Here is a 60,948-nt window from a genome sequence, read left to right as displayed (position 1 = left end):
TCTCTTACAACCTTTCTGATTTCTGTAGGGTCTGTTGAGGTGATGTCCCCTCTTCCCTTCATGCTTTGGACAACTTTGTCTTTTCTCTCTTTTACAGGTGTTTATTAAATGAAAATTTTAAACTATACAATATGTATAGTAGCTTTATTCATAATAAACAAAAGCTTAAAACAACCTAATATCGATCAATAGTAGAATGAAAATAGAGTGAAACACTGTCATCAATTAAAGCAACAGTGAAAACAATCTACTGATACAGGTAACAACATAGATGAATCTCACAGACATTTCACAGAGCAAAGGAGTCCAGGCCTCAAGCGTGTATATTCTCAGTCCATTTACATGAAATTTTGGGGGGGCTTCCCAGGTGGCGCTAGTGGTAAAGAATCTGTCTGCCAATGCAGGAGATGCAAGAGATGCAGGTTTGATCCCTGGGTTGGGATGGTCCCCTGGAGCAGGAAATGGCAACCCACTCCACTACTCTTGCCTGGGAAATCCCATGGATAGAGGACCCTAGTGGGCAACAGTCCATGGGGTTGCAGAGAATTGGATATGACTGAATAAGTATGGTACACATTACAAATAAATGGTGATAGAATGGTGATAATAAATGGCAATAGAATAAATAGTGATTTCTATGGTGATAGAAATCAGAAGAAAGATTTCAGACTTCCCTGGTGATCCAGGGGTTAAGAATCCCCAGGCTAATGCAGGGTGCATGGGTTGGATCACTGGTCCAGGAAGGTTCCACATGCTGTGGGGTAATCAAGCCTGTGCACCACAGCTACTGAAGCCTGGGCACCTAGAGCCCATGCTCTGCAACAAGAGGAGGCATTGCAAACAAAGCCCTTGCACTGCAACTAGAGAGTGGCCCCTGCTCGCTGAGACTAAAGCCTGCACACATTAGCAAAGACCCAGACAAGCCGAAATAAAAAAGCAAATATATAAATAATTAATTTTTTAAAAGAATAGAAGTTGTTTATTGGGGAACACTTTTTACAAGAAGGGGAATGCATGCCCATTCTCAAAACCCATCCCAGCCACTCAGCAGGCTCCTGGAAAAGGTCTGGACCTAAGAGGAAATATTCCGTACACCAAGGTGCAATGCCCCAGGCAGGGAGTCCAGTGAGGCTGTCACCCTGCTTCACACCGCTGGCCCCTGAGACCCAGGGTGGCAGTGACGATCCAAGGGTCACACAGGGCTCCTTGGTCGGAACCTAGTTCTGACGTCCGGTCTGGTGTTTGCTCTGCTCTGTTTCTCCCCTTCGGCTCCTGCACTCGGGGCTCAAAAGGTGCTCCCCTCCAGGCCCCAGATGTATTTTCCTCCCACCTGCGCTACTGCCCTGCATTATATTACAGGAAAACTAGCCATGCTTATCTTCAAAGCCCAGAAGCAGGGATTGGGTCTTTTGTTACCCAGAGCAGAGCAGGGCTGTGGGAACTGAATTCACAGGGTTGAGATGGGAACTAAGGCAGGTCGGCACCAGGGTCTGGGAGTGTGAAGACAGAGCCTCTCCATCAGCCATGGGTACCCTGTGCTCGCTGGGTGACCTGGGGCCAGGCCCTGAGACACACTGATCCCAGCTTCCCCAACTACAGATGGAGCACCTCGTCTTCCCTGCCCGGGGCTGTTGCAACAACCAAGTGAACTCACATATTTGAAGCTGCTTTGTAAACTCTATAGAAAAAGATCCCTGTTTTACTAAGCATTGCTGGGATCCAGAGAGGGTTACCCTGAGGTTGTCTGGTCATCTGTCTGAGAGAGAAGAAACGCTCCAGGCCCTGAGATATCTAGGGGGACACCCAACCCCAGGCTGGCTTTGGGGTCCCTGTGCCTGACCCTGTCTCCACGCCCCCAAAGGTATCCACGTTCCATCATGTTCCCACCCCCACCCCCAGCGGCAAAACCAGCCAGGCCCACTGGTATCTCAGGAAAGCTTCTGAGGAATTGACACCTAGCCTGGTCCAGGGTTCAGGGGTCACACAAACTTCAGAAGGAGGAAGCACCTGGCTCACAAGCCTGTCCCCTGGGAATGGCTGAATAACTTTTGGTCTGCCCAAGGGGAATGTGGGCTTTTGGCTGTGGCGGGTGGGACACACTTTTATTTTCTAGGAGCACTTTCATTTCCTGCCTGTGGGCCCAGAGGCTGACTTGTTCCCAGAGGACTGCAGCCAGCCAGGAGCATCACGTGCTCCCCTCTGCTTTCCCCCTCCAGGCCTGCAGTCACGTGGGTGGGGGGCACCAGGGCTGGGGCCCAGCCCCCACACCGCTCAGACAGACCGCCCTAAGGCACCCACGGAGCAGCCCCTGCCCACTCCCCTACAAACCCACCGCCCCAGTGCCCCCACCCACTGGTGGCACCTGACTGGTGTGCAGTTACCACCTGCTTATGTTTAATTCATGGCTGGGGGTTGGGATGAGCTTCCCAAGAAAGGAAAGAACTCCCCTGGGGTCTTGCCCAGTTCCTGCCCCCCCTCAGGGCTCGAGGGCCCAGCCTCCCTGGGCCAGGGGCTGGGAAGAGAAGCTGCTGATGAGCCTGGAGGACACTATTCCAGCCTGGGCATTGCTATTATTCGTTAATCTGCAGCCCTGGAATGTCTGCGGGCCAATCAGCAGTGCCTCCGAGGGCTCCCCGAGAGCTCCAGTAATCCTGCAATGATTAGCAGGGGCCACAGGGTCACTGCGAACCACTCAGTAAGTTGGTCGACTGGCTGTTGGCGGGCAGGCAGGCGGGCAGGCGGGCAGCCCCACGACAGGGGGAGGGAGGGCGCCCCGGGATGGGAGCTGTCTGTCGCCAGCGCTGACGACGGGGGCTGTCCGGACACCCATTACTCACCAGTCTCCCCTTTGTCTGCCAGCCCCTGGCGACTCCTCGAGATCGTGAATAGCTCCGTCCAGTCTGGGAAGTGAGCTGGACTGCTGAGCCAGGCCGAGCCCAGAGCCACCACCAGGCCCATGCTGCGGCTGAAGCCCTTGCCCAGGCCTGGAGGCCACTGGCCTGGCCTCCTGCCCTTGCTCCTGGCTCTCCTTGGCACAACCTGGGCAGGGGTGCAACCAGTCCAGCTGCAGGAGCAGCGGGTTCCAATGCCTGGAGGTAAGGGGGCCTTGGGTGAGGGAAAGGTGGAGATGCTCTGAGGGTCCCAGGGGACTTCCGGGAGCCAGTTCCCAGGCCTAAGCCCAGGGCAGTTGAAAGAGCCACCCTGGAACAGTCCAGGGGCCTGAGAGGGGTGGGGGAGGATGGAGCCGGGGCAGGAGAAGGAAGGGGCGTGGGCCCGGCGCGGGGGGTGGCGGGGTGGGGAGGAGGTGCCCTGCGAGCCGCGGGGGAGACTCTGGCTGAGATGAGCCCCAGGCAGAGGGGCTGCGGGGAGCCCAGCCTGGGCCCCTCCTCACACCCGGCCCGGGACCGCATCCCCTCGGTCATCCCACCTCAGCTCTCAGCCTCCTTTTCACCCACACCTACTGTCTCAGTCCCCCTCCTTTCTCCGCCTCTCTCCGTCTCCCCATCCCCTGGCTCCGGTCCCCCCATGTGCCCACCGCCGCCGCCCCGTCTCGGGTTTTGCTCCGTAAGTGCAGAGTTGCCCCCTCATCGCGCCGCGGTGACCCTGGGCGAGCCCGGGTGGCCTGACCTTGTATCCCACCCCAGCCCTGAGCAAGAAGGAGAGCTTCCTCCTCGTCTCCCTGCACAACCGCCTGCGAAGCCAGGTCCACCCGCCTGCGGCCAACATGCAGAGAATGGTGCGTAGCCTCCCGGCTCCCGGGGCGGAGGGGCGACCGTGACGGGCTGGGAGGCCGCGCTGCCGCCAGGCGCCTTCCACCGGCAGGGCGGGAGGGGCAGCCGCCCCTGGCCCACGGCGGGCCGGCCGTGCCTGGTCTCCTCTCAAAAAGACAGACTTTTGCCTGCATCCCTTCCCGTTGCCCCGGAGACCAGAAGACATGGATGGAGTGGAGTCCCCTCCTCCGGGAACTCGGGAGAGTCACAAAGGCGTCCCAGCGGGACGGGAGGCTCGTTCGGGCGGGAGAGGCAGCCCGCTGGGCGGGGGTGGGGGGCTTGTGTGCGGCCCAACCCGCTTCTCCAGCAGTCTATCCAGGCGACCAGGAGGGGCCCCTTCACCCGGGCCAGGGAGAGGGTGCCGGGTTTCCCAGCACTCCCTCGGGGCTGCGGGGTCGGAGGTGTCACCTGGGGCCCCCCAGTACGGCCCCGGCTGCCCCCGCCCACGTAACGGTCCAGGGAGCGAGGGGGGAACCGGCGTGGGGCCGGCCAGGTTCCCCATGGCTGCTTCCCACGAACTCCTCCGAGGCTGCGGCGACCTTGAGCGCTCGGGGTCAGTTTCCCAGGAGGTGGGGGCGGGGCGGGGGCGTCGCCTCTCCCCTTCCCGCCTCTGCATGTGCTCAGCCCCTCCTCGGGGGCCCAGGTCCTGGCTCTGGTCTCCCACACGCGCAGCCCTAGTGCCGGAGAGCGGCTGCTTCCGGTCAGGCCCTGCACGTCCCACGGCCCCTGTGCCTGAGCCTAAGAAAAGAGCAGCTCATTAAAAACGCAAGTGGAGCCCCACGGCTCAGCCTCACGCACAGCTCTGGCCCTGGGCACCCCAGGGGAGACTGAGGCCCTGCGGGGCCCCGTGCAGCCCCCATCAACAGTGAAATGACAACCACCATCTGCCGGGGTCAGGCCCTAGGTGCGGCACTTGGCTCCCTGCAGACATGCACTCCTCACACCATCTTATCCTCTGGGACCTTATTATCCTCCCCCCCACTTTTTTGGGGTTCTTCCAAATGGCTTGTGGGATCTCAGTTCTCCCACCAGGGACTGAACCGGGGGCCCCCTGAAAACCCAGAACCCTAACCACTATGCCACCAGGGAGCTCCCACCTTACTATTCCTATTCCATTTTACAGAAGAGTATGTTGAGTCTCGTGGCGATTAGGAGACGGCTGGAGGTCACACAGCTGGAATGAGGCAGTGGGGTTGGACCAGGGCATGATGATTGAGTGACACATATCATCTTGGTTGCTGAGGCCCCTGTTTCAGAGGAGGGGGGTGGTGGATGGGGGCAGGGATGCCTGGTTGGGGAGAGCAGATCGGGTCCACTCCAAAGAGCTCTGCCTTCTGAGACCAAAGGGCGGAGGCCCTGGAGACCTCTTACACCCTCTCGGGTCTGGTTTCCAGCTGGAGCCCCTACACAGTCCAAAACCAGAATTAGGGAATAAGACCCAGCAGCACGGCTGCTGCAATTTTTTACATCACAGAAGGGAAGCCAAGAGGGAGCCTTTCTGAAAATGACCAGGGCCAGGTTCACCTAGCACAGAACCAGCTCGGAAGCCTTGGGCACGGCAGAGCTCACATTACGGAGATTACAGCAGAGGCCCATCCCATCACCCGGGCTAGCACTCCCCGGAGCACCCGGTCCCTTAGTGTGGTGGAGTCCTGGGCAGGGCCTGAGGGTGCCATCACCGGAGGCTCTCAGTGCTGGGCGAGCCGGGCTCTGGGGTGGGGGGACCAGATGGGCAGGTGTCTTTCCCACAGCCTGGAGCGCCCCCTGCAGGCCCTGCCTGCCTTTCTCTGGCCCCGAGGAAGTGGGCGAAAGCAGCTCAGAGCGCTCGAGCCGCCAAGCGCGATCCCTGCTCGAGGGCTCTGTTCGTAGGAGCACCGCCTCTGGTCGTGCTGCGGTGGGGGCGGGTCAGTCGCGCCTGGCTGGGGGCCCTTACTGACGTTGCCGTGTGTGTCCCCCGCCCCCAGGACTGGAGCGACAGCCTGGCCCGGCAGGCCCAGGCCCGGGCGGCCCTCTGCGGTGCCCCCGCCCCGAGCCCGGCCTCCGTCCCCCGGGCTGCCCGGCACGTGGGCTGGAACGCGCAGCTGCTGCCCGCGGGCTCCGCGGCCTTCGTGTACGTGGTGGGCCTGTGGTTCTCCGAGGGGCAGCAGTACAGCCTCTCAGCGGCCGAGTGCGCCCCCAACGCCACCTGCGCCCGCTACACTCAGGTGAGGCCGGGCTTCCAGTCCTGGGCCCCTGCCCTGCTGGGCTGCTCGGAGGGTCTACCGTTTGTCCTAAAACTGGTGATCGCTTTTCCTCCCGTTAGTTGTCTTTTTTTCAGCTTTAAACGTGAAATATTTCAAAACTAAATCAAATAATGAACTCCTTACCCACTCTACACTTCGTGGAATTCTCCAGGCCAGAATACTGGAGTGGATGGGGTCGCACAGAGTCGGACACAACTGAGCGGCTTTGCACTTTCTTACCCACTACCTAGATTTAGACAGTGTTAACTATGTTTTTCATCGCTTTAAAAAAGTAAAGCTAAGCAAAAGCCCTCCTCTTCCACTCACCTCTGTCCCTCCCCAGAGGTAAACTTCCTGACCTCCAGGAGTCGAGCTGGATCACCCCTTTCCTCAAGCATGTTTCCTTTTTCTTTCCCCTCCACAAAATGGTTAGTATCTTCTCTATAACTGGTGTCGTTTGGGTACCAAGGTCCAGCCCTGAAAAACACAGGCAAAATCTCAAGCAATTCCCTGACCAGGGATGGAACCCTGTCCCCCACACTGAAAGCACCCAGTCCTAACCGCTGGACTACAGGGAATTCCCCCAAGAATGTTGGAATATCTCTGCTACACGTGAAAGGGTTTTGATGCCTTTTCTCCTTATGCAAGTGGGTTGTGTGTTACTAAATCCTACCTAAGTGCTCTCTAAATGTACCTAAATGTACACTTCCTTTTGCCATTTGTTTATCACTTCAGATCACATTTGTAAGATTTACTTCCATTGATTTGAGCAAGCAATTGAGATTCACTATGAATAAACTACAATTTTGGGGCATCTGGGGTTACTTTTTTTTTTAACTATTCCAAGTCACACCACAATACATAAATCCCAACTCAGGTCCTCTTGCACACATGGGTCCAGAGTTCCTCTAAGATAGCAGTCCCCAACCTTTTTGGCATCAAAGACAGGTTTTGTAAAAGACAGTTTTTCCACAGACTGGAGTTGAGGGAGATGGTTTCCAGATGATTCAAATGCATTACATTTATTGTGTGCTTTATGTCTCTTATTATTACATCAGCTTCACCTCAGATCATCAGGTACTAGATCTTGGAGACTGGGGACTCCCACCCTAGGATACACTTAGAAGGGGAGTGGCTGGGTCAGAGGGAGCATGCACCTACAACCTTGCTACCTGTTGTCAAAGTGGTGTCCCCTACTCCACTCCTGTCCACAAACCAGTTCTCACTTCCCCGTACTGTCAGCTCCTTAATTTTTGCCAACTTGATGCTGTGGAACACTACCTCATTCTGTTTTTAATGTCCATTTCTCTGATTACCTGTGAGACTGAGCCTCTTTTCTGTTCTGCTTCATTGATGGTTAATTTCATCTTTCCTTTAATAATTTATAAGCATCTTTTCTATATTCTTTATACTTTTGTTGGTCATATTGGTTGCAGATACTTTTTTTCTAACATATGGCTTGTATTTTCTCTTTGTTTATGTGACTTTTTATAAGAAACCTTCAGAGAATTTTAATATTAATGTAATCAAACTTCTCGTGTTTTTCATTACAGTTCATCCATTTGTTGTATTATGTTTAAGAAATCCTATTCAACTCTGACATCAGGAAGATATTCTTTCTTTTCTTCCAAAGTTTAAATGTTTTCCTTTTTTCATATTGAAGTCATTAAGCCATCAGATGATGTAGAATTGCATTTTATTGGTTTTTGTTTTTTACTTCTGTATTAAGTATTGACTCCCCCACGGACTCTAATGCCATCTCAGTCATATACCAAGCTCCCATATCTGCTGAGTTCTCTCTTCTTTCTGTTGCTTTTTATTTTAATTACTCTGTACATATGTGCTTTAATTATTATGGCTTCATAAAAAGTTTTTTGACAGGAAAATCCACAATATTATTATTATTGTTCAAAACTTTCCTGGCTATTCTTGATTCTTTCTACTGATTTTTCATATGTACTTAATAATTAGCCTTTACAGACATTTCTTTCCGATCTAAGTTTGTTAAGGATTTTAAAGTAATGTTCTAATATTATTTTTTACATATTTTGTCCAGTTTCTCAGCACCACTTATTGAATAGACTGTCTTTTCTCCATTGTATATTCTTGTCATAGCTCATTTTGTTTCATCTATAGCCTTACCTATTTCCCGTTCCTCTCATATTATTTTTAAGCAAATTTTAGACTTATAATTTTATCCATAAATAAGCATATATGTCTAAAAGATAACTTTTTCATTCCATACCCTACCAATGTAGGGGGCCCGGGTTCAATCCCTGGTCAGGAAACTAGATCCCACATGCCACAACTAAAAACAGCTTTCTAAAAAATAATCACAATACCAACATTAATATATATTTTTAAATGTTAACTCTTCCCTGCCTTCCTACTTGCAGGACTGTAATTCATCTATGTACCAACTGTTATGAGAGTTAATCAAACACTAAAATACTTATGTATTAGTAAACAGTTGTTATCCTGCGTTCCCAGAAGGTACCTCTTCCCTGGGACACCTAGGATTTCTCCTATATCTAGAATCAGAGCGGGTGTATTTGTCACAGTAGTGGGTCTCTAGGATCCTGCTTCAGCCCAGCATCTATTCTGATTGACAAACCCCTGGACCACCAGGGAAGTTCCTCTTTGGTTTTGAAGTGTATACTTAAATTTCCTAACTAGGTTTTCTCCTTTGTTGTTTAGTCGCTAAGTCATGTCTGACTCTTTTGCAGCCCCATGGACTGGGGCCTGCCAGGTTCCTCTGTCCATGGGATTTCCAAAGCAAGAATACTGGAGTGGGTTGCCATTTGCCTTCTCCAGGGGATTGTCCCGACCCAGTGATCAAACCCAAGTCTTCTACATTGGCAGGAAGATTCTTTACCACTGAGCCACCAGGGAAGCCAGGTTTTCTCCTTTACTTACTTCTAAATTACATCCTTTAGATTTTATTGCGTTGAATTCATAGAATGTGATCTGTAAGACGTTGGTTATCTGGTAGTTATTGAATCTTGCTTTGCAGCTATTAGGCTTCCCCGAGAGCTCAGTTGGTAAAGAATCTGCCTGCAATGCAGTAGACCCTGGTTTGATTCCCGGGTTGGGGAGATCTGCTGGAGAAGGGATAGACTACCCACTCCAGTATTCTTGGGCTTCCCTCATGGCTTAGCTGCTAAAGAATCCACCTGCAATGCGGGAGACCTAGGTTCAGTTCCTGGGTTGGGAAGATCACCTGGAGAAGGGAAAGGCTATCCACTGCAGTATATTATTCTGGCCTGGAGAATTCTATGGGCTGTATAGTCCATGGGGTCACAAAGAGTCAGACAGGACTGAGCAACTTTCACTTTCACTTTGCTGTTTAGTGAAGGATCAATGTCTGCAAAATTCCATGCACTCCTAAAAAGAATGCACAGTCTCTACTTGTTGGAGACATATATATGATTACATGGGCACATCTCCCGGCCTCATGTTGGTCATTTTTAGTAGCTACCAGAGTTTGCTTGGCTATTCTTGGATATTGACCATTTGTGTTATTTCCAAGTGGTCACTGATTCTAATACATTAAACCTAAGTTTTGAATAGTATTAAAAAGCTGTATCACTTAGCTATTGCTGCCTGACACACTATCCCAAAATTTAGCATCCTGTGATTTTGCAGGTTGGCACTTTGGGTTGGGCCCAGTTGCGAGTTTCCTCTGGTCTTGGCGGTGCTCACGCTTGCAACCGCAACCAGTTGCTGGGTTGGGTAGGAGCTGACTGCCCACAGTGGCCTCAATGGAGTCATCTCTGCCCTCTAAGATTTTTCAGCCTTCAGCAGGCATGCTCACATGGTGGCTGAGCATGAGAGAGAATGAGTGGAAACTGCAGGGCCTCCTGAAACCTAGGTTTGAAACGGCTAGACTATCATTTCTCTGGCACTGTGTTGAGCAACACATTTTCAAGGTGTGGGAGACTCCGCCTCTTGATGCAAAACCACATTTTGTAAAGAACGGGCTGTGGGGAGAGGAGACGTGAAGCGTTGGGGCCATTTTTGCAACCATCACAAGGCCCTTGATGTCCAGGTCTTCCTGTTGCTACTCTCCTCCAGTCATCCAGTCTCCCCACCCTTCAGGTATCTGCGGACCCTCAGTTGCCCACCCAGGAGGTCTTTCTAGACTATTCCCACCCATCCTTAGCACCCTGCCCAGCACAGCTGCTCTGCTCCTGGGGTCCCCAGGGAGGTGACAAAACTGTTTATCCGCCTGGTTTGGGGCAAAAGCGTGCGCCCTGCCCAGGGGAGCATGCTGCAGGCTGCGGGTCCCAGACTGGGGGTGGAGAGGGGCCCACGATGGGGTGTCTGAGCCACCGTGTCTCCCGCAGCTCGTGTGGGCCACCTCAAGCCAGCTGGGCTGTGGGCGGCAGCTCTGCTCTGGGGCCCAGGGCGAGTTGGAAGCCTTCGTCTGCGCCTACTCTCCCGGGTAAGCCCCCTGCATGGCAGGGCCCTGCTGGCTCTTGCTGGGCTGCAGGGCAAGGGTGCTCTCAGCCAGGGTGAGACACCCACACACCCACCCACAGGCCTTTACTCCTGGGTCTGCACCCCTGGTGGGAGAGTGCAACACCCAGGATTCTGGCCATGCAGAGCATGACTTCTGCTCTGTCACCCCTTCCTGGAAGCACCAGCCTGCATTCAGGGAATCTGCCCAGTGTTCGTTTGGAGGTCATCTTTTCTCTCCTGGGAAATCTCCCTGTCTCACCCAGCTCCCTGACTCCCTGGCGGGGCAGGGAGGGACTGACAGGGCCTGGCGGGCAGGGCCTGTCCCTGCCGTGGCCAAGGCCAGGTTCGTGCAGCCCTCCGCTGCTTGCTTTCACAGAGGGAACTGGGAGGTCAACGGGAAGACCATCGTCCCCTACAAGAAGGGCGCCTGGTGCTCACTCTGCACGGCCAGCGTCTCGGGCTGCTTTAAAGCCTGGGACCACGCAGGGGGGCTCTGTGGTAAGTGCCCCCACCAGCCGGCCTGATCAGGTGATGCAGAGGAGGGCGGCGGGCTGTCCCAGAAGCCCTGGCCCTCGGCACCCGGGGAGGCCCCGGCCTGGCCTGCCAGGGGGAGGCCTGCTCAGCGTTTCCTTTGCGCCTGACCAGAGGTCCCCAGGAACCCGTGTCGCATGAGCTGCCGGAACCACGGCCAGCTCAACGTCAGCACCTGCCACTGCCGCTGCCCCCCTGGCTACACGGGCAGATACTGTCAAGGTGAGGGCACCTGGAGCCGGGTCGGGCATCCGGTGAGTGACCACGCACAGCATGTCCCCGTTCAGTAGGCATCCACTGAGCACCGACTGTCAGTGAAGCCGGATCTGGCCCGTAGGCTCTGGGAGGGTGCAGAGGGGGCAGCTGAGGATCCCGGCTGGATTCCTTTCCCAGCTCCTCCCCCCAGCTCAAAGATGCCAAAGAGCACAGAGAAGCCCCGGGCAGGTGTTCTTGCTGGGGTTGGCAGCCGTGCACATCCCCCGCACCCCCATCCTGGCAGTGCGGTGCAGCGTGCAGTGCGTGCACGGCCGGTTCCGGGAAGAGGAGTGTTCCTGCGTCTGTGACGTCGGCTTCGGGGGAGCCCAGTGCGCCAGTGAGTCCCACCGCACAGCCCCCGACCTCCAGGCCCGCCCTGGACCCCTCGGTGAGGGGCTGGGTCCCGCCCGGACCAGCCCACAGATGCCCATGGAGTGCACCCCGCCCACTCCCTGAGTGAACTTGGCTGTGCGGGGTGGGGTCTTTACACCCCAGAAACAGCACTGTCACAATCACAGATTATCTTTTTTGAGAGAGAGAGCTGGTTGTTACACATCTGCCAGCATACCACTGACCCCTCTCCGCCCCCCGCTCCAACTTGGAGTAGGTGGCCAGGGAAGGGCCACCCTGAGCTTAACACCCTACAGGCCAGGGAGGTGGCTGCTCTGAGGTCCCGCACAAAGTCAGGCTCCCCTCCCGCCAGCCAAGGTGCACTTTCCCTTCCACACCTGCGATCTGAGGATCGACGGAGACTGCTTCACGGTGTCCTCGGAGGCGGACACCTACTACGGCGCCAAGATGAAATGCCAGGTAACAGCTGGTTCCTCCCTTCCCGGCGGCCACCCCCTGGGCCCAAGCAGGGGTCTTAACCGAGGGACCCTGGATTAAGAGATGCATTCCTTCAACCTCTCAACTTACTAATGCTGGCAAGCAATCCTGGTGTATTTAGGACACAGCAGGTGAAACCCTTCCCAGGCCAGAGGAGAGGTGGGCAGGGAGAGGAAGGTGGAGGCTTCAGCGGCATGGGTGGCTGAGGACAGCCTGGCCGGCACGTAGCTTTGATGTCTGTGGCCACGGGGGGCGGCAGGAGGGGCAGGAGGGGATGGCCTGAGCTCTGGGGCCAGCGTGACCCAGAGTGGGGTTACAGGGAAAGGGCGGGGTGCTCGCCCAGATTGAGAGCCAGAAAGTGCAGGACATCCTGGCCTTCTTCCTGAGCCGCCTGGAGACCGCCAACGAGGTGACCGACAGTGACTTTGAGACCAGGAACTTCTGGATCGGTGAGTGCCTGGCTGACGTGGGGCATGTGTGTGTGTGTGTGTGCGTGTGCGTGGGTGCTCAGGCTGGGACACCCATGCTCCTCCAGGGATCTGGGCCGTGGTAACCCGGAGCCTGGCCAGCAGTCAGGCTGATACATTTCCTCCCCAGGGAGAGAGCTGACGGAGAGGAGCCGGAAGTGCTGGGAAGGGGTCTCAGGGCCGGGGGACCACCGGGCATCCGGCAGCAGGCTCCGGGCAGGCCCTCAGCCCAGGGAGCGGGTGGGGTCTGGGGACCTTGGGTGCGGGGCCAACCTTGGCTGCTGTGGCCCAGGGCTCACCTACAAGACTGCCAAGGACTCGTTCCGCTGGACCACGGGGGAGCAGCAGTCCTTCACCAGCTTCGCCTTCGGGCAGCCGGACAACCAGGGGTGAGTCGTCCTCTGCGCACCTTCCTACTGGGGCCTGCGTGCTGAGCCCTCAGACACAACCAGACCCCCACCCGCCTGCTGCCTGCCTTAGCGCCCTGAGGGCCTGGGCCTCCCTGGGGTCCTCATGCCAAAGGTGCAGGCGCGGCTGGATGTGGGCCCGGTGCTAAACGAGGCACATCCCCGACCCAGGGGCTCACGTAAAAGACGAGGACCCCAGAAGGCTACGTCCCCCCACCGTCCCCACCGTCCCCTCAGCTGCATCTCCATCTCCCTATTACCTACCCTGCCCTGCCCCCAGCGCCCCCTCTGCCTACATCAATACGCTGATGCTGCCCTCCGCTGGCCACCTCCAGTATCAGCCCCCACACTCATCTGTCCACTAACCACCCTGCACCACCCGGCCTTCAAAGCCCGGGGATGCCGGGAGCAGGGGAGGAAGCGGTCAGGGGGTGCCCGGGGCGGGAGCAGAGGTCAGGGGGTGTGTGGGGCGGGGGTGGAGGGGTTCAGGGGTGCCCAGGGAGGTGGAGGGGGTTAGGGGTGCCCAGGGTGGGGGTGGAGGGGGTCAGGGGTGCCCAGGGTGGGGGTGGAGGGGGTCAGGGTGCCCAGGGCAGGGGTGGAGGTCAGAGGTGCCTGGGGCAGGTGTAGGGGGTCAGGGGTGCCTGGGGCGGGGATGGAGGCAGTCAGGGCGGGGGTGTAGGGGGTCAGGGGTGCCCAAGGCAGGGGTGGAGGGGGTCAGGGCTGCCCAGGGTGGGGGTGGAGGGTGTCAGGGGTGCCTGGGGGGGTGGAGGGGGTTAGGGGTGCCCAGGGTGGGGGTGTAGGGGGTCAGGGGTGCCCAGGGTGGGGGTGGAGGGGGTCAGGGTGCCCAGGGCAGGGGTGGAGGTCAGAGGTGCCTGGGGCAGGTGTAGGGGGTCAGGGGTGCCTGGGGCAGGGATGGAGGCAGTCAGGGCGGGGGTGTAGGGGGTCAGGGGTGCCCAAGGCAGGGGTGGAGGGGGTCAGGGGTGCCCAGGGCGGGGGTGGAGGCTGTCAGGCTGTGTGCCCACCGAGATTCCCGAGCGCCCCTACCTCTCCTTGACCTCCCTGAGGGCAGCCATGCCGGGCCTGGGCCCACCCCTAGACGGCCTCGGCCTGGTGGGAGGAAGGACGCAGCCTGGGAGTGGGCCGTGGCAGCAGGCGAGGCGCCCCCTGAGAAGGGAGGAGCTGGAGTGGCTGGAGGAGCAGGTGTGGAGACCAGGAGGGGGGTCTGAAACTCCCAGAGGCCCCTGTGAGTGTGGGGTGGGGCCTCAGGAGGCCCCAGACGGGCACAGGTGGCCCCTGGGAGGGGGCTTGGAGCCTCTCCCCGCCTCCCGCCTCCCTCCTCCACCTGAGCATTCACCACCTCGGCCCCCAGGTTTGGCAACTGTGTGGAGCTGCAGGCGTCGGCCGCCTTCAACTGGAATGACCAGCGCTGCAAAACCCGCAACCGCTACATCTGCCAGTTTGGTGAGGGCCTTCCCGTGGCTCCCCGCCCTAGCCCCTGGCCCTGGGGGTGTGGGGGTGACAGCCCTGCGTGTCTGCACACCGCAGGCCCGAGGCCCCCATCCCTAGGGGTGTCCGGGTAACAGACCTGTGCGTCCGCACACCAGGCCTGAGGCCCCCCTGTCCCCGGGGGTGTGGGGGTGACAGCCCTGAGTGTCTGCACACCCCAGGCCCCAAGGCCCCCCTGTCTCAGAGGGTGTCTGGGTAATAGCCCTGCAGTGTTTGCACACTGGGCCCGAGGCAATCCTGCTGATCCTGGGCCTGCAGACCCCTGGAGCCCGGAGTGGGAGACAGCCCCTGTCCACACAGACCAGAACTACACCCGGCCAGGAATTTCTCAAGGTCCCTTGCCTCCAGCCACTAAAGTCGTCACATGGGGCCCTGGTGGGTGCGCCCTGATTCCCTCGAGTGCTGTGAACTGTGAGGGCGGAGATGAAGCCTTGCCTGGCCTCGCAGCCCCTGCTGGGGGATCTGGAGCTCCTTGGGGGTCCCGTGGAGGCCACTTCTGGACCTGGTGTGGCAGGGTCCCATCCCAGGACAGTCACCAGTCCTTGTTCTTCCTCTTCTTTTCCAGCTCGCGAGCACATCTCCCGCTGGGACCCAGGGCCCTGAGATTCAGCCGTGCCCCTCCCCAGCCAGCACCGGGGTGCACAGCCCCGCTGGCCCGCCTGCCCTCCTGTGTAGAACCAGGGCCTGGCTGGGACTGTGGCCCAACAACCAAAGATGTTGCAGGACGTCGGGCGGGGTACGAGCGAGGCCGACAGAGTCTGGTGGAGGAGGAGGGGAGCCTGGGTGCCCCCACTCCCAGGCCTGCTTTTGATCGGGAAGATGGGGCTTAATCAGGCCCTGAAACAGGAGTCCGAACCAGTAGGGAGAAGAGACTACTCCCATCCACCCAGGCTGGACCCTCTGGGGCAGATGGAGGCTCCTCACTGCCCACGGTGCACCCTACAAAGGATTAAACTAAATTATGGATGAGCCAGACTTGCACATGCTCATTGCGAATGGGGGATTCAGACAACCCAGAATGGTTCTGGGCAGACCGGCCTCCTCCCACATGCCCTGCTCCCTGCTCACCCAGAGGACCCAGGCCACCCTCCGGAGGTTTTCAGACCCTCGGTCCTGAATAACGCTCAGACTTAGGGGCCTCACTCGCACCCCTGACTTCTAGCCCCTCTCACCTCTGCCTCTGTCGGCTTTGGGTTTCTGTTCACGCCTCCCCCTTTATTCTTATGACTGCTTCTCTGCGGCTCTTCTTTCCTTGTGATTACCTGAACTTGGGCCGTTATGGGCCCATGGCTTCCCTGTTCCTAGGGCGGTGAGAGGGTGAGTCCCAGCAGGTGCAAGACCAGGAGGTACAGAATGCCGTCTGGCTGGCTTGTGCAAGTGTCAAGTCAGTCTGCTGGTTGGAAGGACAAGTATGGCCTTGGCTCGGGAAGCTGGGAGAAGCAGATCAGTTGGAGTTCTTGGTGGCAACCAACAGAAACACAGAAACTGCTCTGGCAAGTCGTGACAAAAAAGGAGCTTATCAAAAAGTCAGTGGTTTTTTAAATGGGCAAAGGGTTTGAATAGACAGTTCTCCAAAGAAGATGTACAAACGGCCCACGAGCGGAGATAAGATGTTCAGCACCAGTGGCCATTAGGCAATCCAAATAGAAACCAAAATGAAACACCACTTCGCATCCATTAGGGAGGCTGTTAGCAACAGAACAGACAGTAACGAGGGTTGATGCAGGCGGGGACTCGTTGGGGCCCTCGTACGTTGCTGGTGGGAAAGTAAAGTGGTGTGGTCACGGTGGAAAACCATGAGGCGATTCCTCACGAAGTTAAGCACCACTACCATATGACCCCACAATTTAACTCCTAGGAATGCACTGAAGAGACATGAAAACAAGTTCTCAAACAATTCTTAAACACAAATTTCACAGCAGCATTATTCACAATAGCCAAAAGTAAGAAACAACCCAAACATCCATCAGTGTTTAAATAGCAGTGTACACATGCAATGGAATATTATTCAACCATTAAAAGGAATGAAGGGAAAAAAAAAGAAAGAAGAAGAAGAAAAAAAAAAAAAAAAGGAATGAAGGGGACTTCCCACCAAGGGTGGTCTAGCAGCCAAGACTCTGTTCTCCCAATGCAGGGGACGCAGGTTTGATCCCTAATCAGGGAACTAGATCCCACATGCTGCCACTAAAAGACCCTGCATGCCACAGCTAAGACAGGTGCAGCCCAACAAATATTTTTTTTAGAAAAAGGAATGAAGTACTAATACAAGCTACCAGACAGATAAACCTTGAACACACTATTTTAAGTGAAAGAAGCCAGTCACAAAAGATCACATATTGCATGATTCCATTTATCTGAACTAGTCAGAAAAGGACAAATCCAGAGATGCAGACTGGTGGATGCCAAGAGAAACGGGAAAATGAGGGTGTGGGTTTTATTTTGAAACGATAAAAATGTTTGGGAATTTAGAGCTAGTGGCTACAGAACATTGTAGATGTATTTGGTGCCACTGACTTGGTTAATTTTATGTTATGCAAATTTCCCTTCAATTTTTTTTTTTTTTAAGACAGTGGTTGGTCACGGGATCCCTGGTAGAGTGAGAGTCGAGCTGGGGGCCTGTGTGGGCAGGAACAGTGCTCCAAGCTCCGTTGCAAAGCCCGTCTGGGTAGACTGCCATCCAGACATAGGAAGTACACAGCCTACCCCATGGCAGCGATATGGGAGCCACCTCTGTGACGACTGAGGCTGGCAATCCAGCGCCCTGGGGAGCCTCTAACGCCCCAGACGCCGTGTTTCCATTCAGCTGCAGCCTCTCCCACCAGCCAGCCAGGTGCTACGGCACTTCCCCACCAACGTATTCTCAACAAGGCGACAAAGGACGAGCTGGAGGCGAGGCAGCTGACCGTGGCGGGCCTGCGTGCCGGGTCACAGATCAGCGGCATCAGCACCACCTGGGATCTTGTTAGAAAAGCAGGTTTTCAACTGCTCCGAAGCTAATCTGAGTTCCAACCAGACCTCCAGCCACTTCAGATGCAGGCTCAGATGCGAGAGCTTGACAGAGGCAGTGTCTGGGTCTCAAGTCACCTGAGTTGGAAGACAGGCTCTGACAGTTGCGAACTGTGTGACTTTGGGCAACTTATTAACACCTAGGGGTCCTGCTGTCCGAGTCTGCCTGGAACCGCCCTGGTTTTAGCACTCAAAATCCCAGAAACCTGGGAAACCTCTCTGTCCCAGACAAACAGGACAGTTGGTCACCCTAAAACATCTCTCTGCCTTGTGATACTTTTCCATAAAATGAAGAAGATAAAGCGAGTTAATACGTCAAAGTGTTTGAAAGAGACTGGTGAGAGCAAACGCTGATGGATGTCAGCTGGGCTGAGTCATTGCCCTCACTTCTCAATTCCTCCATCAACGTTAAACCATCTAAACTTCATTATAAACCCAATAAAATTGTTAAATAAAGTGCTTATAACTGTCCCTGACAGAATAGTAAATGCTCAGTAAGTTTCAGCTATTCTTATTTGTGTTCTTATTATCTATTAACTAATATTATTGGACCACAATTGCATCCATGGGTTTTGGTTTTATATATACATGATTTATTTGGCTGCACCGGGTCTTAGTTGCAGCATGCGGGATCTAGTTCCCTGACCAGGGATTGAACCCAGGCCCCCTGCATGGGCAGCATGGAGTCTTAACCACTGGACTAGCAGGGAAGTCCCAATTCTAGGTTTTAAGTAACTATCAGAGTGAACAACTAGAACCATCCCAGACACTCATGGTAGCCCCAGTTCACTTCAATGCAGTCACTCAGTCGTGTACGTCTCTTTGTGACCTCATGAACTGAAGCACGCCAGATCTCCCTGTCTATCACCAACTCCCAGAGTTTACTCAAACTCATGTCCATTGAGTCAGTGATGTCATCCAACCATCTCATCCTCTGTCGTCCCCTTCTCCTCCTGCCTTCAATCTTTCCCAGCATCAGGGTCTTTTCAAATGAGTCAGTTCTTCGCATCAGGTGGCCAAAGTACTGGAGTTTCAGCTTCAACATCAGTCCTTCCAATGAATATTCAGGACTGATCTCCTTTAGGATGGACTGGTTGGATCTTCTTGTTGTTCAAGGGACTCTCAAGAGTCTTCTCCAACACCACAGTTCAAAAGCGTCAAGTCAAAAAAAAAAGTCAAAAAAAAAAAAAAAAATCAAATCTGGAGAAGGAAATGGCAACCCACTCCAATACTCTTGCCTAGAAAATTCCATGGACAGAGGAGCCTGGTAGGCTACAGTCCATGGGGTCACAAAGAGTCGGACACAACTGAGCGACTTAAAGCCAGATTAGTCAGCTCCTCTTAGAATTCATGTATTAAAAAAAATATTAATCAGAGATTGTAAAATTAGTTTGTGCCTGAAGGAGTCTTTTGGGCCTAGAAAAGAGAACAACAGTCTCAAAGGCCCCTTGCTGAATCATCTAACTTCGGAGAAAACAAAGCATAACTTTAGTTCCATCCTGATGCTCCAGGCCAGTTGCATCTATCTGGGACTTACCACACCTTGTCCGGAAACCTTCCACCCCCTACACCCGCCCAGAAGACTTATCACCCCCTGCCCAACTACAAGTGTCATCTCAACAAAAGAATACTCAAAATATCCCGCCTGATTGATGTTTCCCTTATCGCTTCCACAAACCTCCCTATAAGTATGAAGCCTCCCTGATCCCTTTTGGCGCTCAGCCTGGTCGTTAGGCCGACTGTTGCCCCTCCTTGCCTGAATAAAGGTAACCTACTTCTGTTGAGGTCGTCTTTCCTTTTCTGCCTCGCCGGAACTGTACCTTACAGTGCCCCGAACCCAGACTACAGACATCTTTTGTTTGACCCATGTAGCAATGAAAACAATAAGAAATTTTATATAAAAAGTAAAACCATCAAATTATCCAGAAAATATCTACTGAGCTTGGCAGTTACAAGGTCATGAATGGTCCTGTCATGAAAACTGTGAGGCCTGGGATCTTAGTCCCCCCTACCAGGGACTGAACCTGCACCCACTGCGTTGGAAGGCAAAGTCTTAACTGCTGTACCACTAGGGAAGTCCAGAATAAAATCTTTTGAAAGTTTAATTGCAAAGATACAACGTTCTTCACTTTTTCCCCCTTGATTTGGGAATCTGATGTACCAAATAACTCCTGATGGAAGCAGTGCAAGGAGTCAGTTTTCTTCTACATTGTACATGGAAGGACAATTATAGGATACAACTGGAGAGAAGCAGCATTGAATTTCTGTTAAAAATGGGAAATTCTAGAGTGTTTTTAAGCGCTGGCAGAGAAGGAAGACAGAAAAAGCTATGTGATGATCTGGAGGAAAACCATTCCAGACTGAAAGAAAGCACAGAGCACAGACCTGGAGACAAGCTGAATTCGATGTGCTCATCTGACATCCAAACAGAGGCAGAGCCTGGAGCTCAGAGGAGTGGTGGAACTGAGCAGAGGTTTTCAAGTCACTGCTCCAGAAAGATCTAGAAGAGGTGAAGGTGCTGCTGGAAAAAGCCACTAGGAAAAGAGTACGTGATGCCCTGACAGCTGAAAAATCCAAGATTGAGACAGAAATGAAGAATGAGATGCAGCAGAAATCACAGAGGAAAGCAGAACTTACAGAAAATGAGAAGCCAGCTGCTGTCATTGCTCCTATTATAGCAGGATATACAGTGAAAATCAGTAATTACGGATGGGACCAGTCAGATAAGTTTGTAAAAATCTACATCACCTTACCTAGAGTTCATCAAGTGCCTGCTGAGAGTGTGCAGGTGAATTTCACAGAGAGGTCATTTGATCCTTTGGTAAAGAACCTAAATGGAAAGAGTTACTCCATGACAGGGAACAATCTCTTGAAACCCATCTCTGTGGAAGGCAGTTCAGAAAAGGTCAAGACAGATACAGTTCTTGTCTTATGTAGAAAGAAAGCAGAAAACACACGGTGGGACTACCTGACTCAGGTCGAAAAAGAATGCAAAGAGAAAGAAAAGCCCTCCTATGACACTGAAACAGATCCTAGTGAGGGATTAATGAATGTTCTAAAGAAAATTTATGAAGATGGAGATGATGATATGAAGCGAACCATTAATAAAGCCTGGGTGGAATCAAGAGAAAAGCAAGCCAAAGGAGATACAGACTTCTGAGACTTTAAAGTCTTTTTGGGAACTGTGATGTGGAAAAATAATGTTTCCAATGAGGAAATGTTGCTAAGCTGCACAAACTGACATATAACTACTTACACAGCCTTCTTCTAAGTAAAGGCAATGAATTCTCCACTTCCTGCTGGAGAATTTATTTAAATAAAATTCTCTTATTAAACACTTTCTCCATGGATGGTTTCTTTAGTAACCAGGTCATTTTATTCAAGAAGAGTAATGTATTCTGGTGTGAAATGTAAAAAAGCAAGTCTTGCCTAATGAAAATGCCACATTGTGTGTATTATTGTTCAGTTAAGAGGTAGAAAACAAAGTTCATGCTTGCCTTTCAGTTCCTGACATCAACTCTCACCAATGTAAGAATAAATAAAAATAAAGCCTGAATTTTTACATAAAAAAAAAAAGCATCAAGTCTTAGGCACTCAGCTTTCTTTATAGTCCAACTCTCACATCCATACATGACCACTGGAAAAACCATAGCTTTGACTAGATGGACCTTTGTTGGGAAAGTAATGTCTCTGCTTTTTAATATGCTGTCTAGGTTGGTCATAGTTTTTCTTCCAAGGAGCAAGCGTCTTTTAATTTCATGGCTGCAGTCACCATCTGCAGTGATTTTGGAGCCCCAAAATAAAAAGTCTCTTAGCGTTTCCATTGTTTCCCCATCTATTTGCCATGAAGTGATGGGACTGGATGCCATGATCTTAGTTTTTTGAATGTTGAGCTTTAAGCCAACTTTTTCACTCTTCTCTTTCACTTTCATCAAGAGGCCCTTTAGTTCTTTGCTTTCTGCCACAGAACCCTAAATAACTGTGTTCCACCTCATTTAACATTATTTTCCTCCTTCCCCACTCTGAACTCTCAGAATCCATTCCCAGATCATCTTGCAGGTTTTGCCAAAATAAATTAGCAAAATCTCATGGTTCTTTTGGTGTTTCAATATCCTCCTCCCAGATTTCATGTCATTGGTTCCTGGGGGCCTGCTGAGATCTGCCTTGTTATTTAAGTCTGGAGAACATGAGGGGTGATAGGGCAGGACACACAGGGGTCTCCTTCAGAGTGTTTTATTTAAGGAAATGCTAGCTGCTGGCCTGGTTGCACGTGTGCAAAGGGGGGAGGGAACCCAGGCTGCGCAGAGCCCCTGCCACCCGCAGCACGTGGCTCTCCACTCACCCGGGGCACTGGCATTCAGGGGGTCTGCTCCGGAAGCAGAAGGGTGGGTGGTCACTCGGAGGATGCCACGGGTCGGTGCAGGAAGCGGTGCACCCCGTCTTCTGTTGCCACTGGCCACACCTCAGCCACACAGCACACGAAGTGCAAGGGAGGGTGGGTGTGTCCACCTAGACGTGCGCCCAGGAGGAAAGGGATCCGGGCTCACTAGCAAAGAGCTAGTGAATTTCTGCTCCCCGGACCTTCAGAAAGACCAAGAAGAGACCTTTTGGCCAGCAGGGGAGCGGTCCTGAGTCCCACACACCCTCCTGCCCAGCTGATTCTAATCGCTTCAGCTCTTCACTCTCCGTCTTCCCTGGTTAGAGACACAGAGAGGGTGTGAAGCCACCTGAGTGCATCATTTGTGCTGTTGTTCAGTCGCTCAGCTGTATCCAACTCTTTTGCAACTCCCTGGACTATAGCCCGCCAGGCTCCTCTGTCCATGCGATTTCCCAGGCAAAAATACTGGAGTGGGTTGCCATTTCCTTCTCCAGGGATCTTCCTGAGCCAGGGATCGAACCCGAGTCCCCTGCGTTGGCAGGCAGATCCTTTACCATTGAACCACAAGGGAAGCCTGGTGTCATTTATAGCCATTGATTAGGCCCTAAGTTTGGGTTGGAACTCTCTGAACCTTGCCACCTAAAGGTTTAGAAATTCCCTGATTTTCTAACCATGTCTTGAGCCGAGAAGCCTTGAGCCTCTAGAGCTGGGCCTGGAGCTCATCTTTCTTTCCTGTAAGCTGTTGGTGCTGCTAGCTCAGCACCCTGCCCAACAGCCTCTGATTTCAGACTAATCTTTATGTGCTTCTATGGCAAGAGCCACCAGGTCCTGAGAGCCGGTCCCAGCTGGGCGCTTTGTTCTGGGCACCACAAGATTAGCTGTCTTGCCATGGCATGCCGTGGGCGGCTAGTGTCCTGTCCCCTAATGCTGGCTGGATTGTCACTGGCCTCTGGCCGCTTGCCAGCCTTACATCACCCGCATTTCCCACAGCGTTTCTGGTTCCATCCACTGGTCCTATTTTTGTTATCAACCAAGATTCTTACCTCTAAGTAAGAGAAACTGAGTATGGTGACTCTAAGCAGAAACAGAATTTGTCCAGGATACTGGTTAGTTCCCAGGAGTTCTGGAAGGCTGGAGGGTCAGATCTGGAAGAGATGCCCTGCCTCTGCTGGGCACAGATGCCACAACGGGCACCATCACCCAGGGGTGGATGTGCCACCTCCTTTGAAAGCTGGAGGTAGCTGCTGCCGCTGCCGCCACCAGTTGCTAAGATGGGCTTCTTCCACTGGCACCTTTAACTTAAAGTTGGGCAGGTGGGTCTGATCGGAGGGGCAGGTCATGTGTCCAGGCCCTTGCTGCAAGGTTAGGAAAGGGAGGCACAAAGGGCCCTTTTCAGCCTCTTTCTCAGGAGGCAGCCTCTGTCTCAAAGCTGGAGGACACTTCTAACACAGGAAGGCGTCTTCGATGTGGGACAGCTGAAAGAAAGACTCGGGTCCTCGGCAAGAGGCCACCTGGCGCCTGGCACCCTGGCCTGCAGCACTGGCCTTGTTACCCCTCGCTCTAATTACCAGCGGCCTCTCTAGCCTTTGGATTCTGTGCAGGGGAAGGTGGGTAACAGGGCATCCCTGCGCAGAGGCAGTGAGGCCTGGAGGTGCTGACAGAATCGGGCTATGCTTGTAGACGAGCCCATCAGTAAGGGTCTTTCAGTAAGTCCTCCAACTTCTTGGAACACACAGTGGTTTCAAGGCAGAGGACTGAGATCTCATTACTCCTCTCAAGCTGCTCTCCGTGTGACCCTGGGCACATTCCGAGCCTTTCTGGAAGGCGGGGAGCATCAGGACATCCCTGGCGGTGCTGTGGCTAAGACTTCACCTTCCAATGCAGGGGGTGCAGGTTCAATCCCCGGTCGGAGAACTAAAGATCCCACATGCCACAGAGCAGCTAAGGCCAAAGTTCCCTTCAGATTCAAAATTAAATGAAAAAAAAAAAAGGATGGGGCACATGTACCTTGCAAAGTTGTTATGAGGATTAAGCAAGATGATGGATGTAAAGTTTGTAGCACAATGCCTGACAAATAGCTGGAATTCAATCATTGTTGGCTGCCGGTTACAACTGTAATATGGGGATGATACAATCATCCTTCCCTCTCTTCCTGGGAGCTCTGTTTAAACAATGGACTATTCTGCACATCCGTGAACTCGGGGGGAATGTGTCTGGGAATCAGCATGGGAACTCTGGGGACAGCTGTTCCGAATGGCCGCCTCCGTCAGCTGCTCTGCCCTGCTCTTACTCCCGCCCCCTCCGTCCATCGGTTTGGCCTCTGTTACAGCCTTCTCCTTTCCTCCCATCTGACTGCCAGCCTCCCCATCCTTGCATCATCATTACAACTCCCATATATTAACTGTCCTACCCACATTCTGGGTGCTCAAGCTTTTCACAACCAGGGGGAATGCAAGCAGGTGTCCCTTAGGAAATCGCTCTGGGAGTCTTTGTAAGAGGTGAACATGGAGCAAAGACCTCTCCCCTATTTCCTGGTTCTTGGCCCCTATGATTATGAATCACTACACTGTCACCTGTACCTTACATTACACATCAACTATATTTCAATTTTTAAACTTTTTAATAATGAAAAATAACAAGAACGTTTCTGGTGGTCCAGTGGTTAAGAATCTGCCCTGTGATGCAGGGGATGCAGGTTCAACCCCTGGTCTGGGAAGATTCCACAAGCCTTGGGGCAATGAAGCTCTTGTGCCACAACTACTGAAGCCTATGCGGTCTAAAGTCTTTGCTCTACAAGAAGAGAAGCCAGCACACCACAATGAAGAGTAGCACCCCCACCCCATCCCTCCCCGCTTTCTACCAACTGGAGAAAGCCTGTCCAGCAGCAATGAAGACGCAGCACAATCAAAGATAAATAAAATTTAAAAATTTAGCTTTTCTGAGTAAGATCTGGTAAAGACAGAACACAGAATCTTATTGTTTCTTAGGCAGATTACATTTAAGGCAAAGAAACTTTGTCTTCTTAACAGAGAGGAAAAACCAAATTCTAATTTTGCACCAGTGTACTTTTGATGTTAAAACTCATTTTAGGGACTTCCCTGGTAGTTCAGTGGCTGAGACTCCACACTCCCAATGCCGGGGGACCCAGGTTGGATTCCCGGTCAGGGAACTAGATCCCACAGGAAACAACTAAAGATCCTGCATGCTGCAGCAAAGATCAAAATCCCATGTGCCATAATCGACACCTGGCACTGTGAAATAATAAATAAATATTGAAGATGGCCTGAGCCTATTTGATTAGCAAACTCAGGCTGAAAACTTGCATATTTACTTCCAGTATTGACAGTTCTGATAATATGCCTGTTTTTATTTACACCAACAAACTTAAGCTAGCTTTTACTTATCAACCATTATTCCAGATCACATGAACTGGAAAAACATTTGAGTTAGTTTCTATATTTCTGAGAGTATACTTGATTTATACATGCTTAATTTTATTTTAAGCCAACTAAATAGCACTCCTTACAAATTAATTTTGGCGACACCATCTGAAGGTAGAAAAATATCACATGCCTGTAACATATGCACATAGACATACATATGATGCAGGCAGACATAAAGATCTTATAGCTTCTGTTTTTAAAAATGTTAGCCATGTATCAGGTATAAAATTCAAATCCAAATTATTTTTTCTGGCAGATGGAATAAATTAAAGTTACCTGATCAGATGATCAGTTTTTCATTAAAGATTTTTTTTTTATTCACCTGCAGTAAGAATCCTTTTAAAGCCGTGGTTTTTCTTTTTAATTTTTTATCTTTTAGAAACTTCTGCATACCAGTTGAAGAATGAATTTAGTTGTCTCTGAAAGGTTTGGAATTCTCTCTTTTATGGGTGCCCCTTTGAAAAATGGAAGTGTTTTTGTGACCCCATGGACTGTAGCCCACCAGGATCCTCTGTCCATAGTATTTTCCAGGCAAGAACAGAGGAGTGGGTTGCCATGCCCTTCTTCGGGGGATCTTCCCAACCCAGGGATTGAAACTAGGTCTCCTGCATTGCAGGCAGATTCTTCGTCACCTGAGCCACCAGGCTGGTACATAAGGAGTTCCTTTCAGGTGGACTTATCTAAAGCAATGTTTACCCAGGATGGCGATTTTAAGTCTAAATTTTCTAAAAGTTCACCTATTTTTCCAGAAAGGCAGAGGTGCTTGTCTAAAAACTAGGTGAAGCTATCTTGTCTTTGGATTCCCTAAACTGTCTTAATTATGAGGGGCTGTTTTCCAACAGCTGTTTTAAAACATTAGGAATCACATATTCTCCCTGCTTTTGAACAGGAAGGGTGACTTACCAGGGAATCCAGTCCAATGGTTAGGACTCCATGTTTTCACTGCCAAGGGCCTGGGTTCAAGCCTCAAGATTCCACAAGCCGCATGGAGCAGCCAAAAAAAAAAAAAAAAAAAAAACAAGCAGGAGATATTAATAAAATCCTCATGAGATTAATGTCCTCCTTTGTCAAAAACAGTTCTTTATCTTCCTTCTTCCTGCTGGTTATACAGGCTGCAATGAATGCTACATGTGTGCAAGCTCCCTCTTCAGAGTTTCCCAAGTCCATTTTAAAAAATGAGATTTGCTTTACCTATTTTCAAAGTGCTCAGGCATTGTTGCCCTACATGGTGAACACGGGTGCGTTTCTCTGGACACTGTGAACATGAAAGTCAAAGAAAAGACATGGAAAGCCAGACGACATGGAAGCACAGATGTTTTCTTAGTGCCTGGGTGTGTGTTTAATGTGTTATTGAGTCAGGATCGCGAATGGGAGAGAAGGACTGAGGTGGGGGTACAGAATCACCAACTTCCTCCCAACTGATTACTCGATCAGGATTGTCAGAGCCTCAGGATACTGTTGCTGGTCCTCCTGTTCCTCTCTGTGAGCAAGCAGGTGCTGGATAAATGCTCTTGGTGACTGTGTTGCAGGAAGTCTTGTGAACAGAAAAAGAAGGCTCACATTTGATACTGTCTTGGTAGCTAAAAGTGGGCCATGGATGATGATTACAGATTCAGGAGGAAATGGGGTGGGCTCAGGGAGGGGCCTCAAAGTTACAGGTGAAACTCTGGGACCCCATCCAAACCTACAAACAAAAGGTGGAACTGATTTAATGGCATTCCATTCATTAATTGAGCAGATACCAACTGAGCACTTACCAGATGGCCAGGCCCCAGGTGAGCCGTGAGAATACAGCAACGAGCAGATTCCTCTCTGTCTACCACGAGCATGGAGCTCTGTGCTCAAATGGTGGGAGTGAAGGGGCCCAAAGGGAAACCCCTGCCTTGACTGCTGCACAGACTGCCTGGCTTGCTGCTCAGCCCTGCTCTAAACCGGTTCAGCGGACTCTCTGACTCCCCCGCCACCAAGAGAGAGGGCAGCGGGGTGTCCTCCCGCAGCCCAGGTGGGCGGAGAGCCACGGGGGCCCTGTCAGCAGCCAGCCCGGGAGCCTAGCCCAGAGGCAGCTGCGGGTGGGCGGGCAGCGGGCACACTGCAGAGCTAACCCGGCCAGGGCTGGGGTCCCTCAGGGGTCATGACATCCCCCCTCCTGGGGTGACGGTCCCACCCCAGGCCCCAGGGGCTGGGCGATGGGGCTGTTCCCGTGCTCAGTTTGGGGGAACGGTAGAGCAGCCTCCCCACCCCTGGGGGTTCTTTTGCCTTAAAGTGAGTCAAAGTGACACTGTCTCAGCACCAGGTCCCCTGAGAGTGGGGCCGGTCCCTCTGGAGCGGGAGCCCAGCCCTGGACAGCTGGGCCGGGTCCGCGGGCCAGGCACGCTGCCCACAGACTGGGCACAGGTCCCGCTGCACGGCCTCCCCTCGGGACGGCAGGGTGGAGAGGTCCGGCCCAGGGCGGGCCCATGCGCTGGGCGCCCCCATCCTGCACCCCGGTCCCACAGCTCTGCCCCTGCGGCTCTCCCTTCAGATCGGACATGGCTCGGGAGCCCAGGCCCAGCGCTGCCCGGCGGGGCCGGAAGAGGCCATGGGGCACAGCGGTCTCCCGGTGAGTCCGGGGTGGCCTGTTGGGAAGGGAGTCTGACCACGGCTTGTCTGGGGCCCTGGGCTCCCCAGGACAGAAGCAGCACCCCAGGAGGATCGCTCAGTATGCCCCCGCTAACCAGCCAGACTGCCGGTCCCGTTCACCGTGGCCCCGGAGGAGGGCGGGCTCCCTCAGCCCCAGGTTTTGTCTGTAAACTGGGGGTCGGGGGGGGGGGTCGATCCAGCTCACTCCAAGGCCACTTCTAGCCGACATAACCCGGCACCCATCGTGCTAGGGGTGCCGTCTCCCCTCGCCTGGACCTGGGGGTTGTGGGTCCTCCAAGCGGAACCTCTCCTGCGAGGTGCTCAGGAGCTGTTTCTGGGTGTAGATGTTTGGGAAGTAGAAAATGGGAACCTTTCTGGATGAAATCGTCTCTCTAGCTTGGGAAGCCTCAAGGAATTTTAAAGGAACCTTTAAACGTTTTCAGAAAGGCGCTCAGCAACCTCTGCCAGCCACCGTGCCATTTTCACAGGTGATGAGGAGGGTGTATGGGAAGCGGTGGGCCCTTGGTCCCCTCCGCGGGCGTCTGCGAACACTCGGTGGCTTCTGCCTCGCCAGTAGGGGAGGCAGAAGGCAGTCAGGCAGGTGGTTGCTGTGAGGTACAGCGCTGTGTAAACACCTGGTACCGAAGGTTTTGGTTTCTTTGGGGTCTCATCTCCCTGGAAGCAGGACGGCAGGGCTGTGTGGGGGCCACTGTGAGAAGCTTCTGCACCTCCAGGCTGACCTCGAGAGCGATTAGGCCAAATCTCTCCCTGTCTGTGGCAGCCTGAGGCTCTGGTTTACCTTTGACGGGATGGACTGCTTTTTTCTCTGCATTTGTTTGGGGCTGAGTAGTAGATGCGTACTCATAGGTAACAGACTTTTTTGTTGTTGTTAATTAATTTATTTTACTTGGAGGCTAATCACTTTATTATTGTGGTGGTTTCTGCCATACACTGACATGAATCAGCCACGGGTGTACCTGTGTCCGCATCCCGAACCCCCTTCCCACCTCCCTCCCCACCCATCCCTCTGGGTCGTCCCAGAGCGCCGGCTGTGAGTGCCCTGCTTCATGCATCGAACTTGGACTGGTCATCTATTTTACATACGGTAATACACAGGTAACACAGATTTTTAAACTTGGGTTTCTTCAGTGACGCAGCACTGCATATACGGTGTGTGGTTTGCCTCCCATCTCATGTTGGAGACTGTCATCTGGGGGTTGATAGGGTTTTGCAAATGTCCGTCTAATAGGATGTAACTGGCCCCTTCCCACAGTTCTCCACCCTGCTTTTCCATGTGGCCACTTTGAAGCTGGGCTAACCCTCCTTCAGCTCCAGTTGCCTTCTTCTGACTTCATGGCCTCCCAGCCCCTCGCCCAGCAGGCTCGGCCTCCATCCTGTAGGTGCCTGTGGAGGAAGACAGGAGCGATGGAAGAAATGCCAGCTCTCCTTCAGGAGTGCAGACTTCACTCAGGGGTGCCGGGCACTCAAGGCCCTGGGCAGGGGTGGCCTCTTCAAGACCCATGTGTCTCCAGTGGGGAGAATGAAGCCCTTGGTGGGGTGCGGTCAGGCAGCAGACTGTGGAAAACATCCCAAAGCGAGGTGGGGTCCTGGCGGCCCCCAGAAGGTATCCAGAGGTGCTGGATACCTTCTCTGTGAGAACTGGTCAGGTCCAAGTCATGTGCCTTGGGTCTCAAAACAGCATTTGTCAACCTAGAGGGAAAGGTTTGTGGCAGAAGTATTGCCCCATGTCCCCTGGCCTTTGGCCCTGAGGTTTGATCTCTGCCGTCGGCACCATTCCGATGATGCATTTTATTTCTCTTTTTATGGGAAGTGGAAGCCTACAGACTATAATCAGCCCAACCAGGAGACAGAAGGGGCTGTGGACCCCGGGAGGAGCAAGGCTACAAACCCTAGTGGAAACTAGGGGCGTGGGGGCGGTGGGGGGCAGAGCAGGGATGACCCCAGGCCCTCGACCTGCAGCAAGCTGCAGCCTAACCTCTAACCCCCAAACTCAACTCTCTCTGTCTCAACTCCTGTAGCTCCCAAGTTTGTACTCAACAATCAGTGAATCACTGTTACTTAGTCATTTTTAGGTATTTTAGAAAGTCATTTTAAGGGGGGAAAAAAAAAGAAAACTAGCTTTCTGCATTGACCAGGAATCAAAACCGGGCCTCCCGCGTGGCAGGCGAAAATTCTACCACTGAACCACCAATGCCTGAGCGAAGTCTTCCCTCGGCTAGCTCGGTAGTCGTCTTCCGGCCCGCCCGGCTCGCCTCCCCTGCACTTCGAAGTGGAGTTGCATCCCAGTTGAGGGCCCGCACCAGCAAGGAGGTTCCCCGAGGGGCCGCGCTCGGCTGAGACCCGAAACCCCGAGTTCCGTCCTGGCCACTGTGGTGCCGGAAGCGGGGCACCCCGCCCTGCCGCCCTCTTCCCTTTCTCCCAGGAAGGGCCTCCCACCCCCGGGATCAGCAGCGTCCCGAGGCTCCCGGGCCACCCACCCGGACTTCCTGAGGCCAGAAGGCAAAGCGGGGGCGGCCGGAAACCTCATCCACAGGCATGGGGGCATCGCGATGAAGGCGAAGGTCTCCCTCCGAATGTCCCCCAAGTGCCCCGGGGCTCCCACCGACCTCTCCCCTTGTTCCTGGGCGCAGGGCTCCAGAAGGTTATTTCAGAAACTTCCTTGAACCTGGCTCACAGCCCCCTCCTCCCCACCCCAGCGCCCCTCTTGCTCCAACGGAAACCTCAAGCTGCCCTGAAGTTCAAGGGTGTTAGCCCTGGGGACATTCCTGCCCAGGCTGGGCCCAGCCCCACCTCGGGGCCCACCTCCTGTCCCCTCCTGGGCACCGGTTCCCTGGGTGGGGGGTGGGGCACAGTGCATGACCTCGGGTCTCACCGGGCTTGGACTGCAGCTAAGGTGGCGCTCACCCTGCCCGTCTGACCCCGCATCCCGGCCATTCCCACGCAGGAGTAAAGGCTCTTAGCCCCTCCACAGCTTTGGGCCCTGACTTAACTCTTCCCTTTCATCCTTTGCCAGACTAAGACCAGCAGTGCCTGGGTCGGCCAGAGGAGCCCGCGGAGGGCCCAGATCTGGCTGGCCAAAAGCCTGTGGGCAGTTGCCCCTCCTGCCACCGGGAGCCAGGTGCCCCGGTCAGAGCCCAGCGACGGGGAAGCTGGTTTGCTGTGGTCTCCCAAAGTGACCTTGGTCAAGTGCCTAAGAGGCTCTTTTGGTGAAGAACCCTGGGATTCTAAGGAAAAGCTGCAAACCTGTTTCCCCAAATTAAACTGGCGTCTAGGCAAGGACTCTGGCCCCCGGCAGTGATTCTCTCCCCGTTCCTATTACAGCAGCAGCTATAGCCTGGATTACGAGCTACACCGGGAAGATGGCCCCTGCAGGTGGGTGGTCCTGCAGGGCGGGCCTCTGGGCTCAGGGGAGGCTGGTGGCCTGACCCCCTCTGTCCTGTCCCCACAGGGTGTACGAACACCAGGGGGTCCATCCCCTCCTCCACCGTGTGCCTGTCAGGATCCGGAGGGCCCACCTGGGCACGGGGGCCAAGGGCCGCTTCAGTCCCCACAGGGCCCCCAGGAAGAGCCAGCTGCCCCCCGAGATAAAGCGTGAGTGCGGGGGCACAGTCCTCACTGGCAGGGTAGTGGGGAGCTGGGAGGCCCTCAGCAGGGGGGGTGGGCTTAGAGGTCCCAGCAGCAGCGCCCTCTGCCCCCGCCCCCCAGTCCAGACCGAGGAGCTGCACTGCCTCAGGGCCGAGCTGAGCCACATCAAGGCCCAGGTGGACCGCCTGCTGCAGGGCGTGGAGCTCATGGAACAGCGGAGGGACCAGCTTCCAGGTCAGGCCCCCAAGGCCGCACTCCACAGGCGCCAGGTTTTCCCACGGCTGAAGGTACCCGGGGTCCAGCCTCGGGCTCTCCCTGGCTGCAGGGCTCCTCCTCACCCTCCCCGGGTGCGCTCCCCCCATTCCTTCTGGGAGTGGCCCCCTCACCCACTGAGGAGCTGTCTGGAGCCAGGGCTGTGTCTCATTCAGCATCTTGTCCTCTCCCAGCCCTAGACACCTGAGATCAGTGCTGCACATTGTGTGGCCTCTTTGGGGTTAGCTGGGGCCTTCAGACCCGGCCTCTGACTGGTGACTATCCCTGTCTAGGAACAGAGGTCTGTGAACAGAACAGGGGCTCTGGGAGTCAGGGGTCCTTATGCAGGACCACTGAACCGAGGCAGGAGCCCAGAGGCCCGAAGGTCCTTCCGGAGGCAGATGGCTCCCAGGAGCACACAGACCCGGAGGACGCGGTGAGTGGCCTGGCACCTCCCCTATCCTCACCCTCCTTGTGTTTGGCTTCTTGTTTGTGCAGGAGACCACAGCAGCGGCTGCAGGTCTGTCACAGCGACTGACCTCTGTCACAGGCAATGTCCAGAAGATAGGGCCCTGTCCTATTTTTCCCCCTCTTAATTCCCTCGCATTATCCCCAATGGCTAATGGGGTCCCCACGGCTCCCCACGGAAGCCGAAGCACACAGACCTTCCTGAGCTGAAAAATCCAAACCTGGATCTCATAATAGCCTTTTGTGCAGCTTCCAAGAGCCCCAGTGTTCGGTACTGTACCATAGCCTCCACCCCACTGGTAGTCCTGAAGTGGGCCAAGCACCCGCTGTTGTCAGGACCCTCCCAGCAGGGCTGGGCTGCTGCAGGGTTAGCAGTGAGGAGCTTCCTTTCTTCCATTTGCCCCGCTCTGGCTGCCCCTTGGCCTGTTGGGCCAGGGGACCCTTACTGCTCCCCAAGATGGAATCACATCTAGGAAAACTGGGCTGGGTGGACAAAATGCCATGTGTCTGGTGGTTCTGGGTTCACGAAGAATCTACGGTAGCACTGAGATGCCAGAGCTGCCAGGAAAGGGAGGTGGGGGCTGGAGGCTGGGAGTTGTTAGCAGATGGCCCCTTGCCAGCCTCACTGCACTTTGGCCCTCTGTGCTAGGGTCCTGCTTCTGCTTCTCCTACAGGTTAAGAACCAGGCGTCAGACCAGGAGGGCTGTCAGTAGCAGGTTGGAACCCCTCCAGGCTCAGCAGCTCCAGGCACGGTCCTTGCCTTGAGTGTTTTCTCGAGGGTCTCTCAGTGGCACCCATGCCACCCATCCTGGAGCAAAGGCGATGGAAATGGAGGCATGGCTCAGCCAGAGCAGCCAGACACCCTCCCCTAGTGCTGGTTTTAGCTTTGTCCAGATGGCAGCCTAGGTACTGCAGGGAAGGGGGGCGGCCCGCAGCTGCCCAGCGCCAGCGCACCATCTCAGGCTGCAAGCGGAGCTGGACGCCCGCCTCCTGGAGCAGCATCAGCTCTCTTCCCCTCTCGAAGCCCCCAGTCCCATCTGGGTGTCCACAGGCTTACCCATCTTACCTTGCTTCTTGCTGCTGTGATTCTATGTATTTCAGATCCGCTTTGGAAATACGTATAATGTCACTGGGGGCAAATAAAGTTTGTATCTTTCCCCCAGTCAGGGGTCCTTGGTGTGGTCCCCAGGCCTCATTCTGGTCTCTCAGCTGCCTCAAGCCAGCCTTTCCTAGAGCTGAGCAGGCCCCTGAGACACAAGCTTAGGTCACACCAAGCTGGTGCAGGGAGGACCTGGGACGGCCCTTTTGCCAATTCAGACCTGAGCACAGACCTGCAGGGCTCAGGAGCTACACAGGGCGGAGCCCACCCTCGTGGTCAGACAGGCCCCCTCTGCCCTACAGAATGGCCAGACTCCCTCTCCAGTATCCAGAATCTCCCACTCCTGGCAGTTCAGGTGCCGTCTCGCTGGTGGACCAGCGACACCAGAACACATTAAAGAAAATGCTTGTCCCAAGCCCTGAGAACACACTCCCCAGCTCAGAAGAGCCTTACTCATTAAAGTCGGTACCAAAAACAACAGAAGAATGTTTCAGATTGTAAGAGTTCTTGTTTGGGTTCAGATGTAGGTGGAAGGCACAGCCCCCTTGTCCCCGCTCTCAAAAGCAGCCCAGTTATTCAGGAGAGAGTCCCTGGCTGGCCTGCATAGGGCCCTTCCCTTGCAGGACAACAGCTCCAGTTTTCCCGATGAGTCCAGCTTAAGTCCTTCCCAACTTAGGAGTCAAGATGCACTGGCAGGTTTCTTCAACTGGGTCGTGGCTGGGAGTCAACTCAATCAGAAAAGTTTCTTTAAAGAAGCAGTCTGGAAAGAATCGCTCCAACATGCCTATTCTGAGCACGCCTCGGCAGATCCTCTCCGGTGCTCCCAGTTCTCAGCTCGGCGCACGCCGTCTGCAGGACGACGGCGCGGGTCCTTGTGGCGGCAGCGGTGGCTCGGTCCTCGGAGTCCATCGGTGCTCGGGTCTCTGGCTCAGAGGGGCGCGGCTGCACCCCTCCGGCGGGCGGCCCGCACCAAGCACTGCTGGAGAACGGGGTAGAGACGCTGGCAGCCCTCGAGCCCCAGGCGCACGGCCTCCGCCCAGCTCTCGGTCGGGCCGCCCTCCCCGCTGCCCAGCAGCCCGGCCACCTGGTTGAGCACCGGCATGAGCGCCACGGTGAGGCCGGCGGCGGCGCGCTCCTCCTCCAGCAGCGTGGGGTCCAGCAGCCAGGTGGGCGCGGGCGCCGGCGCGCGGCTCAGGCCGCAGCCCACCACCAGGTCGTACATCTCGACGCCCGCGTCGGCCAGAGCGAGCGCGGCGGCCGTGAGCGCGGCGGCCAGCGCCGAGCCGCCGTCCTCCAGCAGCAGCGCCGACACCTCGAGCTGCGCGCGTGGGTAGCGGCCCAGGCGCACGGCAGGCTCGAGCGCCTCCTGCAGCGCCAGCGCTAGCTCGCGTTCCTCGCCGCCGCCAGGCGGAGCGCGGCGCCGGCGGCCCGAGAAGGGCGCACGGCGGAAGTCGCAGAGCAGGCGGCCGCGCAGCGCCGCGGGGGCCTCGCCGCCAGCCCCGGCCGGGCCGCCGCCGCGCTCACCGCCCTCGGCAGGGCGCGGGCCCGACACGGCGCACAGCACCTTGGTGCCGCCCGCCTCCAAGTAGGCCGAACCCTTGGCCTGGCTCAGCAGCCCGGCGCGCGCGTACACAGGCCGCAGCCGCGCCGGGTCGCGAGGGGCCGGAGCCTCGCCCTCGCCGGTCGCGTACAGCTGCGGCGGCTGCGACTCCTCGGGCCCGCGAATGCGGCGGTGGTCCCCGGGCATGGCGGCGCTGCTGCCGGCCGGCACCACGCGTCAGCCGCCCCGTACGCCGGCGCTTCCGCCCGCCCGCCCGGCCTCGCGAGGGTGCTCGGGAGAGCGGCTGCCGCCACACCGCCCCCTGCCGCTCCGGAGGGGAACGGCGCGCGTCGCGGAGCCCTGGGCCGCCGTGAGGACGGCCAGAGCGGGGTGCCTGGGTGGATCAGACGGGCATGCAGAAGTGGCATCTAGGCCGGCCCCGCTGACCTCTAGCCTTCGGGCCAGGGCAAGCCCAGGGCCTGGGTCTTCTTCCTCTCACTTGTGAAGCTGTGATTGGTCCTGCACTAGTGACACAACCGCATACGTGTTCCCCCGCTGCCTTGCCCAGGAGGTCCCTCTGGTCCTCAGCGCCCCGGCTGGCACAGCTTGTGGAGTGCACGTTTGGAACTCTCTCCCCCGCTGCGGACTGTGTGAGGTCTTTGTCTCACACTCCTCACCTGGCTTGCACTTTTTGCAGCCAGGGCCTCAGCACCCTTCCTGTTTCTCCTCTTCCTCACCCACAGGCCTTGTGACTGGAGGTCTCTGTGTCTTCGGTCGGCACAGGCCTGCTTTTTCTGCTCCCTCCAAGTCAGCAGGGCTGAGAATGATTCAGGGCCAGCCTGCTGCACCCAGGGGACTTGAAGTCAGCCAGAGAGGGCACAACTAAGTACCACACACTACAGCTCCCAAACCCAGCTGTCTTCAGACTGGGGTGAATGGACAGAACCAGGTCAGAGTCTCCATCTTCACCGTCCAAGTTAGGTCCTGAAACGTGGAATGACCTGGCAGTCAAGGGTGTGGGAGGAGGCAACTGATGTTCCCTAAAAACCTCCTATACCAAAGAATGTCTCTGACCTCACATCCAACCTGTACATCAGGAGAGGAAAAGACATATGAGACTTATAAATGAGAATGTTCTCCTCTAAGAAGCACCAAAAACGAAGACTCTCTCTGTTGCCAGCAACCCCACGGACCATCTTCCACTGAATAATGAATTCCTGTATCTCACCCCATTCTGTGGGTCATCCCCACAGATGTTTTGACGCAAATCTAGGGACCATTATTCTCAAATTTCAGAGGTCTGGCGCTGGACTCAGCAAGGACTGCAACCAGAAACCAGCTGGAACCACAGCAATTAGTCTACAGACACCCAGGGAACCACAGGTTATCACCCTAGGGACACCTATGGGGGGAGGGCGAGAGGGGGAGTAAAAAATTCACGTGGCAGTATCATATCAAGTATTGCACATGGTCTTTTTATTCTCTGCAGCAAAAATGATTCCTCTCTTGAGGCCCACAGCACTGAGTCTGCAGAGAACTCTCTAGACACAAGCGTGATGATGAAAAAGCAATCCTGGGGTAGTAGTTCTAGATGGATGGCATGGATGTGCTCAGGGCAGAAATGTAACATGGGTGTTGAGTCATAGGCTGGCTCCCAGGTTAAGTTCCGGTTACTGCTGGGTTACGACAGACGGGGCTGTTTAAAGGTCCCAAGATTCAAATGTCCTTGTGGTGGAAGGAGAGCTCCTGGCTGGACGGATGTGTCTGGGTCGGGGCGGTGGACCTGCCCTTCCCTCTCAGTTCTTCACGTCTCCCAGGCGCAGCTGGGCAAAGGAGGTGGCCAGCTGCAGCGCCTCCTGCAGGCAGCCCACGTTCTTGCCCGTGGCCTGAGCAGACACGTCTTTGCCACCGCCTTTGCCGTCCATCAGGCCTGACACCTGCTGCACCCACTCGCTGGCTTTCAGGCCTCGGTTGGCTGCATTCTAGGAGACAGGAAGGTGGAGTGGGAGTCAGCAGAGGGGATGGGATTGAGGCAGACAAGCAGAGGGCTGGAGCCAGACGCCCAATCCTGCCCTGATGCCACCAGGGCTGAGAGCACACAGCTGGTGCCACAGCCAGGGCGACGTACACCGAGCAGCAAAGCCAGCACGGTTAAACGTATTCGCCAGGGGGGAGGGCCTGAGGCTGAAGGGCACTAGGGAGGTGACAGGTGGACAACAGAACGGCATCTCTAACAGGTTGCACGCATGCGTGCGCACGCACACACACACACACACACGAGGCTGAAGGGCACTAGGGAAGTGACAGGTGGACAACAGAATGGCATCTCTAACAGGCTGCATGCACGTGTGCGCGTGCGCGCGCGCACACACACACACACACACACACACACACACACACAGTCTTGGCAAACAACCAAGAAAAATCAGGGTCCCTGAGAAGAGCTATGGACATCACCTCCCACAAGCACAGGGCTGCCTAAGCAGGACTGCAGAGCGTTCTGACCTGGGGGACTTGACACAAGCATGTGATCCTGCCGGCCTCATTATCCACTGTGAAGAGCATGGCAGACGTCTGGGGGGAATGCGTCTTAAAGAGCTTCAAGGCTTCGTTCAGGGCCTGTGGGGAAAAGCTGGCATCAGGCGCCGTGGCCCTGGGAAAGGGGGCCATGCTCTCCTCAAGTGCAGTGGGTTTGCAGGACTCAGTTCTCAGGGTGCCCCCCACCCCCGCCCCCGCTTCTAAGAGCAGGCGCTGGTCCCGGAGCCTGGATGGGGGCTCAGCACAGGGTCTCGCCCACCCCAGGCTCAGGCTGGCCATCCACCTCCAGGAGCCACAGCTCTCCAGCCACGGCTCAGTCCAACTCAGTCCCGGAGGGGGGCCCTCAGGCAGCTCCTTGGTTCAGAGCCACAGGGCTCACACTCAGCCCCCAGAGGGCTGCAGGGAGCCCACGGGGAGGAGATGGGCAGCAGACGGGCACAGGGCAGCGCGGGGGCCCTGCCAGGCTTGCCTTGGCTGAGGCGCCGCTCTCTACCTCCAGGATGACCAGGGGCTGGTTGGGGCTGCTGTCGATGAGCTGTTTAGTCTTCTCCAACACCTGCATGGAAGGAAGTCCAGAGAGGGGCCTCAGGTCAGAGGCCCAGACTCCGACCCCCAGACAGCAGCCTGCGCAGCCTCTGCCTCTGCTCCTCCCGCCCGCACTGCCGAGACCCACCCGCTTCTGCACATCAGCTTTGCTAGCCCGGTCTAGGTCATCCATGATCTTCTTCAGGGACTTGAGATTCTCCCGGAATTCATCCTTCTGCCACTGAGGGATGATGGCAGTGGCCAGGGCCTGGAAACAGAACAGGAATACCACTGGGATCTGGACCACCAGGAGCTAGGAGGTGAGCCCAGCCCATCCCACCACACCCTTCTGGCTTTGAACAGCAAAGTTCCCCAACCAGTGTCCAGAAGAAGAAAGTCAAAGTGTTAGTTGCGCAGTCGTGTCTGACTCTTCGTGACCCCATGGACTGCAGCCCGCCAGGCTCCTCTGTCCATGGGACTCTCCAGGCAAGAACACTGGAGTGGGTTGCCATGCCCTCCTCCAGGGGATCTTCCTGACCCAGGGATTGAACCCAGGTCTCAGAGAACACAAAACCATAAAATGTCATAAAGCGACTTGGGACCAGGAGACCTGGAGAAAGTGGGCACCCACAGGACCTGTCCCAACACCAACGCCAGCGCCCACGAGTGCTTGGAAGGGGCTCTCCGGCCATCAGCAACAGGGGCAGCAGGCAGGTTCCAGGGTCCGCAGACCAGGGTCCATGGAGCCCCCTTTGCCAGGCTGCCAGACATCAGCGGTCAGTCCCAACGCCCACAGCCCCGAGAACCACGGCTTGAGGAGGGAGGCCACCCTACCTCCCCGAGGTCCGCGATCTCTCTCTGCACGTCCTTGTTCGGTGCAGTCTGGGCCTTCACTTTGGCCTCCATGACACAGAGAGATTTCTTCAAGCTCTCTGCTTTCCTGAGGGCCTGTGAGGAGGACAACCAGAGTTGTAAACTCTGGGTCAGGGAACCTTGAACTTCACAATTCTGCCTGTCAACTGTGGCAGGCTCTGACGGCAGGCTCTGACACAAAACTCTCCCAGAACATCAGACCTTTCTCTTCCTTCGGGGAGCAGGTGTCTACAGCCTCATGCCCCAGGAGGAAGCATTCTCCTCACACACCTGGCCAGTGGATCTTGGGCTCGGGGGTGACCGAGAACTCACGAGTCAGAAGCCCTTCGCACCAATGAAATGACCACTCCTCAAGCCTCAGCATGTGTCAGGCGTGAGCTCCAGTCCCCATGCCGAGCAATTGTCCCCCTACTCCAAGCATCTCAAACTAAGTGCATGCCCCCAGGGAGAGGCGGCGAAGTGCCGGGGGCATGGAGAACACGGCAAAACACGGCCTCCCTCCTGAACATGAACGCATGACTGCAGAGCTTACCTGCATTTTAAAAGTTTAAAAGATATGAACCTTCCCCTTAGCTAGCAAGTCTCAGGTGACGGTGGCTTCCTCCTCCCAGGCACGAGTAACTGGAGGGCGTTTGGAGGGCGTGCCAGACCTCCGAGCCTGCCCACAGCGGCCGCGTGCCCCGTGGACTCAGAGCCCAGCCTCAGCTGCTCACCTTGTGGGCTTCAGCCCCTGTGACAGCAACTATCCTCCGGATGCCCTTGGCAATAGCTTCTTCACTCACAATCACAAACGCTCCTGCGTGACTTGAGTTCTGCAGGTGTCTGCATGGCAGAAAGCAAAGTTCACGGTCCTCCCCACACCTGGGAGCCCTCAGCTGGGAGCAGGAGCCCTAGGAGGTGGTGGCTCCCGGGGAAGCTTCCCCAGGGAACAGGAGAAAAGGCCCATATTACGTCAGGGTACAGCTCTGAAGGCAGTCAGAGAAGGCCTAGCTGGAGCTGACACTGTGCAAGGAACCACTTTTCTGAGCCTTAGTTTTCTCACACATTAAATGTGGAAAATTCTCCCTCACAGGACAGTTATCTTCTGCCCCTTCTGAAAGTGTCGGTGGACTACCTTTAAAATGTTACCACAATCCCTTCAACAACTGCACTGCTCAGAGAACCTCACCTCAAATGCTCATTTACTGTGTCATCCACAAGGACCCCGGCCCCATCCCCCACCTGCCAGAGACTCAGAGGAGGCCCTGGATGGGCTCTACCGTGGCCTTAGGAATGTTCTTTTCCCCATGATTCCTTTGGAAGCAGGAATTTCCCAGGCCCCCACACTGTTCCAGAAAGACCTCAAGGGATACGGAGATCTTCAAGTTGGCAGAAACAAGTGACTGGCCACAGTCAAGCTGAGTCAGCTCTACCGTGTGGCCTAACACAGGGGCTCTGAGATAATGGGGTTATTAATTCCCCAGATGCTCCTTCAGCTGACAAAGGGAACTATATGAGGCCCTGGGAGTCGAAAGGAGCTAAGATCAGGTTAGAAGCGCCACAGCCCTGCTGAATCATGAATTCGCAGGCTTCTCTTGTCATCTTTCCAGGGAACCAGAGCAAACAGCCATGAGGTAAGGGTTAAGGTGACATTTTCCACTTTCTCCTCCTAAGAGCGTTTCACCACACACTCAGTAAAGTCACTATCAGACACTGAGGGTGTGATGAGGGCACAGAGAAACTGACTTCTGGGAGAGCTACTTGGCACCTGCATTTCCGAGGACCCCTCTTCAACCTCAGACAAACGAGAGCTGGTCTAGCCCATTACCCACACCCTCCGAGGGTAACCCAAATTAGTAAGAGGCAGGTCCACCACTGCCCCTGAGGTACTCACGTTCCCCCACAGAACTCAACAGAAGTGAGCGAGCCAGCAGGACCGGAGGGGTCATCCAGCAGCTCAGACACTGGGACCCCAATGGAGACGACTCGCACAGGGTCAGGGTAGGTCTCATCAAACACAGCCCGCAGGCCCTGGATGGCTTTAGCTGCCGCCAGAGCACAATCCTCAGTGTAGACCGGCTGCCGTGGAGAAAGGACAGGAGAGACAGCTGGGGAGATATTCTCTGGGGGTGCAGGAGGGAGCAGGGAGACTGCGGACTTGCAGGCAGGGCTCTGGTTTCTGATCCTGGCTGTGCTGATCACATCCCAAAATAAAACCCCATATGTAAGGTCTAGGAGCTCAAAATAGGAATTTCCAACTATTTCGTTAAATCATGCACCAAATCTGAAATGGATATGCTGCTATATGTAAACCAGATATAACTAGAAGGGATCTGGCTGTCCTGAGGAAGAGGTGGAGCAGAGACCCCTCACTGAACACCAGCACTGTCCCCTACCCAGTACAGCTGAGAACCACTGCGTTAAGCACACATGTTCACAGGACAGAATACGGTTCAACAGACGGAGAGCATTTGGGCGGCAGCAGCTCCGTAAATGGTGCAGGAAGGAGAGAAGTTCATGACTCAGAGTTCACGTGTAATCCAACCTACCTTGGCTGCCTCAATCATCTCATTTGCAATCTCCTCAGCCTTCTTGATCTGCTGGGTGGACATGGCTCCCTTGGCAGTGAAGTCAAAGCGAAGGCGGTCAGGCGCAACTAGGGAGCCTCTCTGGTCAGCCTCCCCCAGCACAGAGTGCAGGGCGAAGTTCAGGATGTGGGTGGCCGTGTGGTTGCTCATGACAGGCCTTCGTCGGGGCTGCACGGGGCAGAGCAGGCTGGTGGAGAGGTCGGTGGTGGACCGCTGGTCGGTCCCCAACACCCACTCTCCCCTCCTTCCCAAGGCCTAAAGGCTTTAGCTGGACACACGGCTGCGCAGAAGAAAGCCTACAGTGTCCCTCACAGCTAACTGTGGCTAGGTGAGTCACTTCCAGTCAGTGAGAAGGGACACATCCCCACTACCCCACCTCTTTCCCACCATCTACAACAGGAGGTGGCGAGTTACGGCCTGTGGGCCAAATTCGTCCTACGGTCCATTTTTATAGCTAGGTTGTCCAGAACACAGCCCACCCGTGTTTATATATTGTCTACAGTGCTTTTGTGCCACAACAGCAGTTGTGACAGAGACTGTATGGTTCAGAAAACCAAAAATATTTACTATCTGGCACTTTAAAAGGGCTTCCCAGGTGACTCAGCAGTAAGGAATCCACCTGCCAATGCAGGAGATGCAGGAAACCCATGGGTTCGATCCCTGGGTCAGGAAGATGCCCTGGAGGAGGAAATGGTACCCCACTCCAGTACTCTTGCCTGGAAAATTTCTGTGGACAGAGGAGTCTGGCAGGCTATAGTCTGTGGGGCATGGGGTCGCAAAAAGTCAGACATGACTGAGCAACTTAGTATGCACACATGCATGCAGGAAATTTACACAAAAAGCTCACCAACCCCTGGTGTAGAGAATGGATCTGACAGCAACCTTCTTGGAACGTGAAATCAAGAGCAACACCCCAGGAATGAAGGAAGAACAGCAAACATAAGGAACAGCAGGCCCTCTGACTTTGTGAGGAGGGCCTCTGCACCAGCGTGAACTTTCAGGTGAAAAGCGCATTTCCTCTGGGTTTTATGCTACTGCTATTTTGGAGCTCTGGCACACAGAGTAGAAACTGTTTCTTAATATGGGATCCTTGGCTCCTAAAGTATTTGAGGTAAAGCTGGAGAAAGGCAATCCATGAAAATGAAGCCACAGGATCTCAACTGAAATACCATGGTCTTACTTGGGACATTAAGATTTAAATATCAGTTACAACCCTCATAAAATTTACTCCTGCACCTTACTTGTAATTACCTATTTATAATTTCACTTAGAAGGGGTAATAATGATGGACCAATTTAAAGCCAGAAGAAGAGGTGAATTCTTTTCACAACCTATCAAATCACCATGATGTACACTTTAAATATCTTATAATTCTATGTGCCAGTTATGCCTCCATAAAGCTGACTTCTTTTTTAAAGGGGGGAGGGAGAGATCAGTGATCCTATCCAGTGCTGACCAGCATAAAGCAACTCACCTCATCAATAAACAGCCGGACCCGGTCCCCCACTTTCAGGCTGCCGTAGAGTGTTCCTATGTGCAGCACATACCCTCCTCGGACCTGAGTGTTCTTCACTGTGAACTCAGTTTTCTAAGAGTCAAGGAGGAGACCAATAAACAACTAACTAAATAAATCCAAATGTGTGTATGTGTGTGTGTGTGTATGTACACGTACAGGTATGTATACATGCAAATACAGATAAACATATATATGAATTCTCTCTTTACATGTTACACACATAACATTAATATTATTACGATATATATGTACATATATATGTTAATATATATACGGGCCACTATATACCCATTATATTATTATATACACACAGCAGTTTAAATACATAGTAGACATGTATGTATACACACACGCTCCATTAGGGAGCATCTTAGAGAACTAAAGTCAGGATAAGGAAACTCAAGTCTGGGAACTCGTCCAAAACCAGAGCCAGCAGCAGCAGAGCGAGAGGCTGCAGCTTGGATGAGGACCCCATCCCGTTCCCCACCCTCCCTTGTCAGAGCTGGCCCTCCTTATTTCTGAGGGGAGCCTAGAGGACCCGAGGATCACCCTAAGCAGCCTGGCTGCAAAGACCCCGCTGTGAGGGGAGCTTGATGGTGAGGGAAGCGACACGGCGCAAGCAGTGGTGACCCTGGCTTCAGAAACACTGGCCATGGGACAACCCAGAGAGCGGTTGTGTTTGCCCCTCAGGCCCGGGAGCACCCAGCCGCCAGAGTGGCTGTCGGGGTGCAGGCTGTGGTTGGCCACCCGCCCCCTGGCTATCGAGGAGGAGCTGCTGGCTCACATCTTCACTGCTGTCGTCGACCTTCACCAGATACCCTTCGTCGTAGATCTGCCCTCCCTGCTCAGCATAGAAACAGGTCTTGTCCAGCACCACTCCACACTCCTGGCCTGTGGACACTTCTTCCACAAACATCTTGTCCCGGCGCAGAGCCATCACTGTAGCTACTGCACTCTCAAACACTGTGCACAAGGGGAAAAACACAGTAGATGATTTCACTCACACGTTCTCAGCTGGTTTGTGCTCGATTCTATTTCTCAAACTCTCCTGAGGTCCTAACTGTCTACTGTTAGGCTGGAAGCCAGCCTATTAGCCTTCACAAAAGGGCTTAACATGCTGGTCTTCTATTGGAGAACACAATACTCAGGGATGATCAACTCCCCCGGTTTGCTTGGGACCAAGGGATTTCCCAGGATGTGAGGAAACACTGGGACAATTCTGGGAAAATGGGACAGTTGGTCACCTTAACTCTGAGCTACTGAACAGAAAGCTGGTGAACTTGATAAGCAGATATTTAATAGTAGTGATAAATTCTCTTTCCAAGGTCAATTCATAAAGAATATATTCATTTTGTGGGCTTCCTTGGATAGATTTAGGAATCCCTGCTGGAGTGAAAAAAGAAAAAAAATAGGACTTCCCTGGTAGTCCAGTGGTTATGACTCCATGCTTCCAATGCTTTGGGGCCTGGGTTCAATCTCCCATCAAGGAACCAGATCCCCACGCCACAACTAAGAATTCATATGCTGCAGCTAAACACTGCAACTAAAGACCCGAAGAGCTGCAACTAAGACTCAGCACTGACATATAAACAAATATTTTTTAAAAAAAAAGAAGAAAGCAAAAACATGTAGTGCCTGTGTATTTGAGCTGTCTTAACTTTAGAACACTACTGTTCTGATGCAAAATTCAACAGCCGCTATGAATTTTATCAGTCAGTATCATTTTTCTTGTTTCCTAACAAGATGTTATTAATATAATTAGTGAAAACTGGGTATAACGTATAAGAGATCTCAAGTTAAATTTGTTTTTTTACAACATCCTGTGAATCTGTAATTATTCCAAAATAAAAGACAGAAAGTCAATCACAAAGGGCCTCTCTGAGTATAAAATAACCCAGCATGACCACACAGCGCTACAGGTGAGGCTACCATGGATACTTAGGGTTTCCAATCTTTTGAGACGCATTGCTTGAAAACCACCCCAGATGAGCAAATGAACATACCGTAGGTCCCACTGGAGTCCGAATAGTAACTGTACTTCGGGGAATCATCTGTTGCCTCCAGACCCTTTTCCCGGAGTTCTTCAATAGCATAAATGTCCAGCATAATGAGGTCCTCCCCACCAGCTCCCTTGCCCTGTGATTTCAGCTGCCAGCAAGAGAAATAAGCACAATTTACCTTAACGTCAGAGAAAAAGAACTATGAAGGACTCGAAATCGCTAAACCATGCCCCATGTAAAACTCTGAACAGTTTTTCTGATCTCAGCACCGTGACACTTGGAGCCGGTTAACTCTTGCTCTGAGAGGCTGTCCACTGGAGGAGGCTGAGCAGCACTCCTGGCCTCGACCCACTACACAGCAGCACACTTGCCTGCCCGCACGTTCAGAAACCCGAGAGACGTCTTTACACATCGCTGCCAAACTGCCCTACTTGAGACTCACTAGTCTTGGGAAAAACAGAAATTTCAACACCTCTAATGGGAGGAAACTCGTGCTTTGCAGTCAAGCCCTGCCTTGCTTGGCGCTGAGTTTCCTTCTCACTCCATAAACACTTTACCTGGGCCAGCTTCCTCTCCTCGTCAAAGCCATCCATGTCCACCACCAGCCCCTTCTCTTCAGCAATCAGCGCGGTGAGATCCACGGGGAACCCGTAGGTGTCGTAGAGGAGCCAAGCGGTATCCCCTGCACAGCGCCACGGAGCATGTAAGAGCGACAGGGACAGGGAGGAGGTTCAGGGGGGCACACGTATGCTGACGGCTGATTCACGGCAGAAAACAACACAACACTATACAACTGTCCTCCCGTTAAAAACAAATTTTAAAAGATCAAAAAATGATGGAAACAACCTCCTTCTTTCCCACTGCAAGCCCTTCCCAGGAGGAAGCTGGCAATGACAGGAGGAATTAAAGAGCCATGCAAGTCAGTTTTGGTTCTGTATCAGAAAATCCATTAAATCTTTTCCAGTCAACCTGGGAGAAGCACAAAGAGTCCCTGGAAAAGCTCTGTCTCCTAATCTGAACACAAGTGTGTTCAGTTTGTGGGAAATACACCAGGTTTTCACCCTGTACATTATACTTCCATAAAGAGTAAAAACTTTTGGAACTAATTTTCCTGTCAGGTAAAAAATAAACCTGTAAAATATTATATACTATTTGTTCCCATTTTTGCTTGTGAGCACACATACCCCTATATACATCTATATGCATGTCTTGACTAGTCTTGAAAACTAGAAAGAAAGAAAAGTCTTGACTAGTTAGTTATATGCAAAATTCCAAAGAATTGTGACTTCTGAAAAAGGAGTCAAAGAGGATTTTCACTTTTTACCTCTATACTGTTTGAATACTTTGCCACAATAATATATTACTTTTTAAATCATATTATTAAACCCCATTTCACACCAAAGTGGTCTAACCAGGCTATGCTCAGCCTTTGGAGACACAAGAGCCTACAGTCAAGTTTGTGAGAAAGGGCTTGCCTCTTCCAGGAAGATGAACCAGCCTGATGAAGAAAGGAAAAAACCAGTTCTTACCAGGAATGATTTTGCTGTCTCCCAGGCTCTGAATTTTCCTGTCCAGGATGCGACGCCCTCTGCTGAGCGTCTTGAGAAACTGCACTTCTTCTTCATTAATGATGTCCTTCACCATATCTGGGTCCTTCTTCAGCTCAGGAAACGCATCACCCTGGCAAATGGGAAACACAGATTTGAGGCCAATAAAGACAAGGATTATACCATGACTCTTCTAAAAATTCTCATTAACAGTGTGACATCGCTCACCCTACCCCAATTAAGGTTTGCACTTTAGTACAGAAGAGGTGAGCAGGAAATACACTTACAAGAGACTGGACAACAACGTCTACTAACGTAGCAAAGAAACCCCTGCTGGCATTGAGTTTCTCATGGGAATATCGAACAGCCCGGCGGAGAATCCGTCTTAACACATACCTGTAAGAAGCAGAACCCAAGACCCTGCTAGACAGCATTCCCAGTCAAGCATTTTGTAGAGGGCCCTTTGGAATTCTACCAAAAGGCCTACTCTTTGAGACTCTCCTAAGGCTTTTTTGCATCCCCCAAGGTCATGAACATTAATTCCAGCATAAAACGCATGTTTTGTGGATGTTACTACATATCCACAAATACGCATCAAGGGTAACCTTGGTTCATCTTCCAGCCTTGTTCTGCTAAACCAAAGATGAAGGCAGGAAGTACAGACCAGATGGCCGACTTGATGCCCACAACCTCAGGTCCTGCCTGTCAATAATCAAGATGCCCTGGGTTAATTAGTATCTACCCTGCCCCTGTCAGTATCTTATCAGGCAACCTTAAATACAATCCTTATCACCTTGTACTTGGCAGCAAAGATTTATTTATTTATTTTTTTATTAATTTTTTATTTTTCAGTGGGTTTTGTCATACATTGATATGAATCAGCCATAGTGTTATACGTATTCCCCATCCCGGTCCCCCATCCCACCTCCCTCGGCAGCAAAGATTTAATATAGTGAACTCTGTTCAAAGTGAGCTGAAACTCCCTCTATTCCTAAAAAAGGGGAAAAAAAAAATCCCTCCAACCACCTAGATGACACATAAAGCAATAATGAAGTGTGGCTTTAAGTTCCACAGAGCCAAAAACTCAGTGTCAGTCCTAAAGCTGCGCTGTGTGTAACATGCTTACCCCCGCCCGGTATTGTCAGGTCGGCCGCCATCGGCCAGGGCCACAGTGATGGTCCGTGCGTGGTCAGCCAGCACCCGGTAGGCCATGTCGATCCCGTCAGCGTCCTCCGCACCCACTTTCCCAGTGTATGGCCGAGCACCTGTGCCCTGCAGATAAAAACCAGGAGGCAGCTCATTGGGAAGTGGCTCTTCTGGTGCTGCCTTACCCTAGAAGGTTCCAGAGGACTGCGGGGTGGGGGTGGGGGCATAAGGAGAAAGAGTGACCATCTTGCCAGATCCTGTAATCCCAAGAAAGGCGACAGGGGCAAGACTGAAGAGCCGCTAACCAGGCTGGTGCACTCAATAAATCACAATGCCCTGTGCTTCTTCAGAACACTGTTATTAATGTTAACCATGAAGCTGGCAGATGGTCACAGGTGCCCTCACGTGGCAAAGCATACAATTGTTTTATTTTCGACAGAACTAAGAGCCAGCCTGGAAACCTCCACCGAAGCCTGCAATAATAGGACCAGTACCTTTTGGATGGCTTCAAAATAAGGGACGAAAAGGTCAGTGTCATAGTTGGACATCTTATTCTGCAGCACGGACACCAGTCGCTCCAGGCCCATCCCTGTGTCGATGCTTTTCTTGGGAAGAGGTTTCAGAATGCCATCGGTTTCCCTGCAAGATCCAGATAAAGAAGAAGGTGAAACACGGACTCCGGCTGCCACCTCTCCATGCTGGGTAAAACTCACTTAGCCATTTGCAGGCTGTGACTGTCATTAGCTTCTGCCTATTTTGGTGGGAAGAGAGGAGTGCAGAGAAAAGGGAAGAAATAATCTGGGATCCATTACAGAGTGAGGCAAGCTTCAAGGAAATGAGCTTTAGAACAGCAGTTCAAGTTACAGCAAATTATGCCTTTAGCACTGGCCCACTGGCCCCAAAGACTCGTGTGGATGAGAAGACAACCACACGCTCTGAGTTCCTCTTGCTCTACTTGGCTTGAGGAAAGCTGCTGCTCTTAGCAGGAACAGTTCAGGACCCCGAGGCGACCTGTTATACTGGATGAACACGAGGTTCCAAATCTCCAGCACGTTGGGGTCGTCTTGGTTGACGAGGTGAGCCACATCCCGACCACCAACCCGGTCATAGTGGATCTCACTGCAGGGACCACATGGGCCCGTGTCACCCATCTCCCAGAAGTTATCCTTCATGTTGCCAGGGAGGATTCTGCTGTCATCCAGCCTGCAGAGAGCGGGAAGAAAGGCCCAGTTATAGCCAGCGACAGGATTCTGCACAGACTTGCATCCCTGAGAAAAGGAGATCCTTATGCATTTCTAGAAAGAGAGCTCACTCTTTGGCAATTACTAAGGCCAAGCCTGCAGCAAATCCTGCTAAAGAAGCACAACATGATTCAAGAGTCACTACAACAGAATATAAAATACACATGTTATAATCACAACTAAATGAAAATATGCAAATATCTAGATAAAGCTGAGAAACACATAAAAGTGAAAATGTTTATGCTGAATATGTACAGAATTAAACAAATTTCTTTGCAAATGTTCCTTCATTTTCATAAATGAGGACAATTATGACAGTGTAAGTGTTTTTAAAAAAGCTGCATATCATTTAAAGTCACCTCCCTATGCCACTTCATGTTGGCTTTCAACAACAGAATGATCAAGTAAACCTACAAAGAAAGCAACGGATGCAGCAAAAGATAATTACTCCCAGGCACCTCCACCTCCCAATTCACACCCTAAAATAGGAAATGGCAATGCACTCCAAGTCCTAAGACCCCACTCTGGCACTGAGCGCAGAATCATTTTATTCCTTCATACTCATACTCTCAACATGCAAGCTGCATTCTTACCCCAAGTTTTGCCAGATCTGTTTGCATTCCAGGTCTGGTTCTAAGCCAGCTGCTTCGTCCCCACCAAAGTAAGTAACGTAGAGTCTTTCAACTGAAATGCCAAACTCTTGGGTAAGAAGTTCTAGAGCCATCTTACATGCCAGTTCCTACAACAAGATCAAAAAGATGTGGAACACGACCAAACCAAAATCTATTTAGTATGAATAGAAGAGGGCCAAAACAGTGTCTTCACCATAAATAGTCAAATTCAGGATCAATTTATACAAGAAATCCAAATGTAAACTGAAATAATCAAATTACAGGCACTGCTTTCAGGAAGTCTTAGAATTAAGAAATGTCCTTCACTTCTGAATCTCAAAATGCCAACAGATCTTCTCTTTGAACTTACCTTGAAGTAATCTCCAAAGGACCAGGAGCCCAGCATCTCAAAGAAGGTGTGATGATAGACATCCTTGCCCACGTCATCCAGGTCATTGTGTTTGCCGCCAGCCCGGATGCATTTCTGAGTGTTGGCAGCTCTGCTCAGCTTTGCCATAGGGTGAGATGGGTCAATAGTATTCAGAAAGATGGGTTTGAACTAAAAAAAAGGAACATTTCAACTTTTAAAGAGCTGCAGATATATCAGGTGGTTGCACGCTGGCAGGAAGAGACTACACATTAAACTGTTCAGTTCCAGATATGATCAGCTGCAAAACGGAAACTTATCAGAGCCAGGTGGCCCTGTGGGCTGCAGCAGAGGCAGCCTGTCTTGGAGCAGCGCCCCTCTGGCCCTCATTCTCTAATGATTCCCATCAATGCCAGTAACACCAACTGAGAGACAGAAAGCCCTGCCAGATCTAGGGTAACGGTCAAGGTTGATGCAGTGAAACCAGTGCTTCCTCTTAAGTCTCTGAGAGTCAGGGCTTATACCATCTTTCTAGAAGAATTTATTCCAAACCTGATGTGCTGGCTTGGTAGTAAAGGTGATAAGGAAGAAAAGAATTTGAGACCTTTTAAAGAAGTAAAATCAGCACAACTAGGTCATACTAGCTCCATAATCACAGCTGGCTGATGTGTGATTAGCTACGGAATTACCATCATTGCATAGAGTTCTACTGGATAGTCCTGCACTAGACCACAAACTCCTTAAAGGAAAAACTATCTTACTTAGTTCTGTATAACCAGCACCTGGATAAAACGAGCAGATGCCTAACAAATACTAATTCAAAATGTACAAACAATCAAGCAAAAAAAAAAAAAAAAGGTATTTGTGATTAAGAAGCAGTAGACCACATACGGGGTTTCCATGGTGGCTCAGTGGTAAAGAATCTGCCTGCCAATGCAGAGGACCCAGGTTCAGTCCCTGGAGAAGGAAATGGCAACCCCCACCAGTATGCTTTCCTGGTAAATGCCACTGACAAAGGAGCCTGGCAGGCTACAGTCCCTGAGATCTCAAAGAGCTGGAAACGACTTAGCAACAGAGCACATAAGTTAAACAAATGACTCTCTCTGAGTTCAAATCCATGCTCCAGTCTCATAAGCTTAGGCAATTTTAGCCGAGCCTTCAGTGCCTCAGTGGGATGGTACAGAGTGAGCATCAAATGTGTTAGTGTATGTAAGACATAGAACAGTGCCTGGTGTATAGGAGGTGCTACATGCAATCTACTAGTGACTGATATTCAGGGAATGTTTATCAACCTTGGACTTTGTGGTCCTTCTGCCAAGTACAGTCAGTTCATGTGGGAGAAGACAAAGCCGAGGTATGCCTAAGTAGAACAGAACTGTTTCAGTGTTCCAGAAAACCCACCACCTTGAAAGAATCCACCTAAAATTAGCACCCTCAATTCCAGGTGTATGCATGGGACTCACACACATAATGGAAAACACTTTTATAATTTCACAGTTCACGTTACACAAGGTGGAAAATGTTTCCACTGGTGCCACTTTTCAAAGCCAGAGAAGAGACCTGGGACAAAAGAAAATGTCAGCTTATCCCAGAGAACCTCCAAAGGAAAGCCCTGAGGACACCATCTAACTTGAAGCCACTTCCAACCAATTAAACAGTTTTCCATGTCACAGGCATACTGAAACACCTTTATCAACTTGTGATGCTCCCACTATTTCAAGAGAAAACTCTTGTTTCCTAAAATAAAACTTTCAAGTATCTTTTATAGATCAATTGCCCCAATAAGTTTCTTTAGCAGTAGATCCAAATTGACATTTGGCAGTAGATGCAAGAAAAAATTAAAAATCCATAAAACAGTGCATGGCCTAGAATGGGAATGAAAGCAAAGCCTTAAAAAAATTCTGAAGAACTGACTTATTTTATAAAGAAAAATACAAGGACAATGAGAAGATGAAGGAGAACCACAACAGCTGAGTTAACAAGTCTCTTCAGGGCTCAGCAAGATTAACCCAGACTCTGATTCTAATAACACATAGCTTTTTCCTTAGGAAGGGAAAAAAAAAAAAAAGAGCAAAAAATTACAGACTAGATGCAGGCTGTATTTTTCTTGAGAGGCATGCAAGGTTAATCCATGAGTATCAGGGTCTCTCATCATAATTAAAAATAACAATAGCTAATGTTCAAGTACCTACTTCAAATACTGTGCTACACCTTTTTTTTTTTTTTTTTTTTTTTGGCCTCACCCGAGTCTCTTGCAGTGAAAGTGTGGAGTCTAAACCACTGGACCATCAGGTAAGTAAGTCCCTGTGGTAAGCACTTTTAATGCATTACTTTATTTACTCCTCATTGCAACCTAAAGACAGGCACTATTATTATTTCTCTTTTCACACGCAAAGAAATGAAAGTTCAACAACATGAGGACTACACAGTAAGTGACAGAACTGGGATTTCGTAGGACTTCAGGGTTGCTTTGCTGCCTCCTACATGGACAAAAAGGCAAGGGGAAGGGGAAAACAACCTTACCTGGTTCATGCCTGCATTGGCAAAGAGCAAAGTGGGATCGTCCAAAGGGATGGTGGCAGACGAGTGAACATAGGTGTGTTCATTTCTCTTGAAGAAATCTATAAAACGCTGCCGGATTTCACCTGCTGTTAGGGTTGCGTCCATCTTGAAAATAACCCTAGGGAACTAACCAAAGAAAAAAATGAAAGAAATGAGGGGAATTGAAACTAAGAGATAAGTAAGCATTACACAAGACTCCTAGCTTCTCAGGCCAAGTCAAAGAAGGACATGGGTAAGCTGTGTGATCCTAAAACCTCTATGTTGGAATGTTCAAGGCTAAAATTATCATTGAAGCAAAACGTGCTGCACTAGCAGACAACTGCACATTCTCTTCCTTCCAGGGCCAACCTCAAGTTCAATATACCAACACATTAAGCAGAGGAGGTGGTTTCTTCAATCATTTATTCACTGCAAAAATGTATGGTGCACCCACTGTGCCAAGCCCTAGGTCAGGAATTAGGAAATGAGAATTAAACCTCATGATCTAGCACAAAAGCCCACTGGAGAGGGAGGAGGCTCAGGAGAAGACCTAGCTCCAAGTCTTTAAGGGAGTTACTTTACTTCACCATCAAGAGGGCTGTACTCGAAAGGCCCCTTCCAGTTCTGTCTTCACCCACATGTCTAGAACTGTGCAAAGTTTCACTATCCCCAAAGCCAGAACCTTTAGGTTTGGCCTAACCATCTTGGGGAGGCTGTTGCCGGCAACGGACCTGGAGATGGGCTTACCTGTACAAGAGACTACCTGCAAGTAGCAGGAATGAACCTGCCTCAACTTAGTTCCAGAACCCAACAGGTAAACCACTGCCCTCCCAGCTTTTAGACTGCTAGGGAGTGAGGATACTGTAGCTGCAGTAAGAAGGCAGAGCTCAGAATCTATGAAAGAGAAAGGGACTCAGAAGAGAGGGAAATCAGGAGTAAAACAGATTTACAGTTTCCAATCTCTTTCATATATATTACATGGCTTCTCTGACAGGCGGGTGAGAGAGAAGTGGCATGGGGCTGTACTGCCATACAGCTCTGGGTGTCTAGAAAAATAAGGAACCATCTCATTCACAATATTATCTAAAAGTCTCTAATCTTAGACCTAGCTCTAACCTTTAAAGTCACTTTGTCCTACACTTGTTTCTCTTCTTGTAAAACAGTGGTACCTATCCTGCCTACACCTGGGGTGTGTGGTTCAAAAGGCCTCCTGTATTTGGAAGCAACTGGTAAACTGGAACAAACTGGATACTATTACTTTACATCACCTACCTCAAAGTTTTCTTCCTTTTTAGGAGGAAGATACAACAAAGAAAGATGTATATAGCAAATATGATGAGATTGGGACTCTTAGATTTTATGTTTTATCACAATTTCAATTGATTTATTCACAACTCAATCAAACCATTATTCAAACAAAAAGCCCTTTGGGAAAAAAGATGGTGAAACACTGAGCCAAAGAACTTACTAAAATTTCCATAGCTGAGGACTTTCTGTTGAAGCCAAGGAGTCAAGGTTACAGTTTCTAGAAACTCTGTCACATCACATTCCTCCTCGACCCTCCTCAACATGGCTCAATGCATCTTAATAATAACGGTGGCAACAATGAACGCAGGGTGCTAACTCTGACGGAGCAACAGCATCATAGCTGTTTCACAGTGTTCGTTGCTTCTCCTCTAAATGTGTCACCGAGAAAAACAGTTTCGTTCCAAAAGACATATGGATTTTCCATCCCTGTTTATTCTTTCAACATACTGAATCCACACTATAAGCTGGGAACCAAGATGAATGAGAGTCTACGCCCTTAATGGGGAGACAGTCATACCCAGCAGTAACTGTAGTATGATATAAAAGGAGCCAATACATTGATGTAAAGCCCTACGGAGGCTGGACTATTAAAGGCTGTATCACCACAACTCATTCATTTATTCAATATAAATATACAGGAAGGTTACACTGGATACAGAGGTAGCACAGAGCAGACCAGATTCCATATCCCAGCAGGAGTTGCGTGCGGCCTTTGGGTTTAAGGTTCCAGCCACTGGACCTTTCAACTTGCTCTTCATTTACCAAGTAAGCTGACTACCCTATTCCCCTCTTTGCTTTTTCCTAGTTAATTTCTCATTGTTGGTATCTCAATTTCAAAGAGATTTATTTAAGGAAGGCTTCTCCTTTTTGATCAGATTCTCCCTGTTTTAGTTTCAGAGCCCCAGGTGCCTTCTGCCATAATTTCCACATGCATTTGAGGACTTGATGTCCATCTCCCCAAGAGTCTGTAAGTTCCAGCCCAGTGGGAATCATGACTGGAGGTTTGTACAGTGGTTGCTAAATATTTCATGCTATAGGAATCCTTTAAGAGCGAATTGCTAATGAACTTAAAGCATAGCGGAAACAGACTGACAGAGAAAGTAACCGCTGAATGTGACGGAGCATGCCAAGTGCGTCCAGAAGGGCCTGAACTAGAATCAGTTACGTAGCTACCATCAAGAATTGGGGAGCGGGCGCGGACAACTGAGGGAGCGGCTCACAGAGCCTGATCCTACCCGTCTTGACCACGCTCCCCGGCAACCCCGCCCGCCCCTGGGGATTAAAACCAGGGCATATAAAACCTCCGCCTGGGACGCGTAGTCGGTGACCATGATGATCCCTCCAAGGTCTCGGTTCTCAGCAAGGCAACCCAAGGCCAAACCCACCCCAGCGCTCCAGGGGTCTGACAAAAAGCCACTTTCCGGCGGCCGTGTCGCCCAGCGGCCGCCTCAGCCTCGGTTCCGGCCCGGCTCCAGAGGCCTCATTGGACCTGGCCCAGGGATCAGACGCCGGGCCCAGCCGCTATCTCGGCGCGGCAGAACCCTCTCGGTCCAGTCTACTTCTCCCAGGGGTCACAATTCCTGACCTCCCCCTCAGAACCCACTGCCCGGAACCCTCGGTTACCTGTTCCCACAGACGCGCAGTGGCACGGGCCTCAAGCCGCGGCGGCTGCAGCACGTCCAACCAGAGAGCGCGGGGCAAAGTACCTCGCCTGGTCTTGCCTTTCCGAGACGTTATTGGTCAAGCAACATGCCAGTCAACTGGAATACGTATCAACTTCTTAGTTGGTTCCTGGGAAGGCGGCTCTACTTCTGGCTGACGCAATGGCAGGGAAAGAAGGGATTGGGGCCCGTCACGTGACGAGTAAGGTTGCGGACTTCTGGAAACCGACATTTTAGTATGCGTAAGATATGTCGTGGGCTTCCCTCGTGCCTCAGATGGTAAAGAATCCGCCTGCGGTGCGGGAGACCTGGGTTCGATCCCTGGGTTGGGGAGATCCCCTGGAGGAGGGCATGGCAACCCACTCCAGTGTTTCTGCCTGAAGAATCCCCATGGACAGAGGACCATGGCGGGTTACAGCCCATGGGGTCACAAAAGTGGGGGCACAACTGCAACATGCCAGTCAACTGGACACAACTGCGCACACAGGATAAGTTCTAGTGGTTGATTTGGCTAATGAGGGGAAACAGTGACGTGTGTTTGGTAGAGGTCACAGCTCTTAGCATCTAGTTGTGTTCGTTGTGTTGTTATAGAATGATATGCGGATTCTGATATGTTATACCAGTGGACACACTTTTTGTCAGACCTTGGATTTGGTGTGGAAGAAATAACTTACTCTTTGAGAGACAAATTGGCCTCTGGTCCTCCATCTGCCTTTGAAAAATAATAGTTAGGCTAATTCATGTCAATGTATGGCAAAAACCACTACAATAAAAAATTTAAAAAATAAAAAAATAAACTCATAAAAAAAGAAAAATAATAGTTAATATTTATATGCAAAGCATTAGTAAACATTTCCTTTTTGCTGTTGTTCAGTTGCTTAGCCGTGCTGACTCCTTGCGGCCCCATGGACTGCAGCACACCAGGCTTTTCTGTCCTTCACTATCTCCTGAAATTTGCTCAAATTCCTGTCAATTGGGTCAGTGATGCCATCTCATTCTCTGTCGCCCCCTTCTCCTCCTGCTCTTAATCTTTCCCAGTATCAAGGTCTATTCCAGTGAGTCAGCTCTTCACATCAGTTGGCCCTAGCATTGGAGCTTCAGCATCAGCTTCCAATGAATATTCAGGGTTGATTTTCTTTAGGATTGACTGGTTTGATCTCCTTGCTGTCCAGGGAACTCTCAAAAGCATCAGTTCTTCAGCACTCAGTCTTTTTTATGGTCCAACTCTCACATCTGTAGAGGACTGCTGGAAAAACCAAAGCTTTGACTATATTTTGCTTAATTTTTCGACTGTGTTTGAGGCAGATCAACTGGCATCCTGTTTATAGAGATGAGGTAACTGTTTTGCCTAGGTACACACTGAAAAAGTTAGAGAGTCAATATTCAAAACCTGTGTCTGTGTCACTCCAAGACCCAAGATCTTAACCTCTCTGAGACAGGAGGAAGATGCCACTCCCACCCCCAACCAGCCCCAGGGTAAAGCAATTGGAGATTCATTCCATAAGGACTGAAACTCCAAGACAAGCTTAGTGGGACAATTGAGGGAGGAGGCTGGGTCCTACCCAGATACATACTTCTTATTTTCACAGTCTAGAGAACTCCCTGACCACTCAAGTGCAAAAAAGGTTCCTTGGAGGTCAAAGAGGAGTATGTCAAGGGATGTTCTCTACCCATATGCCTTTTTTGTACAGTCCATCTTGGCTAAGAGATGCATGGGCACACAGGGGAGGATCCTGAGATACACCAAATATGGATTTTGAATCAGACAAATCAAAATCACTGGCAAAAAAAAAAAAAAAAAAAAAATCACTGGCCAAAGGAAGCCCAGGAAACCAGGAAGAAATGCCTCTTAAAAGTAATTCAAACTTCCACAAGGGTGTGACTCAGTGACTCACTCTCTCTTTCTCTGTATTGCGTGCACACCACGAGTCTCAGTCAGTTCAGTTGCTCAGTCACATCCAACTCTTTGCGATGCCAGGCTTCCCTTTCCATCACCAGCTCCTGGAGCTTGCTCAAACTCATGTCCAGAGAGTCAGTGATGCCTTCCAACCATCTCATCATCCTCTGTCATCCCCTTCTCCTGCCTTCAGTCTTTCCCAGAATCATCTCCAATATTAACCTACATCATCTTGTATATCTAAATACAAAGGTATAAAATTGTGCTGGTCATCCCTAGGTTAAAGGTACATTAGGAGGACACAAGTTTGCATGCCCAATGCACAGTGAGGCCAAACATCTCAGAACATGGGAATTTAGAGCAGAGAAAGGTTTACTGCAAGGACAAGCAAGAACAGGTAGATGGTGCTCAAAAACCTCAAACTCCCTGATGGTCTGGGGGAGTTTTTTATGACAAAATTTGGGGTGAGGGCTGCAGGGTGTGTGACTCCTTTCTGATTGGTTGGTGGTGAGGTAATAGGGTGGTGCTCCAAGAATCTCCTGCCGAGCCTGAAGTTGGGGGGGGGAGGGGGGGGATGGGAGCAGGGGAGGGACTTATTTCCTGCCAGAGAACTCAAAGATACTGTATGCATAGTCCTTGAGGAGGAACCAAGACCTTACCCCAAAACTGCACTATTGTTTCTAGACTGCTAGTCTCTTGTTTCCACAATCCCTCCCTTCCTGGATTAGCAAATGTTTGAATCTACCCTTTGGAATTCAGGGAGGGTCAAGGAGGCTGATGAAGCCTAGTTCCTACAAAGGCTTGTGTGCCCAGGATGGCCCCACAGACTCCTGTTCGGTCTTAATATTACAGAAAAATTTTATCCTTTTTGTTAGGGGAAACATTGACTGAAACCACCCACCCTGGCCAGGCACTGCAGTAACCATTTGAGTGAGTATTTTACGACAGGAGGTCCTGGTAAGGAATAGGGAACTAACAAGCCCCCACCAACCAGAAGAATTCAGGAAAGGTCAAAAGGAGACACCACATGTCCTACCACCTCCCAGAATCCTTGCTGGCATCCATCTTGGCTGAATAACGCCTGTGCATCCAGAAAGGACTCTGAGACAGAATTAATGGCCAAAGACAACCTGGAAGTTAATCCCATCATCATAAAACCTGAGACTTGGCAGAGCAGTTCTTCTGGGTTCGCAGCCCCTGCTCCCCACCCAGGCACGCCTTCCCAATAAAGTCTCTCACCTCATAAGCACATGTGTGTCCTCAGACAATTCATTTTCTAGTGTTAGACAAGATCCCCCTTTCCAGCCCTAGAAGGAGTCCCCCTTCCTGCAACATTTTTGTGTAAAAGAGAATGCTATCAGAGCTTCCTAGATGGCTCAGTGGTAAAGAATCCGCCTGTAATGCAGGAGACCCGTGTTCAATCCCTGGGTCAGGAAAATCCCCTGGAGAAGGATATGACAACCCACTCCAGTATTTTTGCCTGGGAAATCCCATGGACAAAGGAGCGTGGTGGGCTACTCCATTACCTGCTAGGAAAGGTCCGTCTAGTCCAGGCTATGGTTTTTCCAGTGGTCATGTATGGATGTGAGAATTGGACTGTGAAGAAAGCTGAGCGCGGAAGAATTTTTACTTTTGAACTGTGGTGTTGGAGAAGACTCTTGAGAGTCCCTTGGACTGCAAGGAGATCCAACCAGTCCATCCTAAAGGAGATCAGTCCTGGGTGTTCATTGGAAGGACTGATGCTGAGGCTGAAACTCCAATACTTTGGCCACCTCATGCAAAGAGTTGACTCATTGGAAAAGACCCTGATGCTGGGAAAGATTGGGGGCAGGAGGAGAAGGGGACGACAGAAGATGAGATGGCCGAATGGCATCACCGACTCGATGGACATGAGTTTGAGTAAACTCCGAGAGTTGGTGATGGACAGGGAGACCTGGCATGCTGCGATTCATGGGGTCGCAAAGAGTCCGACACGACTAAGCGACTGAACTGAACTGAACAGCAGAGGAAACTTAAGCACCCAGGTGCGCAGGCGCAATGCTTGCTGCCCCCTCCTCTGATTGGCTGGCGGGACCGGCTTCCATGCATCGGCCAATGAGGCTCTGACTGTGAGCGGCAGTTGGCAGAGGTAACCGCCATGCTGAGCTGCGATGGCTGGGGCTGCTGGCCGGGTCCGCGGCCGCGCCTTAGGCCGCTTTCGGCTCGCTCTGCCTGTGCGCGATGTGAGTATCTCTGTGCGTAGATGTGAGAGCCTCTTCCCCATATTTAGGTGTCTCCTTCTCCCGGGGCGGCAGGGAACAGGAATAATAACAACGGCTGGTATTTAATCAAACGATCGTCACAGACCAGGCACTGGGTAAAAGGCTCTTAACCTTGTGATGTTGAATCCTCGAATTGTGAGATGGGTGTTTACCATGATTTCAGAGGAGGCAGGTTACCTAAGTTCGCGTGGGAGAAAAATGCAGGCGATTGAATTTAAAATCCCTGGATTCCTCGCTCCATGCCCTACTTTGGAAATTATTATAGTTTCCTTCTTAGCAGGAGCCACACACTGTGCAGGTGTTGAAGGTGGACATAGGAAAGTCTAGATTCCTGGGGCTTATTAAGTTTGTTTTTTTTAAAGAAGCATCTATACACACTAAAAGTATTTATGGAGAAGATAAGCACTCAAATTCAGGAGAGTGTCTGCCTCTTGGGATGGCAATGCAGGGCCTTCATTTGAATCTTAAATGTTGTCTGTTACAGAATTCCCTTTCCTGTTTGTCTGAAATACAATTTTAAAAGGAAAACATGCACATGAAAAATAACTTTCAAAGGATGAACTGTATGCAGTTTCCTCCCAGCTCAGACTTTTAGAGCCCCTCACTAGAAGCAGCCACTGATACCACTTTTCTGTGTGTATTATACATTTTCTATAGCATGTACAAGCGTGTTTGTTTTGTTTGCACAAGTGAATTCTATTGTATACAGCCCTGCACCTTTGATGATTTACCTTTAAACTCATTAAACTTAAAGGTTCTTTAACCACTTTTACTCCCGTGATCAATATAATTTGGCAAAAGAGTCCCAGGGTTGCTTCTCACATAATGAGGTGTAGGTCATGGCCTGCCATATGCATATTTACCTCTTTCTTCCTGCACATCCTCATCTGCAGGGTCCAAAAGAATCTTCTCGAAATTAATTCTGTAAAAATGTTGGAGACAAAGAATCCTGGCAAGAAGAGGACTGCAGGAACTGCTTTACCCTTTTCAAAACATTTTTACTTACACTTTACAAGTAAAATTCCACATAGAGCCCACTATTATTTGAAATTAATTTGTTGTGGTGGATTAGTGGCAAAGTGAGAGAAGTAGGGATTCATTTCTCAGGTTGCAGAGAAATTGCCCAGCTTCCTTCCAGTGAAGTATCAAGGAAAGAGGTCTTGTTTGATCCCAGTTAAACTGTCACACTTACTCCTTATTTTATCCTTTTTTCTTATTTTACCTCTTCTTCTTTTTTTTTACTTTTTTTTCTTTTTATCTCTTCTTAAAGCCCGATATATACATTTTTTTTTCCTTTTAAAAAATTCTTCCAATCATAGAATGCTTACGTGAGAGAGCTGGGATTCTACCCAGACAAAGCTATCTCTAAAAGTCACACCAAAAAAAAAAAAAAAAAAAAGTCACACCAGAATGGGGTGTTCCCTCGAATGAACTCATTTGCTCATTAAGCTGCTCCACGCGGTCCTTTTTCATCAGCCTCCTACCAACTTC

General features: G+C 51.8%; 4 protein-coding genes, 1 non-coding gene and 1 pseudogene across 8 annotated transcripts; 3 read left to right on the top strand and 3 right to left on the bottom strand.

Moving 5' to 3' along the window:
- Positions 1-2,548: 2,548 nt before the first annotated feature.
- Positions 2,549-17,917, top strand: LOC136160836 (C-type lectin domain family 18 member A-like). Of its 4 annotated transcripts, XM_065924995.1 has the most exons (13): positions 2,549-2,695; positions 2,860-3,095; positions 3,645-3,736; positions 5,735-5,974; positions 10,339-10,436; positions 10,830-10,951; positions 11,099-11,238; positions 11,378-11,576; positions 11,943-12,049; positions 12,387-12,516; positions 12,827-12,923; positions 14,311-14,402; positions 15,013-17,917. In XM_065924995.1, the coding sequence occupies exons 2-13, from the start codon at positions 2,957-2,959 to the stop codon at positions 15,048-15,050; spliced, it is 1,494 nt and encodes a 497-aa protein (XP_065781067.1). In that variant the 5' UTR covers positions 2,549-2,695; positions 2,860-2,956; the 3' UTR covers positions 15,051-17,917. The 4 variants fall into 4 exon arrangements, with proteins under 4 accessions (XP_065781067.1, XP_065781066.1, XP_065781068.1 ...); XM_065924994.1 differs by lacking the exon at positions 2,549-2,695 and having other exon boundaries at positions 2,711-3,095; XM_065924996.1 differs by lacking the exon at positions 2,549-2,695 and having other exon boundaries at positions 2,711-3,095; positions 11,099-11,206; positions 11,484-11,576; positions 15,013-17,913.
- A 1,846-nt stretch (positions 17,918-19,763) lies between these two features.
- LOC136158608 (calcyclin-binding protein pseudogene) lies at positions 19,764-20,733 on the top strand (annotated as a pseudogene).
- Positions 20,734-27,770: 7,037 nt separating this feature from the next.
- On the top strand, positions 27,771-32,932 carry LOC136157425 (RNA-binding Raly-like protein). Its single transcript, XM_065919319.1, has 5 exons — positions 27,771-27,873; positions 31,236-31,286; positions 31,363-31,505; positions 31,620-31,786; positions 32,894-32,932. The coding sequence occupies exons 1-5, from the start codon at positions 27,803-27,805 to the stop codon at positions 32,930-32,932; spliced, it is 471 nt and encodes a 156-aa protein (XP_065775391.1). The 5' UTR covers positions 27,771-27,802.
- TRNAG-GCC (transfer RNA glycine (anticodon GCC)) lies at positions 30,038-30,108 on the bottom strand. Its single transcript has one exon. It is a non-coding gene; the product is annotated as a tRNA-Gly (tRNA).
- Positions 32,933-33,806: 874 nt separating the features above from the next.
- Positions 33,807-35,117, bottom strand: EXOSC6 (exosome component 6). The gene has a single exon (XM_065924993.1). It carries the CDS (start codon positions 35,063-35,065, stop codon positions 34,247-34,249), a length of 819 nt encoding a protein of 272 aa, XP_065781065.1. The 5' UTR covers positions 35,066-35,117; the 3' UTR covers positions 33,807-34,246.
- Positions 35,118-36,312: 1,195 nt separating this feature from the next.
- Positions 36,313-55,385, bottom strand: AARS1 (alanyl-tRNA synthetase 1). Its single transcript, XM_065924992.1, has 21 exons — positions 55,262-55,385; positions 52,313-52,477; positions 49,793-49,981; positions 49,405-49,550; positions 48,582-48,773; positions 48,065-48,209; positions 47,551-47,696; positions 46,712-46,820; positions 46,407-46,557; positions 45,435-45,559; positions 44,881-45,025; positions 43,662-43,840; positions 42,836-42,949; positions 41,323-41,529; positions 40,668-40,852; positions 39,508-39,616; positions 38,756-38,869; positions 38,070-38,189; positions 37,866-37,952; positions 37,364-37,477; positions 36,313-36,840 (listed from the first exon to the last, which is right to left on the bottom strand). Exons 2-21 carry the CDS (start codon positions 52,454-52,456, stop codon positions 36,655-36,657), a joined length of 2,907 nt encoding a protein of 968 aa, XP_065781064.1. The 5' UTR covers positions 52,457-52,477; positions 55,262-55,385; the 3' UTR covers positions 36,313-36,654.
- Positions 55,386-60,948: the final 5,563 nt, after the last annotated feature.

This window comes from Muntiacus reevesi, chromosome 2 (assembly GCF_963930625.1).
Source record: "Muntiacus reevesi chromosome 2, mMunRee1.1, whole genome shotgun sequence".
NCBI classification, from domain to species: Eukaryota; Metazoa; Chordata; class Mammalia; order Artiodactyla; family Cervidae; genus Muntiacus; species Muntiacus reevesi.
This window is presented reverse-complemented; position numbering and strand designations above follow the sequence as displayed.

Coding starts and splice junctions, on each gene's coding strand:
- LOC136160836 (XM_065924995.1), top strand. CDS start 2,957: ATGCTGCGGCTGAAGCCCTTGCCCAGGCCTGGAGGCCACTGGCCTGGC. Junction 5,975..10,338: donor CCTGCGCCCGCTACACTCAG/GTGAGGCCGGGC, acceptor TGTCTCCCGCAG/CTCGTGTGGGCCACCTCAAG. Junction 10,952..11,098: donor CCACGCAGGGGGGCTCTGTG/GTAAGTGCCCCC, acceptor GCGCCTGACCAG/AGGTCCCCAGGAACCCGTGT.
- LOC136157425 (XM_065919319.1), top strand. CDS start 27,803: ATGGCTCGGGAGCCCAGGCCCAGCGCTGCCCGGCGGGGCCGGAAGAGG. Junction 27,874..31,235: donor TGGGGCACAGCGGTCTCCCG/GTGAGTCCGGGG, acceptor TTCCTATTACAG/CAGCAGCTATAGCCTGGATT. Junction 31,787..32,893: donor AGGTTTTCCCACGGCTGAAG/GTACCCGGGGTC, acceptor CTTCTCCTACAG/GTTAAGAACCAGGCGTCAGA.
- EXOSC6 (XM_065924993.1), bottom strand. CDS start 35,065: ATGCCCGGGGACCACCGCCGCATTCGCGGGCCCGAGGAGTCGCAGCCG.
- AARS1 (XM_065924992.1), bottom strand. CDS start 52,456: ATGGACGCAACCCTAACAGCAGGTGAAATCCGGCAGCGTTTTATAGAT. Junction 45,560..46,406: donor AGACAGCAAAATCATTCCTG/GTAAGAACTGGT, acceptor GGCGCTGTGCAG/GGGATACCGCTTGGCTCCTC. Junction 41,530..42,835: donor TCCGGCTGTTTATTGATGAG/GTGAGTTGCTTT, acceptor TGCCCCGTGCAG/CCCCGACGAAGGCCTGTCAT.